This window comes from Petromyzon marinus, chromosome 51, assembly GCF_048934315.1.
Source record: "Petromyzon marinus isolate PM22_M1 ecotype Great Lakes invasive population chromosome 51, UKy_Petmar_22M1.pri1.0, whole genome shotgun sequence".
Classification (NCBI taxonomy): domain Eukaryota; kingdom Metazoa; phylum Chordata; class Hyperoartia; order Petromyzontiformes; family Petromyzontidae; genus Petromyzon; species Petromyzon marinus.
In genome coordinates, this window is record NC_133717.1 from 8,890,744 (window position 1) to 8,962,832 (window position 72,089).

Consider the following 72,089-nt stretch of genomic DNA (forward strand, 5'->3'; position numbering starts at 1 on the left):
GAGCCGCGGTCCCAGACACGCGCGATGCCGTTAATTCAGACGCGTCGCACACCCCGCTGGTACAACCTACCCTGCTCATCACCTGTGAATTATGCCAGCAGTTAATCTGTGATCAGACCCAGCATCTCCCTCCTCCTCCTCCTAACACCCCACCCCCCCAGAATTGTGCCCTGCTGTCATATGGAAAAAAAAATCCAGCGTTTGCTTTAAACGCATCTGACTCAGCGCTTGTTTGCACTTATAAAACAGTGGTACGCGGACAGGAATAATCCCCCGAAGGGCCATTACTCACCGTAAGCGATTGTTAATGTGCACGCGGGGCCACGTGGGAAGGAGAGCGTCCGTGCTAACTTGACACTTTCGCGCGAAACGAATGCACGGAGCCCACAGAGGCGCGCATCAGAGCCGGGGCCTTGTTACGCACAGAGCCGAGAGGAGCACAGGAAGACGTCTCGACTCCCTTAGGGTTGCTACTGGGCGGGGGGGCGAGAGGGGGTAGTGTGGTCACGGTCTTTCTGAGTCTGTCTCTCTTAAGTTATCCTGCGTCTGTTTCTCTCTGTGACTGTGTCTCTGTTTCTCTCTGTCTCTCTCTGTTTCTCTCTGTCTCTCTGTGTCTCTCTGTGTCTCTCTGTGTCTGTCTCTCTGTTTCTCTGTCTCTGTTTCTGTGTCTCTCTGTGTCTGTCCCTCTGTTTCTCTGTCTCTGTCTCTCTGTGTCTATCTGTGTCTGTCTCCCTGTTTCTCTCGGTGTCTGTCTCTCTGTGTCTGTCTCTCTGTGTCTCTCTGTGTCTGTCTCTCTGTTTATCTCTCTCTGTGTCTCTCTGTGTCTGTCTATCTGTTTCTCTCGGTGTCTGTCTCTCTGTGTCTGTCTCTCTGTTTCTCTCGGTGTCTGTCTCTCTGTGTCTGTCTCTCTGTGTCTGTCTCTCTGTTTCTCTCTGTTTCTCTGTGTCTGTCTCTCTGTTTCTCTCTGTTTCTCTGTGTCTGTCTATCTGTTTCTCTCGGTGTCTGTCTCTCTGTGTCTGTCTATCTGTTTCTCTCGGTGTCTGTCTCTCTGTGTCTGTCTCTCTGGGTCTCTCTGTGTCTGTCTCTCTGTTTCTCTCGGTGTCTGTCTCTCTGTGTCTGTTCTTCTGTGTCTCTGTGTCTCTATATTTCTCCCTCCCTTCCTCTGCCCCTCGCAGCGTTGCTACCGAACCAGCGACTCTAGTTTAACACATTATAGTCTTTAGTGAACCAATATTATCTACGACAGAGGGTTTTTTGGGGGTTAGATCCCGTAAATATAAATGTGTCGTTAAACCCGCCACCACCCGACACAGCCAATTAGTAAGATTCAGTCGCGTAAACAAAACGTGCCAATTAGTTACTAGTACAGCACACCGGTTGTGGGATGGAGAGAAAAACCCACAACAATTACAATTCGAGAAGCGTTACCATTCGCTGGTGATTACAATCACAGGGACTCGAATCGTCCAACCCTGAGCCCAGGCTTGGCACACGCATGGCAGGAGAACACGGGGGCAAACAGAGGTGACTCCCTTCACAGGTGGAACAGGTGGAGTAATTCCCCCCCTACCCACCAAGTCAACTCATCGTCAAGATGAACATCAACTCACCGTGCACAGCTGTCAGTTCACCCACGCGGCAGATTCTGGGGGGGGGGGGGGGGGGGGTGAGGGTTAAATGAAGCTCAGAAAAACAGCTCGTCTAGGTTACATTTCGCTCACGCATTCAATGCCCCAAAATATCAATAACGAGAGTCGTCAGTTTGCCCACGCAAGTGGTATAATAAACTTGCACTGTTGTTTAGGCTGCCGCGTCGGGAGATGGAATCGAACTGGCGAACCTCTGGATGGCGAGTCCAGTGCTGATGACCATCACCGTACCCTCCGATTAGCGCCGTTGGAATACGTACGGTGCGAAAGACGTTCAACGTGTTAACTGGCGCCATCAAAACACCTCAACTCCTTTGTACAACCGCGCTGCGCCCGGGGCCATACCAGGCCAATACAGCACGGCTCAGATGGCGCCAGGTTGATTAAAACCGAGCCGTGCCACCGACGTCACGCGTAGGCACGGCTCAGATGGCGCCAGGTTGATTGAAACCGAGCCGTGCCACCGACGTCACGCGTAGGCACGGCCCAGATGGCGCCAGGTTGATTGAAACCGAGCCGTGCTACTGACGGCACGCGGTGGCGATTGAGTCGAAGCGCGTGTGGAGGACGCGCGCATGACGTTGCGTTCCTCACAGCGTAGTGACGTCACACGCGGAGTTAGACGCGTCATTAACCCCCCCCCCCGCCCCCGGGCACTGGCCCTGCTTTGCCTCGCCCCCCCCCCCCCGAAGCCAGATACAAGGACGGCTCACGAGGTTCAGCATATCAAAAGAGGAATGCAGACGGTGGACGAAAAAAAAACCCCCACCCCTGCCCTGCGATGGCTCGGCTCAGATGTGCCAGTGGGAATAACAAAACAAACGAGCTATACGTACGGGCGAACCGCCCAGCAATGGACAATAATCACGACGGATTGAAAATACAACGGAGGCTAGAGGATGGAATGGGGGGTGGTGGGGGGGGGGGGGGGAGGCGGTGGGACTGCCGGCGCCATTCCGGAGGTATTGGAAACCAACAAAAAACACAAGCAAGTGACAACGAACCCCAAAAAATCCCGACAGGGATAGAGATGGAGAAGTAGAGGGGGGTAGGGACGTCTTGCGGGCTCACTTTCACACTCGTCAAACACAGTGCGCGCTTTGGTCAGAAATGCACCGCGACACCTCGCTGATCTCGTCAAAGGAGCAGAAACCATCGTCAAGCGAACTCCGGACATCCTCACGGCAGCACCAGCTATTGGCTGGGCCGCGTCGCGTGCGTTTCAGATGCACTGCTGCTGCGGCCGTCTGGAACGTTCTTCTATCCGATGTTAGGAAGTAAGCGACTGGGGAGCTATGCACTTTTAAACCATATAGATTGAGAGCGTATTCCTTTAGAACTGCTTTTTGTGTTTAGCTTGTTGTCCTTCCCTCACACCTCTGATTAGCACGGCTGGCTACGTACGGTGCGAAAGAAGTTCAACATACAACATCCATACGTGCTTGTGTAGCTCATGGAGCGCAATGGCCATCTCCATGAAATCTGGAAGCGATACAAGATGCAGGAGACAAGGAGGGAACGGAGCTGGTTGGGGCGCACGTGTCCCCAGATGTTTGCCGTTCAGCGTTACCCGAGAAAACACTGAACATCACGCTCGCTAATGAACGTGCTCATCAGGAGCGGATTTAATAAAAAAACGTGACAAAAAAAGCAGACACCCGACTGAAAAAAGAGCAATTTATAAGCATTAGTGGCGCAGTCTCAAGGATAACATCGGGTTTTTGTTTTTTTACAATAACCAGGAATCTGAAACCAATCACGGCGTCGCCTTTGCCATCGATAATATAATCCGACCCCGTTTCATTGACTATTGAAACACGGATTCGGATGGCGGAGGGCTTCAATAACACCACGTGCGCGGGGAGGGAGGGAGGCAGGGAGAGAGACGCGTTTTCAAGCAGAGCTCCCGAGCTTACCTCTACAACTTTAGTTCCTTCACCTTTTCTTGGGATTTCTTTTCACCGACAGTAAGTGTCTTGCTCTATACACATTTGTGATCAGTTAGTTTGTTTATATAGACTTGTTTTTTTCTTTCTTTGATTTGTTATTTTCTGTTGTTTTCACTGTTCAGGGCGCGGCTGTGCAGTGTCAATATTGGTGTGTTTGTTCTCTGCACAATCCCCAACTTTAATTTGATAGTTGATTTCATAATTACTCTTTTCGTTAATTTCATTTAGATTTTGAGCTCCTTTGTTCCTCAAAACTATTTTTTTAGTGTGATATTCTTTTCATCCCTTTGGTGTGGTTCCACGTGAAAACACCCGTATGAGCACTGTACCACGAGAGTTGGTGTGAGCACAGTGCATCCCCTTTAGATCGCCCTTGTTTTGTGCTGTGAGCGTGCTCACGTTATTATTAGTTTGTTGGTGTGCTTCTTTTTCCACATTTTTTCTTCTCTTGTAAAATACTGAGGACTATAACATGGTTTACCTTTTCTCCAGGGGCGCTCTGCATGAATAGCAGGTGAATAGCAGTAACAGTATTAAGGTGAAATTTTGATTTAAAGCCTTCGTGACTGCAGTGATCCATATTCTTGGTTCTTTCGGTAAAGTCACATTGAAGGGAAACAATAAAATAATAAAATATAGTATTAAGGTGGTCAATAACACAGGATAGACCATCTTTATATCATAATTTTTATTTATTTTTGGTTATTTTTTTCCTGGCTCCTGAAAAAATAGAGGCTTGCTTTAATAGTCGTGTGTATGACATATCCCACACACGTGAAAAATGTCCACCCGACCCATAACAACGTATGCAAAAGCTACCGCGCCTATGCGGTAGCTTTTGTAGCCTCCACGTGAGGCTGGAATCCACTGCACCGCTTCCACCGATGTCCCGATCGAAGTCTATGTGGAAGCGCCGGGCGCCATCATGCCTGAAGGCTCAATAAAGTATGCTTCCAAAGATGAGCCGAAAGGTGATTTTCTTCATGGAGTCTAAAAAGATGACAAACGCCGCCATGGAGAAGGGGCTGATGGTTAACGCTTGGCACCTCACCTTGGAGCCACTGTCATCGCCATCGGTACGCGTGATCGTATCTAACGTCCCCCTCTACATTCCCGATGAAGACATCCAAGACAACCTGGCTAAGTTGGGCACGCTGACTTCCAACCTACGGCGTGTACCTCTGGCCTACAAACATCCCGCCTTGAGGCATGTCTTGTCTTTTAGAAGGCAGGTCTACATGCTGGTGCCCAATGGGCAGGTTGAAGGAAGGGCCCATAGGCTGTTTTACTGCAGGAACGTACTCAAATGCAACCTATGCAAAGCAGAGGGGCATGTTAAAAAAAACACGCCCGAAGACAGCAAATGCCAATCTAACAGCGAGGGAACTGTGGAAAAGGGTGATAAAGAAACACCAAACGAATGACTCAGGAGAGAATCCCTCACGCGAGATGGCAGTAAACCCCACTCCAACTCCAGCTACTGCCAAGGAGACTGAGGCTTATCCAGCCACCTAGCCGTCATTGGCAGCCGGACCTCTGAAGAGAAAATTTATGTAGGATTCAGCTTCATTATCTCCAGAGTCAAGTGGGGATGAGGTCGGTCCTTTTACAGATCTCCCAGAGTTTGAGTCGGACATCGCACTCACGCCTGGGGGAGATACGGAGAACACTGGTGGCATCCCAGATCCCCCTAGAGGTGGGACACGCACAGGGAAGGAACCCCGTGCAGGAACCAAGACCAAGTGCAGGACACCTGCAGAAAATCTGGAGCCTGAAATAGAAGCGGAGGGAAACGCAATCTATGAAGTGGCAAAGTAAACATGTGAAGATGGTCGCACTTCAGACCTCGACGACATACCCAGTGAGGCGGCCGAAGGCTCCCAGGACACGCGAGCAGCCAAGAGCATGGAGGTGCCCAAACAGGGCCCAACTGACCAGACTGTGGTGGGTAACCAAGACGAGGACAATGGAAGGCCATCTATGGAGAAGCAAGCGGCATCACCCAATAAAGCACCGACAGAGGATACCACGACGACTGAAAATTGTTAAAGCCTCAGGCCTGAGGAGGGAAGCCAAGAAAAGGTGGAAGAAACCCTCAGCACAGAAAGTGGGGTGAGCCTGACATCTGCTGAGCTGACTGAAGTGGCACCAATATTCTCACAGTCGGAGCTATGGAACTTTTTAGATGAAGTGCATGGCTTGGAAGAAAGAGTGACTGCAGTTCTGTCAAAGTGGCGAAATGTGGAGGCAATTATAGCCTCCCTACTCCACGTTGAGCGGGACTTCAAGAGACATGGAAAGTCGTCATCTGGAAAGGAAAGGAAAATAATCAGGTACTTTCTGAGCCAAATAACTACGTGGAAATAAAACACACCTGGCAACAACTCCACTGACACAATGCTGCTGATATCCGCAATTAATATAAATTGGTGTAAAAGTGCACTCAAGAGACACTTTGTGCTGTTTCTCGCAAAAAAAAACACAAAGCTTCGGTGCTCATTGTGCTGGAGATGCATTTTACAACCAGCGAGGAAAATGAATGGGAAACAGAATGGAAAGGTGATTTGTTTTCCAGTCGCCTTACTCATTATTCTTCACGGGTGGCAACGTTATTTGCATCAGGGTTAGCACCCACCATAGTTAACCACGTTGAGGTAGTCCAATCGAACTCAATGACATTTCTGTCCACCTTATAAACATTTATACACCCATCAATGATGCGGAAAAACTAAAAAAAATTCAATGCGTTACAGAACTATCTCAAAAGCATCCCAAATGACGAGTGTCTGATTTTGGAAGGAGATTTCAACTGTACGCTGGATGTCCTCGACCGCACTGACATCGAGCAGTGCAAAAGCGGTGTCCGGAACGTCTTGCGGCACGTGCTGCGAACATACAGTCGCGTAGATGTGTGGCGGATGCAACATCCAAAGCAGCAAGGTTTCGCCTTTACAAGAACCCGAGCTGACAGGACACTGTCGCAGTCAAGGATTGACCCTTTTTACATCTCAAAAGACCTTGAAAATAGTGCAGTGTGATGCAATATGCAGGCAGCACCACTGGTTGATCATCACCTTATACTGCTTCAAATGAAAATACGAGTCCCAAGGGGATCGGCATACTGGCATTTCAATAATGCCCTTTTGCAAGACACAAGCTTGACTGATCTTTTTGGGGTCTTCTGGGTGGAATGGCAGGGAAAGAAAGATCGGTTTAATAGCCTAGCACAATGGTGGAACATAGGGAAAGTACACATTAAAAAAACTGTCTCAGTTGTATGCCTGGGGAAACACAAAAATATTGACCAAGAAATTTGTGAGCTAGAGAACAGAGTCCATAATTTGGAGTGAAGGCGGAAGATTATGGACAATCCAGGCCTACTGCAGGAATATGTGGAGACCCTAGAATATCTTAAAGGGTCGCAGAAAGAAAAGGCAAAAGGGGCATTTGTACGCTCTCGTTTTAAAGATACCCTTGATATGGACTCTAGCTCGATAAATTACTTGTCATTGGGGAAGCAAAGCCATGAAGCATTAATTTGAGGACAAGGGGGTCCTTGTTTCAAACAATAATAAAATAACTACGACAATAGCACAGTACTATGAAAATCTGTTCTCCCCAGAACATATATCCACAGTGGCCCAGAATGAAATCTGGAAGGACCTGCCTACTTTGGGTGAAGAGGACAGGGACCTTCTAGAAGAAGAGGTCAAACAAAGTGACCTGGACATGGCAGTGAGTGCCCTGGCCAAGAACAAATCCCCAGGGATTGATGGGCTGAGGGGGGGGGTTATCACAATTTGTGGCACCCCATATGTAATAATTACAAAGCTGTTCTAGATGAAGCTGTAGAGACCAACGTCATGCTTCAGCCCTGGAGGAAAGCCGTGCTCACACTGATTCCAAAAAAGGGCGACCTCAGGCACCTCAAAAATTGGCGTCCAGTCTCAGTCCTGAGCACATACTATACGATTATCACGAAAGCTGCGTCTGTAAGGCTTAAGAGGGTGTTGGCTCAGGTTATTGCCAATGACCAGGCATACACTGTTCCAGGGAGGACCATCCATGATGGGATTTTCTTAGTCAGAGATATGATCAGTCTGTCGGAGCATTTGAACTTTCCACTGGCCTTTCTCTCCCTTTATCAAGAGAACGCCTTTGACAGGGTTGATCACCAGTATCTTCTTGGCACTCTAAAAGCTTTTGGTTCTGGGACTCGCTTCATATGATTAATTAGGTTGCTGTACAACATGGCCCAGTGTCTGGTTAAAGTTAATGGTGGACTAATTGCTACTATAGATTTCAGAAGAGGTATCAGGCAAAGGCTGTCCTACGTCAGGACAGCTCTACACCCTCGTCATGGAGCCTTTTCTGCGTCTAATTCGACGCCGACTCACCGGATTAACTCAAAAAGAGCCCAGTATGAGAGTGACCCTCACAGTGTAAGCCGATGACATTCTCCTCTCCTTACTAAGTTTTGATGACATCGAATGACTGCACGAGTGCCAAGAGGTTTACTCCCCGCGTGCGTGCTCCTCCAGGATGAACTGGGAGAAGTGCAGTGGGCTGCATGTTGGGAAGTGGGACGAAGCCCAGTTCCCTGAGTTGGCCAAGACAATAACGTGGAGCAACGAGTGTCTTCACCATCTCGGCGTGCTCCTGGGACCTGGGGAATAAAACCATTGCAGAAAAATTGGGATTTCTTGGAAGAGAAGGTGAGGAAACGACTGGAGCCTTGGGGGCGCCTGTGCCAACTTCTCACGTTTAGAGGAAAACCCCTGGTAGTAAACCAGTTCATTGCATCCACCTTGTGGCACCGGTTCTTCTCCCTCACTCCACCTGCATACCTGATAGCCAAACTTCAGAGACTGATAGCTGCCTTCTTCTGGTCGCATAGGAAGCACCGCGTGGCTGCTGGTATCTTGGCCTTGCCACTGCGGGAGGGCGGGCACGGTCTGGTGTGTGTACGGAGCCAGCTCTCTACATTTCGTCTACAAGCCGTACAGAGGTTTCTCTACACGGCCCCATCACCCATGTGGTGTTCCACAGGATCTCTTTTTTTTTTTAAATAACCTCGGGGGCCTTCAGTGCAGCAAGCAGCTCTTCTTTATGGACATTACGGGTATTCCACTCACACAGATTCAGATTCCCCACTTCTACAGGAGTATCCTACATACCTGGAGTTTCCTTGTCACTGCCCGACTGAATAAACCTCGGTCAGCATTAGAATTAGCTCACGAGCCGCTGTTACGGAACCCCAACATGGCACTACCCTCTCTCTTGTCGGCCCTGCCATGGAGAAACGCATGGTAGACGCACGTCTCGCGAGGGTGGGCGATTTGGTGAACCCAGGCATGGAGGGACAGTGGCTTCTCCCTACCAAGATAGCTGCAATGGCCGGAATGCACTCGGTGAGACTCACCGCAAAACTCGTGAATGAGGTACGAAGGTCCTTCTCATCAGCAGTGGGGAGCACGCCTGCTGTGAGTGTTGGCGACGAGTCAGCTGGCTGTGGCCCAGTGCCACCAACACTGAATGTCTTCCCAGCAAAGAAGCACTCTCAACTCTCTTCTTCTTTACAGCAGCACTGGGGCACACCTCAGGGAATGACTAAAAGGGGTCAATTTTCACCATCAACAAATAATAACATCACGCAAAGGTTACGCTTGGGGGGACACGAAGCCCTGCAGTGATCACGTGAGGCCTCATTGGGAGCTGTTTTACTCAAATCCATCGTACAAGCGCCACGGTGATCTGAGCTAGAGCATTTCCCATGGGACTTTGACCACGAACACATTTCTGGCACTTTTCACAGAGACAAATCTAGAATGCGTGTTCTGTGGTGAGCTCTGAATCAGTGGGGCGTTAATACGTACACTGCAAAAGCCTAGACTCACTCTATAAGCTGCTACGAAATATTCTACTGAAATTCAATCTTCATCTCTCCCCCACAATTCTTATTTTTGGATATAGGGGGAACGAGGGTACCAAGGATATAGAGGGGTTGATGAACTTTATCATGAACAACGCCAAACTGGCCAACTATAGGGCCAGAAAATGCGCAATTGAAGGAAACGGCTTCCCCAGCCACTGCCACATCTTCACGGCCCTGGTTTCTGCCAGAATTTGGCTGGAATTTCGGTACGCTCGGTTGACGGGGGGTGTCGCATCTTTCTTGACGCGTTGAACTACCGAGGGTGCTTTGTGTAATGCGACGAATGCAGGGGATCTGGTAATGGGTTTTTGAGGGTGAATTTTCTTGTTGGTGTCTATAAAGAGTAGCACACAATGGGATTCATGATAATTTGGTTTTCCCCCTTTTTCTGGCAACAAAACAGGTGTTAAGATGTTAAAGCACCAAACTGAAACCTTTTACAAGGAATCATGTCTGTATTAACCACAATGCTTGTGGTCAGAATGAAAACAAAAAAACATACTCTGATAAAATATGCATTGTCCTTGAAACTGATTGGTCCACACCAGAGACAGCTTTCTTTTGAGCCTCGTCTCAAAAGGCATGCTCTGGTCTAACATCGTTTGAGACGAGGCTCAAATGAAAGCTGTCTCTGGTGTGGACCAATCAGTTTCAAGGACAATGCATATTTTATCAGAGTATGTTGTTTTGTTTGCATTCTGACCACAAGTATTGTGGTTAATGCAGACATGATTCCTTGTAAAAGGTTTCAGTTTGGTGCTTTAACATCGTAACGCCTGTTTTGTTGCCAGAAAAAAAAGGACCAAAAACCTATTATCATATATTGGTACTGGCAAAGGAGGTCCCATAATGGGATTTATGTTACACGGGAAAAGTAGTGTGATATCTTTGATTTAAAAAGGGGGGGGCACAAAAGCACCAAAAAAATGACGTGACGAACGAAGCAAAGTGCCGAAAAACCGAACATCTTTCTGTTTCTTCTGCTCGAAAAAGGAGGGAGGGAGGGGAGAAAAAAAGAAAGGAAAATGCTCGCTCTTTGTTTTGGTTAAAAGTCCGCGGTAAATGCCATTAAAATCCGATACTCCAAAGCAGCATCATTCACATCTGGCTTCGATTTGCGACGCGCCTGTATTCCAGACACAAAGGGGGGAGAGGGAGGGGGGGGGTGAATTCTGACAAAAGAGTCGAGCAAAATGGAAAGATGTGGAGTGAAATTATGGAGAGTGGGAGCAGCGGGTGGTATGGTCCGTGGCCAAACCTCCCCAACCAACCCCTGGGCCGGCCGCTGGGAGCGAGCGATCGCGCCCCGCCAAAGGGCAGGCAGCTTCGGGGGAGCGTTCCCTTCCGTTCCTTTTGCCTGCAACGGCGCTGCCACGCACGGGCGTCTCTGCCGACGTGATTAACGGCGTGTCCGACTTTTCGCTCCGCTTGTTTGGCAGACTGAAAGGGCCCCTGCGATCTCTCCTAAACGAACGTCGTTGTACCATACTCATCACGGCTATATCCTACACACCAGGGCTTAATTAATTTCTCATGGAATTCAATTTTTTTCCAAAGCCCCCTGAATCGCCAATCCCGTGGAAGCCGCCTTCCCAACTCCACCGCTTCTAACAACTGATGGCAGGGGGGGGGGGGGGCGGTGGAGGGTGGTGGCGGGGAAAGAGACATATTTTCCAGAGCTCAGCCACAGACAGCTCCAGCTAAACTTCAGCCCTGCTTTAGTTCAAGGAGGACATTAAGTGAGACGCTGTGGCTCGCTCTGGGCTATGTCACTGTGAGCCGCTCCGGCGGTGGAGGGGGGGGGGTGGAGTATAAATGATAAAAATGTTTATTGATGATGGCCGTGCAGGAAACATTGCTGGCTCCACATCACGGTGACTGCGCCAGCGGAGCCAATGCGCTCGCGAGTTGTCGAGCGCCCGCCGCAAGGGAGTCAACCACAGAGGAGGAGGAGAGGAGGGAGAGGAGAGGAGGAGGGAGAGGAGAGGAGAGGTGAGGTGGTGCTCGCCACGCTTGGGAACCACACCGAGAGGCACCAAGGGGGAAAGGCGTGAATCAGAGAATGCGCAATGTTAGGGACGTCACGTGGACCAGGTGGGGAGCACGTGGCCGTGGCTGACATCGGTGGGAAAGTGAGATCCGTGCAGTGTGAGGGTTGCGTCGAGCCGTAGATTGAAAGATGGTTGACTGTGGTCACGGCGCACGCTGCGTGGGATCACGTGCGTGAGAGATGATTGTTTTACACGTTTCCTCCGTAGCGGCACCAACCGATTCGGTAACGACAGGCGGCATTTCGAACGCGGCCATCCGCGCAGGACGGCACGGTTTGCCCGTACGGATCAGAAAACGTGGGAAAATGACGAAGCAAAGGGAGCAGATGATGGCAAAGTGCGCGCGGAAGCACGGAGCGATGCTCGCTCCGAAATTCGCTCTTAGAGACATCGAGGGGGAACGCGTGCATTCGACGAAATACGCAAGTGAAACTCTTTAAAACTCTTTTCATTTTATTTTAATAGATAAGGCCCACTGAGCTATATGCAGTCGCTATTTTTTGTAGAAGCGACCTGTCTAAAAACGACGTGACTTTACCATCATGTGTTTTAAACGTGTCTCACCGTCACATGTTTAAAAAAAAATGTTCCATGCGCGATTGCATCCCTGAGCGAAGCCATCCGCATTGGGACTTGTTACAAAAAAGCCTTGACGGCATTTGTTCAGCTATTTGGGGGCTACCGTGCTTCGCAAAATCCTAAAGCGGTTTATAATAATAATAATAATGATAGGAAGAGGAGGAATGAGAAGAAGCTGCTGCTGCTGCAGCTCAGTTGACTGCAATTAATCTTTAAACCGACACAGCAACGGGGTTTGTTTAACCGCCCGTGGTTATTACGTCAATGTTCCGAGCGCTGCGTCTTGTCACCTTTCCGAAAACCACAGAACCTACCGCTTATCCACCCTCCACAAATGTTCCACGGTGGTGCCGATATAAATAAAAATAAAAGCAGTTAGACTGTACCTTAGTCTAAATCCTAGGGAACTCAAGGATGACGATTTCCACTGTTTGTTATTGCTCGTTGTGCACAGCTGACAAGGTTAGCACCCAACGAACGATTTGTTCAGACCGTGGCATCCGCCACAGAGCCGCGCAGCACTTCCCATAGCCTTGGGGGCTATCAGTGGTCCGTCGACCGCAGGATGGCACCCACAGATGCAGAAGTGACACTGTCACGGTGTCACCACAGTCAGTACCACTACCGGACCACTTGACATCCGTGATAAAGAGCTTTAGAGCTCATGGGATTCCTCCTGCAGTATAAATACATTTTCAGATTTTTCCATTTCAGGTTGAGTCGACCTAGAGCGGGCCCGCGATCTGTTCACGTGACCACCGGACGTTAGCCGTAGCCGGGCGATTGAACCCCCCGTAGTGCTTGGCGTTGTATCGCGTGCTCGCCCCTACATCTTTGGAAAAGAGCTTTATAGCTCATCGGATTCCTCCAGTGTGAATCAATATTCTGATTCTGATGAAAATGTTTTGTTCATTTTTTGTTACCTTTCTAAGTATTAGCACTCACGCTGATATTGGGCGCAACCCCTGCCTTATTTGTTTTTTTTTTATTGAATGTCACAGCCCCCCGTTGAGCTACTCGGGACCCTAATCCTTTTTTTCCCTTAGTTTACACATGCCTCGAGCCACCGCCGCCGCCGCCACCACCACCACCACTGTGCCAGGACGTGACCCAGTGAGGAAAGGTGCCGTCTTTGGGAAGTCACGTCTGGCCGTGCGGAAGCTGCGGCGTAGTGTTTCGAATTAGGGGAGTCGGGAGCGTTCATCATCTGGCCCAATGTTTTATCCACATGGGCGCTCACTCCGGCCTGGCGTTTGACAACTGCCCTGAGGCGCGCGCACACACACACACAAGGAAAAACCAATAAGTTAGAAAAGCGAAAATGGAGTGAAACGTGTGGGAAGCCACCGGCGATATTCTGCTTATAAGCGTTCCTCCTCTTGTTCCACGTGCTTGTGTGCACCACAATTCCATCACTGTTCCTATTCCTCCCCCCCCCCCTAACCACCACCCCCGCCGCCCTCTCTCAACACGCTGAGAGATGTAATATAGCTTAGCGAGTAATCGTATATAAACTGAAGGCCATTCAGGTATGTCTGTATGCATGTATATACGTCTATGTATGTATGTAGGCTGAACTTCTTTCACATGAAACGTAGCCAACCGTGCTAATCGGAGGTGTGGGCGGAAGGCCAACACACATGAACATGAAAAGCAGTTCTAACGAAAGGAGTTTTCAATCTCGAAGATGATTTAAAAGTGCGCAGCTCCCAGCGGCTTCCGAATGCCAGGAGGAACAGCGGTCCAGACGGCCAGCTAGGAGCGCGTCTGAAAGCGACGCGCGACGCAGCGACCCTCTTTGTAAATGTGTTCCACCACCATCTGGATTCTGCCGTGGGTGTGAGTGACCGTTAGCGCCCTGGACATTGCTGTGCAGAGGTCGCCTGTCCGACTCCGTCTGTCGGTTATTTAAACGACGGACGGAGCAACCGCTGTCGGGCCAGCGGCGTGCACGGGTTCACCGCAGTCGGTCGATCGGCGGGTCGCGTGCCGTGGGCTAAAGCGTGGGGACCGAGAGAGGCCATAGGATAAGCACGGGGAGAGACACAAACAGATAGAGAGAGAGAGTGGAAGAGACGGCGGTAGTAGCGAAACTTACGTCCCAGAGTTCGCAAGCCAATGCTGGACAGGAGCAGCTGAGAGAAGCAGGAAAACCAAAAGTAGGGATTTTAATAAGTTTGACGTCCTCACCCTAAATGGTTCACAGGACGATCGGCTCACACGGTCCATTGCTCAGGTAGTGGCAGTCGCCCGGTTTGAATGTAACCCCTAACGAAATGCGAGTCTCTCAGCGAGCCTATCCAGACATTGGAGGCGCTACCATTCGCCACCATTTAAGTATTTTAAAAAAATACCCTACATGGCCGAAGTTTATTTTCAGTGGAGTCTGTCTAGGACGGCAACCTGCAAAAATATTTATGCGATCGGTACACCACATCCAGGATACCTCCCGCTATGCCTGTGGCTGTTTGACCTTCACGGCAGACCTCTCTGGCAATGGGTTCCTCTGCACAGCAGTTCTGTCTTTGTTAAGAAGAAGAAGAATAGTTGACATTTATAAGAAGGACCATTGCCCAAAAACTTCACCTGTATATATATCCCTAGTTACGGACATGATTATTCACACACGCGTTACGTTGGCTCGGAGAATCTCTCTCTCTGCTGTATATTTGGAGTTTGCGTGTCTCTCATCATCACGGTGGCTAGGAGATGTTAACAACCTCGCCTTGTATACAGGAGGTTGTGGGTTCGATCCCGACCCTAACGCCTGCTGTGTACTTGAAGTTTGTGTGTGTGTGTGTCTCGCTCTCTCCCCACGGTAGCGTGAACTTTGCTCCGAGTCCTCCGATTTTTCCCTCAACATCACGCGTTTAGAATATGTGGCTGCTGTAAAAAATGTGCACGTGTAAATGTCCTTCGTTGAGCCATCCATTTGTGATGGCCCGGTCGCTTCTGAAACAAGAGCTCTATGGCTCAGTCGGGCCTTACCTGGTAAAATAAAAATATAAGAAAGTTTAGTTCATGGGGCGACCTGGGCCCCTTTCGTGGATCCCCTCCTGTTTTGACTCCCTTACCCCATCGCGTTTATTTCTGCTCGACACTCTTTCAGCTCGATCTTTTATTTTCTCTCTCCTTTCTCCTCTATTTATTTCCTCTCCCAATCCTCTCTCCTCGCCTCCTCTCTCTCTCCTGCGTCTCTCTCTCTCTCCTCTTTCTCGCTCCCTAGATCAGAGTCAATCGGAAAATGTGTACACCACCTTCTCACCCGCCGTCGCCGCCGCTACCACGTTCTTCGTCTCTCGCTCTCTCTCTCTCTCTGAGCCGTAGCTGAAGAATGATAAATAATGTAACATACGGAGTATTGTACGAGCGGAATGTGTCTGCGAGCACGCACGGCGTGAATCGACACCCAGCACCGCGCCTGAGGCTGTCAGAGCCCCAACTTGTGTTGATGCTGTCACTTTGTCCTTTTAAATCATTTTGAGACCAAGAAATGTTCCTCTCGGGCTCGCCCGGGCGAATGCATAACAAACAAACACACAACCACACACGAAAACACCGACAACACCACCAGAAGTACAATTATAACATTCGGCAATACAATTAGATTTTTTTTTAAATCTTCCCGCATAACCTCTCCCACACACGCGCACACACGCACACGGATTTATGTTTTAGTTTAGAGGCCGACATCCAACGTTTCAAATGTGCCTCGACACGCCTTCACTGCTCTCGAAAAGCACGCTAACGCTTCCAGAGGCTCACTTAATCGCTTTAATTAATGATCGGAGTTGTGTTACTGCCACCGCCAGCCCCTTAAAAGGTTCGACCCCAAGTTCCCGTGAGCAAAATCACACGATGGAGCAAAACAACAACAGCAGCAACACATATGTTGCATGTAAGTTGGACTTCTTTCTCACCGTACGTAGCCAATCGTGCTAATCGGAGTTGCGGGGGAAGAACAACAAACTAAACGCAACAAGCAGCTCTAAAGAAATACGCTCTCAATCCAGATGATTTAAAAGTCCATAGCTCCCCAGTGACTTCCTAATTTCGGATAGGAGAGCTTTCCAGACGGCCGCAGAGGCGGCGCATGTGAACGTGAACGCGCACGACGCGGCGACCATCGTTCTTCAAAACTGCTCTAGAGGAGTTGTACACACCTAGCTGCCACTGCTATTCAGAATGGCCTGAAATCAAATGCATCATTCCGGATGACCGCTGCAAAGTGTGATCTTGAGTTTTGATTGTGGTGTGCTGATCTTTAAAGGTGTATTGAGAAATTTAGACTCGTGCAGCCAGCTATTGGCTGCGTGGTTCGGTCGTACATGTTATGTATATCGTTTGTTGTTGGATTTGAATCACAGTTCCTATGATCACTATTACATTGTTTTTGTGGCTTTATTTTGGTGATTTCGAGGACGGTTTGGTCTGGCCTTGTTTTTTCTGTTGCAGTACAGAGTTGGCCTGATAACTTTCATCTAAATTGTCTTATGGTTATTGTTTGACTTGCATCCCACTGGGATTTTTGCACACAGCGTTGAAATTCGGTGTTTTTTCTGGAAGACTTTTCTGTTTTTGTTTTTTTCCCCCCAGGATTTCTCTGTCGCGTGTAGTCACTTTAAGATGTTTTCTTGTTCATGTTTTTGTTTTGTTGCGGTTGCACCCGAGTCAAGAGCCGCATGGCTCACAGGGTTATACCCAATACATGAAACTGAAATAAATGTAACTGAAAATCGTTATTCGATGGCCCAGCCAAAAGGCTGCTGCTGCTGCTGCTCCGAGGATAACCGGGTTCCACGTGATGATGGTTTGTGCTCCTTGACGAGAGACGGGGTAAAGGGGCCGAATAACACTCTTAGACAAGATACGTTATTCTGATTATTAGTGCTCTTGTTTATCCAGGAAAGCCTCGCAGACTTCTCAAGAGGAATAAAAACACGATTAACATGCGTTTCGAACAAGAGGATGTAATTAATACGTTAATTTTGTCATGTGTTCACGACCGGAGTGGCAGATGGTAGCAGCAGAAGCAGCATCCCTACCAAGGCCCACCCCGTGAGATATCTCGACAAGAGGCAGCCATCATCCCCGGCGACCGAACATCGATCTTCCGATCCCCAGAGCGACACAAACCACTCAATTACTTTTCCGAATATTTCCGGAAAAAAAAAACACCAGGCAAATAGGCACGAATTGTCGGACTATCCAGGACTACTTTTTTTTTGGTTATCGACTCGGCGAATTGATCCGAAAACCTTTCCGCGCCCTTCTCGCCAAAAGTTGCATCACGTGGCATCGGGTGACGTCACTGTTGTTCGCACGAAGGCATCTTGCACGAGGACACGATGTGAACGAAACGGGACCTTTTTTGCCATTTTCAAAGTATGAAAAAATATAAAAGAATAGGGTTTACCCTTTGTGCTGTTCGCCTTTTGGCGTTCTCTGGTCTGACACTGGTGAGACAAGGCCCTCAAGAAGGCTGTCTCTGCTGTAGGCCAATCAGGTTCAAAGACAATGCATATACTATTATCAGAGAATGTTTGTTTGCATGTTCACCACAAGTACTGTGTTTGGTCAATGTAGACTTGATTCCTTACAAAAGGTTTCTATAAGGTGTTTGGAAATTTTAACACCTGTTTTATACGCCAGAAAGGGTAAAACCTATTATTATATTTTTGCATACGATGTCAAGGATCTGCAAATGCAAATAAATACATCCCTAAAAACCTGAAGATCCCAAATGTTTAATCCAAAAAAACTCATCCCTGATTTTAAGAAGTGGGTTAAAAAAATATATTCGCCTGTGTGCTACTCACTACAAGCTTTGTAATTCTCAGCAGATGCACACGTGGCGGTGGTGGTGTCTTCAAACAGGACTGCGTCACTGGACATCCAGAGCGACGCATCTGAGTGGCACGTGTTACTGTGTGCTGCTGGCACGTGCGCGTGTGCGTGCGTGCGCGTGTGCACGCTCACGAACTCGACTGGTTTTTGTGCGCTTAGTTTGTTGTGCTTTCACCGCACCTCCGATGAGCGCGATTGGGTACGTAGGGCGCTAAAGAAGTTAAAAAAATACACGCAGACTGTGTATCACGGTGTGTGTGTGTGTGTGCGGGTGCGTCTGTGTTTGTTGCGTTCATAGAGTGCCCGCTAACGCCACTTTCCCCCAAAAGTATGTTATGGCTGTAAGGGGGAATGTTAATGGTCATGAGCTGGAATCGAACTAGGGTCGCCGGGTTGGTAGTGCATATGTGGGGGAGGACGTCCACCCTACCGCCCTCGCTGGGCAGGTGGGGCGCGTCGTCCGCCCCCTCCAATCCCTCCTCCACCGCATAGATCGGCTCCCGCCGGGTCCCCGCCGGGCAGGTGATCGCCCCCCACCCCTCCCCCACCCCCCGCACTAGCGCCTTCTCGGAGGGACGTGACTAAGCTACGGGCTTACCGCCGTACGGAGTTAGCCCACACTCACCCGTGCGCACCGCAGCCAACGCTAACGTAAGTCCGCGAGCGCACCCGCGGGCGATTATCCCCCGGACACGCTGCGGCTCTGCGCTCGCTGTCCCCGCGCACACCACCGCTTGCGCTAACGCAGCGGACAGCGGCAGGCCAGCGCCCGCACCTGCGAGCGATTGCCTCGACGCGCGCTCGTGCTGCGGCTCCGCCCTCACGCTCGCCGCGCGTCCGCCCACACAGGAATCACGGACGCCACACCGATGCTCTGCGCTAACTTTTATCCGCGGCGCAAATACGCACTGCCTGGGGGGAATATTTTTTTTGCGAGGAGAGCCTAGCCTACTGCTGCCTAAGTGCCCAGTCACTCAAACGTCCTACCACGTACAGTGAGGGAAGAAAGTATTTGATCCCCTGCTGATTTTTTTACGTTTGCCCACTGACAAAGAAATGATCAGTCTATGATGTTAATGGTAGGTTTATTTGAACAGTGAGTGACAGAACAACAACAAAAACATCCAGAAAAACGCATGTCTGAAATGTTATAAATTGATTTGCATTTTAATGAGGGAAATAAGTATTTGACCCCTCTGCAAAGCAAGACTTAGTACTTGGTGGCAAAACCCTTGTTGGCAATCACAGAGGTCAGACGTTTCTTGTAGTTGGCCACCATGTTTGCACACATCTCAGGATGGATTTTGTCCCACTCCTCTTTGCAGATCTTCTCCAAGTCATTAAGGTTTCGAGGCTGACGTTTGGCAACTCGAACCTTCCGCTCCCTCCACAGATTTTCTATGGGATTAAGGTCTGGAGACTGGCTAGGCCACTCCAGGACCTTAATGTGCTTCTTCTTGAGCCACTCCTTTGTTGCCTTGGCCGTGTGTTTTGGTCATTGTTATGCTGGAATACCCATCCACGACCCATTTTCAATGCCCTGGCTGAGGGAAGGAGGTTCTCACCCAAGATTTGACGGTACATGTCCCCGTCCATCGTCCCTTTGATGCGGTGATGTTGTCCTGTCCCCTTAGCAGAAAAACACCCCCAAAGCATAATGTTTCCACATCCATGTTTGACGGTGGGGATGGTGTTCTTGGGGTCATAGGCAGCATTCCTCCTCCTCCAAACACGGCGAGTTGAGTTGATGCCAAAGAGCTCCATTTTGGTCTCATCTGACCACAACACTTTCACCCAGTTGTCCTCTGAATCATTCAGATGTTCATTGGCAAACTTCAGACGGGCATGCATATGTGCTTTCTTGAGCAGGGGGACCTTGCGGACACTGCAGGATTTCAGTCCTTCACGGCGTAGTGTGTTACTAATTGTTTTCTTGGTGACTATGGTCCCAGCTGCCTTGAGATCATTGACAAGATCCTCCCGTGTAGTTCTGGGCTGATTCCTCACTGTTCTCATGATCATTGCAACTCGACGAGGTGAGATCTTGCATGGAGCCCCAGGCCGAGGGAGATTGACAGTTCTTTTGTGTTTCTTCCATTCACGAATAATCGCACCAACTGTTGTCACATTCTCAGCAAGCTGCTTGGCAATGGTCTTGTAGCCCATTCCAGTCTTGTGTAGGTCTACAATCTTGTCCCTGACATCCTTGGAGAGCTCTTTGGTCTTGGCCATGGTGGAGAGTTTGGAATCTGATTGATTGAACGATTGCTTCTGTGGACAGGTGTCTTTTATACAGGTAACAAGCTGAGATTAGGAGCACTCCCTTTAAGAGTGTGCTCCTAATCTCAGCTCGTTATCTGTATAAAAGACACCTGGGAGCCAGAAATCTTTCTTATTGAGAGGGGGTCAAATACTTATTTCCCTCATTAAAATGAAAATCAATTTATAACATTTCAGACATGCGTTTTTCTGGATGTTTTTGTTGTTGTTCTGTCACTCACTGTTCAAATAAACCTACCATTAAAATTATAGACTGATCATTTCTTTGTCAGTGGGCAAACGTACAAAATCAGTAGGGGATCAAATACTTTTTTTCCCTCACTGTACCTCGAAGCTGTACTCACGGCGTCGCACGGACGCGGTGATAGTCGGAGTGAAAAGGACGAGAGAAAACTTTACCCATCACTGCCTCGTAGCAGCACTCGCTGGCATCACACGGATGCTGCGATCGGCTCGAGGAAGCAGAAGTGGGTTTTGGCGGTCCAGAGATTGTGGACAGAGTCCTAAAATGGCCCTACGTGTGTGCGCTGTGGATGTGTGCTCAGGGTGGGTGGCCAGGGGGGAGTGGCGGCGCTTGCGGAGTTGCTTCACGGCCGCGGCACCACACACAACATACTTTTTGGGGCCAAGCGCTGTTAGCGAGCACCTGTGAATGCAACAAGCGAAGACATGTTCTCTCCCAAAAAGCATGCCACGGCCTTGCGGAGGAATCTTCGACTCGTTTGCAGCGAGCGGTGGTGCGCTGCACGACGGACCGGCGACCCGAGTTCCATTCCCGCTCACGACCGCCGACAGTTGCGAATATTTAAAGCCGTCATTGGCCTCACCCTCGGTCGACTCAGCAATGGGGTGCGAGTACCTGGTGTGGTGTGAATCAAACGTTGCCACTGGGGGGGGGGGGTGGGGGGACAAAGGCGGCCGGACATCGTGCGGGCCAACCAAACTCCCACGTGCGCCGTCTTGGCCTTCGTAGGCGCTCGCTCAAGGCACGAGCCCCAAACCGCCTGCTGATGACTATTCGCGGGCACCAATTGCTTTCGAATGTGCGCGCGTGACTGGACGTGATCGTGTGCGCGTGAGCGCATGTTAGCGTGCGTTTGAGTGGGCTCGAGTCACCGTGTCTATAATCGGTCCTGCGTACATGACACAGAATCGCCCCTCCTAAGGCTGCGTGTGTGAGCGCCAACAGCGATAACATCGGCACCGGCGGAGACTTCCGTACACTTTTGGGCTTGTGGAACAAGGGTTGCTTTTACAGACATTAAGGGACTTGTACAGTCTTCCACCGCGCAGCTCAACCCCTCTGGTACATTTATGGGAAGATCGTAACAGAGATTGAGCGTGCGAAAATGAGCCTTTAAAAATCAACTAATAAAGCGCTCCCCACATAGCCTTTAACAGACTTTCGGGGCAAGTGCTGGTAGCGAGCACCTATTGTCCGCATGGCATGCGATGCGGGCGAGTGGCCAGCACCACATCTGACCGCCTTTGTATCCCCCGGTGCCGACGTTTACACACCGCAACAGGCTCCCAGTACCGGTTCCGGTCCCGATGTCGGTCCACAAGAAGAGCATTGCGGCAAGCAATGCACCACTGCTTAAACTTAAAATGAAAACTAAATAACAACAACCGCCATTCGCCACAAAGTGGCGGTGACGTCACCACGGCGCTTGTGCCAGGCTAGGTGCACGTTAAGGTCACGTGAAGTGTCGGACGCCCGCTGGCAGGAGGTCACGGGACAGACCCAGGTGCCATGGGTCGATGCACCACACACAAACACACGCACGCACAGATAATACAAAGTTCCCAGTATACCCATCATGGACTTTTGGGGCAAGTGCTGTTAAACGGGCCCCGATGAAGGTCGGGGGGAAAAACAAACGAACAAACACGAACGCATCCACACACAAATCCGTAAAAAAGCGTAATAATTATTGTTGCATACATGTGAAGATTTTTTTGTTTCGTAAATAACAATCATAATTGAGAAAAACGATTATACGTATCACGAAAATTGAAAAAGCGGGCAGCTGGGTCGCTTGCGATTTCTCTTGCCGTGTGCCAGGGGAATGATGGGGCGGTTTGGCCCAGGCCGTCGTGTGGTTTTCAGATGGGTCCATGTGCGCAGCCGTGGTCGGAGTCGGGGTATGGAATTGCCGATCTCCCCCCCCCCACCCCCCCCCCCCCCTGCCTCCACTCTCCAAAAGCAGCGCTGTAAATTTGGCAAACGAAAAGAAAAAACCGCGCGCTTGGGTCTCCCTGGATCCTTCAGCGGTGCTGGTGCTGGAATTTTCCGAGCCCGCGCTCGGGAAAAGAAAAAAAACAGAGAGAAAAATATCTCATTTTCAGCCAAAAACACCGGATACCCGAAGTACCGAGCGGCATTTAAAGATGTTCGTAGACGTTATACTTTATCCGTGCCGACATTTGCTTCGGGGCTGTTTGTTATTGTTTTATTATAATTTGATTATATATGTCGTGTGTGTGTATATATATGTGTATTAACCAAATTTTTTTTACCCCTGATGGAATTTCAGCCGAAGTAGAGATCACACCCATATGGAAAGACCCCCGCTGAGATGGGATCGATTTTCTTCATTAAGCAATTGCTGTCACACGTGTCTGACTGCACGGTTAGAGAAACAACAAGTCCTCAGCGAAATGTGTCCTGCGAATGCACGTGGGCCCTCACTGCCACCACGGAGCCGCGTGACAGCCGAAAAACATCATCCTCACTCTCTGGTTCTTTCGGTAAAGTCACGTAGATAGGAAAAAAATAACAAAAGAAAACGCGACACTTCGGTCGCAACACAGGCGTCCGTCTTGCCCCCCCCCACCCCACCACACCACACAGACGATGTGCCACCCCATCTCCTGCCCCCCCCACACAGAGAGACGATGTGCCATCACATCTCCTACCCCCCCCCACCACACACAGACGATGTGCCACCCCATCTCCTGCCCCCCCCCCCACACACAGAGACGATGTGCCATCACATCTCCTGCCCCCCAACCCCCACACAGACGATGTGCCACCCCATCTCCTACCCCCACCACACACAGACGATGTGCCACCCCATCTCCTGCCCCCACCACACACAGACGATGTACCACCCCATCTCCTGCCCCCCAACCCCCACACACACACAGACGATGTACCACCCCATCTCCTGCCCTCCCCCCCACCACCACACAGACGATGTGCCACCACATCTCCTGCCCCCCCCCCCACACACAGAGACGATGTGCCACCACATCTCCTGCCCCCCCCCCCACACACAGAGACGATGTGCCATCACATCTCCTGCCCCCCCCACCACACAGACGATGTGCCACCCCATCTCCTGCCCCCCCCCACCACACAGAGACGATGTTCCATCACATCTCCTGCCCCCCCCACCACACACAGAGACGATGTTCCATCACATCTCCTGCCCCCCCCCCACCACCACAGAGACGATGTGCCACCACATCTCCTGCCCCCCCCCACCCCACCACACAGACGATGTGCTACCCCATCTCCTGCTCCCCCCCCCACTCACTCCGACGAGCTCCGTGTGCACTGCACATCCACGTGTCTCCATTCCCCCGTCCTCAATCGAGGCAAGTCGCATGCGGGGTGACACCCAGCAGCGGTTTGTCGAGAATGTGAGGCGCACGGACGGAGTCTTCGAGACGTCGGCGTGGAGCGGAGGCTCCGGCCGTCGAGTCCCCCTCGTCCAGCATCTCGCAGTCACTGCGGCTTATGGAGATCGCGACGACGTTTGGAAAGGCCCTCATCCAGCAGCGGATAGACACTGACTGATGACGATGAAGGTTTTGCGGTCCTACGGCCGCATTTCTTGTGCTTCCCCCGCCACCTCCGATTAGCACGGTACGGTGCGAAATGAACTCAACATACATACAGGATGGCAATAGCTGTGCATTTGTTAAAATTAGTGCTTTTAATGCCTTCAGCAATCAATACGGTGCTGTAGCATTACAATGAAGCATTTGCGTCATTCGGTAAATAAATACAGAGCATCACTTCGTGCATTACTTGCAGTCAGTCGTGTGTCAGAATAACATTCTAGATTTGAAGCTTTCGTGACTGCAAGGAGTCATACTCGTTGGTCGTGATTAAATTTAGTTTTCATTTATTTATTTGTTTTACCTACATGACTTTACCGAAAAAAACAAAGCGTATGCCAGAATAACACTTTAATTGGTTCGGCTTTACAATTCGTGTATTACATTTTTTAAAATAACCTACACTTTTTTTTCTTACCAGATAAGTCCCACCGTGCTATACAGCTATTTTTTTTTAAAAAAGCGACCTGCCTATCACAAATGATAGATCAACGAAGTGGCTTATCGGGTAGAAATGCATAGCAGCCGAATACTCTAAATTTATGTTTCTGAATGTGGAGGGAAAAACCGGAGGACCCGAACAAAAAAAATCCACCCTGACGCCTGCTCTATATTTCAAACTTGAAATATACAGCAGGCGTCAGGGTCGCGATAGAACCCACGACCTCCTGCATACCAGGCGAGGTAGTTAACATCCCAGGTGAATAACAGTGGGGCGTTTGACATTGGGTATGGGCGTTGGCAAAAAAAAAATAAGTCACGGGAAGGATCTGAATTTACAAAGAGTGGGGCCACTGCAAAAAGGGACATCCCATTGTCCCCCACCTCCCTCCCCCGCATCAAACTTAATCCGACCCCGTCTGGGACCCCTGAACCTCTGAATCGCCCCGGTTCAAGCCACCGCATGAATCACACCGCAAGCAAGCGGCGAGCAAATCGCCGGGCACATTAACTCGGAATGAGCTGCAAATGTATGCGGGTTCGAACGAGTGCAGACCAACATCAAAGGGTGTCCCAATGCTATATTCACATAGAGATGCCATGCCCTGGGTGCCGATGCTGAAGGTTGAAATCAAACGTGGGGGAGGGGGGGTTACAACGTTGAGTCACATTGGTTGATAATCCTCCACGCGTTCACGTGCACGCGTCTGCAGAGTGGTGGTGCAGTGGGTTGGACTCTCTGCTACGAGCCCGTTGACTAGGGTAAATTTTCCTTTCCCTGGCCATGGATGTTAATTGCTACCTGTACTGACCCTCATCTAGGTTCACTCGGCCTTAAATATGCGTACCCAGTGGAAATAAACACTGAGGGAGACAAAGGTGGTGCTGCGCTGACCTTAATAGTGTTTCGCAAACATTACTTACAATCTCAAACGCTCAACGTAAATAATGATTCCTGTTTGTCTCTGTGCATGCACGCGCATGTATGTGGGGAGCGGTGGCACGGCAGTTATGGAACTGTGCTCCTACCCCGGCGACACGAGTTCGATTCCCGCTCACGGCTACCACCAGTGAAAAATATATCTGAACCGGTCCTGGGCCTCCCCCTAGTACCTGGTGTGGTGTCTAAACATCGCCACTGGGGAGACAAAGGCGGTCGGGTGTGGGTGCTGGGCATTCCACACCCTCGTGTGCCGTGCCAGCCTTCATAGTTTCCCGCTAACCCCACTTGCCCCTTCAGTCTGTTAAGGTTATACGGGGGATCTTCGTCTTTGTATTACACGTACACATTCACAATGGTGAGTCAAGGTAGTAAGCATGGTCAAACAACCCCCGTGACTAACACATGGACGGGAGACGTCTATCTATGAGCAGACTGATCGCACGTTTGTTCTTCAGTGCTCCATCCTTGGGTGGAACAGCGTCACAGGAGTTCATTCGCGCAATCCGCTACGATACTCGGTGACCCGAGTCCAATCACCCGGCCACGGCCAACATCAGCAGCGAGTGATAGCTGAACCGGTCCCTGATTCTGGTGAAGTATGGCCACCCAACCTCCATGCCTGAAACGGCGTGGGGAGTACTTCACCCTCATCCATCGGCGGCCTGACAAATGGCTGTAGATTAATTATTTCATAGGTAGTCTCATTACCATCGCATTTCATTATTTGCTGACTTCAGAGCCGTTCGAAACATTCGCTCGAATGATTGCGCGTTAAAGGCTGCTCTGTGGACGTGCCAGCCGGAATGGGACCCAGGTCTCGTCCGGATCCTCAGAATGTGAGCAGAAAATAAAACAACCCACGTGACTTTACCGAATAGAACCAAAGAGTATGGATCCTTGCAGTCACGAAAGCTTCAAATCTAGGAATGTGAGCAGAGTCGGAGTCCGCAGAGGGCTCGGAATGGTCGAACACCTAAGTTGCAGTTCTTTTTTTTATTTTGTCGTCAATCCAATGCTGGATGGGTGCCTCCCCACCTGGTTTGATTCGACCCAGGGGGCTCTGTTGTTGTTGTTGTTTTTACCGTCCGTCACCGAGCTGGTCAGCGGCGGGTTTGTGAAGGATCGGGGGAGCATAGACGTTAGGAGGAGGGTACGGTACAACAGCGGTTTGTTCGTATGTTGCTCACCGAGATGCTCCAGGGTAAGGCACTAACGTGGGGCGTAAGTACTGCAAACCAGTGATTTGGCACTTGTTTTTTTATTATTTCACCATGTAAGGTCCACTGAACTATACAGCTATTTTTTCGAACAAACCATTGTTGTACCGTACTATCCTCAACCCACGTCTATGCTCCCCGCCGTCACCAACCCGCGCTTACCAAGGCGGCGACGGACGGTCAAAAAGCAGCCTCGCAATCGAGTCCCACGGCGCATGGGGGAGGCGCTCGTGCAGCAGCGGAGTGCCAAAGAGGCCTTCGACTTATTCGCGTTATGTAACGCGCGCATGAATATCCGTGCGTGATGTAATGCACCGATATGGAATGCGACGCTCGTGCGTGTCGGCGCAGACAGTTCGCTGAGTGTCGCCCCGAGCAACGAGAACAAGGGGACCGCTGCAAGAATTCCGTGCACGAACTGAGCGACACCTCCACCGTCAATGAAGGGTCGACGGAGTGAGAGACACGGCGAGGGTGTGGGCACCCCCCCACCCCTCAACCCTTCTAGCCCCCACCCCACACCCCCACTTCGCATTTCTCTGAGGATCACGGTCGAGTGGTCTCTGGCTCTTCTCCAAACCACACGAGAGAGCAGACCAAGCGGGGCCAGTGCGAGCGTGCTGCGTGTTCACGGTGGGGAGGGAGGCGAGGGAGGGGAGGGAGGGGAGGGAGTGGAGGGAGGGGGGGATGTAGGGAGGGAGGGGAGGAGGGAGGGGAGGGAGGGGATGGAGGGGAGGGAGGGAGGGGATGGAGGGGAGGGAGTGGAGGGAGGGAGTGGAGGGAGGGAGGGAGGGAGGGGAGGAGAGGGAGGGAGGGAGTGGAGGGAAGGAGGGAGGGTAGGGAGGGAGGGAGGGGAGGGGAGGGAGGGGAGGGAGAGTAGGGAGGGAGGGAGGGGAGGAGAGGGAGGGAGGGAGTGGAGGGAAGGAGGGAGGGTAGGGAGGGAGGGAAGGGAGGGAGGGAGGGTAGGGAGGGAGGGAGGGGAGGGGAGGGGAGGGAGGGAGGGGAGGGGAGGGAGGGAGGAAGGGGAGGGAGGGGAGGGAGAGAGTGGAGGGAGGGAGGGAGGGAGGGGAGGGAGGGAGGGAGGGGAGGGAGGCAGGGAGGGGAGGGAGAGAGTGGAGGGAGGGGAGGGAGGGAGGGAGAGAGGGAGGGAGGGAGGTAACACAGCGGGACAGGTATTTGAGTTTGCGTGTCACCCTCGGGGGCCACCTTTGACGAGCCTCTCCTCACCCTTTCACTCTTTCTGCGTGTGACTGATGGTATGTGTAACAAAAATAAAGAAAATACAAATGTTTATTTTGTTTTGTGCGGAGGGAAAGATATATGGAGTAGATGGGATGCTACGATGTGGAGATGTTAACTACCTTGCCTGGTATGCAAGGAGGTCGTGGGTTCGAACCCGACCCTGACGCCTGCATACTGTATTTGGAGTTTGCGTGTCTCTCTCCAGCGTGGATATTTCTCCGGATCATCCGGTTTTTTCCCTCCACATTTGGAATCAATGTGCGTTTAGAGGATTTGCCCGCTGTAAATGTCCAAGCGATAAGCCAAATTCTGTGGGCTTTCCATTTGTGGCCATGTCGCTTCTGAAAAAGAGCTTTAGAGCTCGGTGGGTCTTAAAAGGGTAAAATAAAAAAAAAACATATAAAAATAGTTTGGCTTTATGGGACGTGATAACCCACTTCGTTGAGCTATCATTTGTGACCAACTCCAAGCATACAAGCGTCAGGGTCTGGATGGAACACCACGACCTCCTGCACACGAGGCGAGCTCGGTAAGACAGACACCACAATTGCTTTCCCTTGAAATTAATAACTTCAGTGCTATATATTTGATCGCGATCGATGTCCGCGCTTTCGTCACATTTTTTTTTTTTTTGCCGAGCGAACCGCGTTTTGTGCCTTTTCCCCATGCCACGTCTGACCCGGGTGGCCCGAACGCGCAGTGGGTGAACGCGCAGCGGACGGACGAGCTGCTACGGGAACGTGCTGCCATCTCTTGGGCAGCTCGGCCCAGTGTCCCGTCCCTCGATAAGAGGTGAGAAGCTTTTGTTGTTGTTGTTACGACTACATTGCTACCCAGGAGAGCCTCCGCTGAATCTCACGACTCTTTTTTTCAGGAGGGTCCTACCCCAGTTTTCAAGGTGTCGGGTCAGAAAGGTAGGGTGGGGGGGGCCGTTGCCTCTAAATGTCGCTTATTCAGTTGCGTTGTTTTCCTAACGGATGAAGGGGTATATGAATGAGTGAAATTGCAAGGTAATTGTTGGCCACTGGACTGTTTGGCCAATATCAATTCCACTGTATTTTGTTAACCTTGTATTTAAATGCGACGATTCTGAAATCTAGGAAGGTTGAGTGAAAATCAAATGTAACGCGGTTGTTTTGTTAGTTGTTAAGAAGCTATTAGTAATCGGGCTAAGACATTAAACCAATGCACACATTTGGTGAACCGGTTCAATCACAACTCAGTGCATGCAAGTCCATGGGTCTCTACGTGAATCCATGATGGTCTATGTGAGTCTATGGTCCTCTATGTAAGTCTCGTGGTCTCTGTGTGAGTCTGTGGGTTATCTATGGAAGTCTATAGGGTCTTGATGCAAGCCCCAGTTTTATTATGAGCGGCTGAAATCTCGATTTGTAGCCAGCACCTTTGCAGTGCTGGATGAATGCCCTGACCACGAAGCTATCCGGCCATTTCAAAACAATTTGGAATTATACAGCGTGCAATGTGACCAACAGCTCTGACTGTGGTACAGAGTGGGACACACACACCGTGCGAAAGTGTGATGAATGGGAGGAGGATATGGTAGGGGGGAGAGATGGGAAAAAGAAGGGGATGGTGTTAATTCACCCTGCACAGCTGGGTTCAAACGTTTAACATTTGCCCCCTGTTTTGTTTTCCCAGCGAGGCTCACAGTGAGCCTCGCAGATGTTTTTTTTTGTTTGTTCAGGAGTGTCCTTGCGTCGGCCACGTTGGGCCAATTTCATTCTTGAAGTTGTTTACACGTGGGGGAGGGAGGGGGGGCGGAGTGCCTGGAGAAAACTGAGCGGTGCGTACGAGAAGATAGCCCCTCGAAAGCAACGATTGAACGTCAGTGAGGCAAAGACGGAAGTCGTGAAAATCAATATTAACATGCTGAGCGTACCGACCAGGAACGTGTTTCACGTGGCCTGGCAAGCCCCAAACAACCACAGCACTGGGGCCAGCTTCACCCGGTGTTAGACGGAGCATGGGAAAAGCCAGCGCGGTTCGTTCGGGAAAAAATGTAACGAAACCCGGACATCGATCGCGAGCAGAGATATAGCACTGAAGTAAATATTGTCAAGGGAAAGCGATTGTAGTGTAGGTCGTACTCTCGAGCGCCACGGTGGCGAGATGGTAACTACTCGCCTGGTATGCAGGAAGTCGTGGGTTCGATCCCGACCCTGATGCCTGTGTATTTGGAGTTTGCGGTGTCTCTCTCCCCGTGGTCGCGTGGCATTTTTTCCAGGTCCTCCGGTTTTTCCCTCCACATTTAAAATCAACGTGCATTTCGAGTATTGGGCTGACATACTTTTCCACGTGATTAGCTATCAATTGTAGCCAGGTCGCTTCTGAAGAAGAGATAGAGAGCTCAGTGGGCCTCATCTGGTGAATTAACAAATAAATTTCGATTTAAAGCTTTCGTGACTGCAAGGATTCATCTTCTTTGGTTCTTTCGGTAAAGTCACGTAGAATGAGAATAAAATAATAAAATAACACAATAAAATTCTCACGACGTTTCGGCCACAACGGCCGCTTGCGTTGTGGCTGAAACGTCGTGAGAATTTTATTGTGTTATTTTATTATTTTATTCTCATTCTACGTGACTTTACCGAAAGAACCAAGGAAGATTAACAAAGAAAGTTTATATTCTTGGTTCTTTCGGTAAAGTCACGTAGAAGGGAAACAATAAAATAATAAAAATATAAAACAATAGTGAGAATTTTATTGTTTTATATTTTTTATTATTTTCTTGTTTCCCTTCTACGTGCTTTACCGAAAGAACCAAGAATATGAATCCCTGCAGTCACGAAAGCTTTAAATCAAAAAGAAAGTTTAGTTTGTATCAAACTCCTGACAAACAAATACATCATCCATTAGAAACAATCTAAACTAAGTAGGTCTCTTCAACAACTTTGTTCAAGTGGATTATGCTGTCCGTGTCAATAGACGAATAATTCCATTTCTTATTGTCGCAGAGCAGCGCAATCTTTAGTGTCAGTGAACTGCACGTTGAAAGTAAGCATCACAGAACTAATTCTAGATTTGAAGCTTCCGTGACTGCAAGGATTCATACTCTTGTTTTTTTTTCGGTAAAGTCACGTAGGTAAAATAAAAATAATATAATAATAAAACAACTAAATTAAATCACGACGTTTCCGAGGCAACACAAGCTTCCGTCTTCAGGTGGAACAGTCGCAGCGAGATAGCTGCAGTCACAGCGAGATAGCTCCAGTCACAGCGAGATAGCTGCAGTCACAGCGAGATAGCTGCAGTCACAGCGAGATAGCTGCAGTCACAGCGAGATAGCTGCAGTCACAGCGAGATAGCTGCAGTCACAGCGAGATAGCTGCAGTCACAGCGAGATAGCTGCAGTCACAGCGAGATAGCTGCAGTCACAGCGAGATAGCTGCAGTCACAGCGAGATAGCTGCAGTCACAGCGAGATAGCTGCAGTCACAGCGAGATAGCTGCAGTCACAGCGAGATAGCTGCAGTCACAGCGAGATAGCTGCAGTCACAGCGAGATAGCTGCAGTCACAGCGAGATAGCTGCAGTCACAGCGAGATAGCTGCAGTCACAGCGAGATAGTTGCAGCTATTTCGCTGTGACTGTTCAACCTGAAGACGGAAGCTTGTGTTGCCTCCGAAACGTCGTGATTTAATTTAGTTGTTTTATTATATTATTTTATTTTTATTTTACCTACGTGACTTTACCGAAAAAAAAACAAAGAGTATCACAGAACCATCTCAGAATTAGTGCCCTAATTCTGAGATGGTTATTTTGATCAGTTCGAGTTGTGTGTCACGATACGTTCTTTATTTTTTTGCTGCGTCAAACTAGGACCCGTAGTGTTAAGAGAGGGAGAGCTCTTGAATGTAAGATCGGCAGTTCACGGGTAATGATTCAAGCGAGCTCGACTCTGCTGTTGAGACGCGTTATATCGAAACCGGTCCACAGTTTTTTTTTTGCTTGCTTTGAATGAATGCAGCTGAAATGATGCACTCTCAGAAGGCCGTGTGGCTGATGGTTGCGTAAGATGTGTTTTTTTTCGTTTGTCACCGTTGAGACATGGATATGTGAAGGAGACATTTCCTGCTTATTTACTTTATAAATTCCGAGATCACTTTCACACTTGACAGTTAAAACCCGTATTCTTTATTAAACTCAGCTGAAACCTGGCCAAATTGAGCGCAGAATTAAATTCAACGTGACGCCTTTGTTGTGCCGTCGTGGGTGACGAAAACCGGACGGTGGTGGTTACGCTGCTGTACGTGGTGGCCGGAAATCCAGCGCTGTGAAGGCAGCGGCGAGGGTTGGTTGATCACGCACAGATGGATTGCGAAACTCCCTTCTACCCGTGGGCATCAAGGAGGTGCCATGACCTGGCCTGCCAGGAGAAGACGCACCAGCAAAAATGTGGACTCCCATCTGTTCTGCAAATTCGGCATAGAGTGTTGCCCCCTCGCACGCGTGGATGCATTTTCCCGGGTGCTCCGATGTTTTCTCGTAAGTAAACTTAGCAAACGCTCATTAATTGGCCGATAACACCTTCGTACGCGACGGGCCGCAGAGCTTGGGCAATTGTTGGCACCGGCTCGACACCACCGCTCGTATTTGCTTAGTCGCTCACTCTCGGAGGAGCCGTTCACTCTCGGAGTGAGCGACCACTCTGCAGCGTTCGCGGCACACGTTCGCAATTATTATCAACTCACTCAACTTAAGAACCCGGTGTAATCGCATGCGACTGAAACCTGTCTTCGAACCCTGGAACTCAGCAATGCCGGCTCAATGCTCTGACCTCGAAGCCACCTGGCCTCCTCATGTTCGACTTTTTAGTTTGTTGGTAAAGCGGAGTGAGTAGACAAACGTGGTAGCAAAGGAACCATTGAATTGGCTCAGCTCCCTACAGCAGCAACACAGATGACAGAGACACAGTGGGATGGATGGAGGTACCTTGGACAGCTCCACAGACGGCTGCATCAACATTCCCTGAACAGGGATGGTGACTCTAGTCAAGATGAAGACGTTATCATGGCCAAGGCTGTTGATGCCACCGCCACTACCACTACCATCTCGCTGCCTACGCGTTATCCCCCTTTGTCAGATCCCGCAGCATCTGCAACAGGAGAGATGCGACCTTCAATATCTCGCCATCTGCTCCAAGGTCATACTGGACATCTGTTAAAAAGAGCTTCAGAGGTCATCGGATTCCTCCAGGTCTAAGTAAAGATTCGAATTATGCAGTTCGCAATACAAGCTTCCCCTTGTATTAAAAAACAACAATATATTTCCTACGTTATGAAAAGTTTAAACAGAGCTAAGGCAGCAGTGTTCCAAACAATAGCGTCAATTGTAATGCAGTTTTTAACATATGCCAATCTCAATTAATTATTCGCTTTTAGAGCGAGAGTTTTCCCAAAGGTGCGACAATAATAATTTGCAACCACAGATATAGCACACACACATTTAAAAGAGAAATATAAAGCAAAATATATATACATTTCTATAAAAAATATATACCGTACGAATTAGCATGCCATATTTTCTGTTTAGAAACCCAGATATGCCATTATTTATATCCGTCATCTGTGGGCAATATCGGTTGTCATTTTTTTTATACTTGTAAAATAAAACAAACATCTGCGACGAACCTCAACGTGTTAGTGAAGCTGCCAAGGCATATTAAGGAAAGCGACTTTGTTGCAGGCCATTGCATTCTCTGCATCTTCATGGTTACGTGCAAAGCGACACAAACGTTTTCCCAACATGTGGAGGTCTCCATCATCATCATCATTGTCATCGTAAGCCTTGGCCAATCCACTTCTGGATGAAGGCCTTCCCTAGGTCCCACCACCTCTCACGATCCTGCGATGCAATGATCCACCGGGCACCTGCATTCAAATTGCTTTCCTTGCTCCATCTCCTCCCAGATTAATTCGATTCCTGAGCTGCCAATACGTTGCTATCATTGACCACTCCGCCCTGTACGGTTGAATGGATGTAAACATATAATCAAAATAATTTGCACCCCTTCGTCAATCCACTGCTGGATGAAGTCCTCCCCAAAACTAACTTGGTCACAGGAGTTGTCTATGTATGGACGTATGTATACGAATGTGCATGTGTATATGTATATGTATGTATGTTGAGGGCTGTATGTGTATGTATGATGCACTTTTTTCGCACCGTACGTAGCCAACCGTGCTAATCGTCTCCAAACGTACAACTCTCGTTATTGATATTTTGGGGCATTGAATACGTGAGCGAAATGTAACCTAGACGAGCTGTGGTTTGCTGAGCCGCATTTAAACCTCCCCCAAGTCCGTCGCGTGGGTGAACTCCCAGCTGTGCACGGCGAGTTGGATTGCTGCTGACAACAAACTCAACACAAAAAAAGCGAGCATACTTCACCATACCGGCGTGTGCGGCTTGTCAAGCCAGGGGCACCCGTTCGCACACCACTCGCCACCGAAGCCAGCCGCGGCCCGGTGCGCGGTGCGCGAACCGCGGCCGACGCGTGAACGAGGTCACGGGACGAGGCCTCCTCTGTGACCCCGCCACGAGAGATCAGTAGGACACAAACGCGAGTAATCGATGGCGCGTCCGAACCACCCTCCCTCTCCACATGCCCAGGATTCTTGTGCGAAAAAGACGCTCGTGTCTCGGTGGTGCTCTCACCGCGGGAGGGGGGGGGAGGTTTGTGAAAGCGAAGCATCGGGCGACCCAAGTGAAGTGAAAGCGCGCGGTCGTCTCGGGCGCTGTCGACCAAATGGTGTCGGTGGAGCGAGCGTCGTTACGCAAGCGGTCACAGTTGTTCACAGCTCAAGATTCGCCATCGGTTAGGGCCCCACCTCCAATCCCACTTCCACCCCCCCCCCACTACCATGTCAGCTGTTCGACGCCTACAAACTCCCCATACTCAGGACAGAACGTCACTCGTTAAAAGTTTGTGCTCGCTCTCCCAGTCGGGATGCAGCCGCCTGCATGCACTCCGGAGCGCACCGGTTCGGTTCGATCTCCAGCCTCGGCAGATTAAATAAAACAATCCTGCACGTTTCTCTAATTATGTTCCTATTCTATCTATGTATTTTTATTTGATTTTGCCAGGCAAGGCCCACCGAGCTGTATAGTAGCTTTCTTTCTCAGAAGTGACCTGGCCACAAATGATATCCCAACGAAGTGGTCCATCACGTGGAAATGTATAGCAGCCAAATACTCTAAACGTACGTTGATTCAAAATGCGGAGAGAAAAAGACGGAGCGCCCGGAGAACTATCTACATCACCACGGGGAGAGAAAGAGAGAGACGCAAACTCTGGTTTTGCCCTCCATATTGAGAATCAACGTGCGTTTCGAGTATTTGGCTGCTAAAAATCTACACGTGATAGGCGACTTCGTTGAGCAGTCATTTGTGACCAACTCCAAATAGGCAGCAGGCATCAGGATCGGGAACGAACCCACGACCTCCTGCGTGCCAGGCGAGGTAGTTAACATCTTGCCACCGCACAATTAGTTCATCAGTAGTTCGTGTGTGGTTGGGGTAAAACGTGGCTACTTGCACTTCTTAAACAATGCCATGGATTATTGCTCCACTCACATCCGCGTGATTCTGCATTCATCTAATCGCGTGTGCGTATTTCTTCCCCCCTCACAACTCCAACGTCTCGACTTCCTCCGAAAGGGACTTAATCGAACCGGCATTGCTTCACACACGCACAATTACCCTCCGGTAAATGAAGCAATATTCCAAGTGCACTTTGCGAGTTATGATAAATGGAAGATGCGGGGTAATAAATGCAGTCAATAATTACAACAGCACTTGCAAACAACAACCCCCCACCCTGGCCCCTCTTCCCTCAAAACCCACTCGCGGCAACGGGTGGCGATCACTGTGGCGCTGATGGCCCAGGTCCACGATCGCTGGGAACCAGGCACTGCTCACCCAGTCCTTGCCCAGGAATGGCCAGAGGGCCCAGGTTCTGGTCCCCCGTGGTCTATGGGCCATGAGGGCTCCATGGGCTCGGCTCAATCTTCCACTTCCTCCACATCGACTCCCGCAAGAGGTTCAAAAGTTCAAGTTCAGTTGAAGGCTGATTTTGATGTAGAGCAACGAGCAGTAATTCTATGAGTTAGATGATTATGGAGCCAGGAGTGCATCGTGGCTGTGATGATGATGCCTCTTTCTGCTTCATATTTGTGAATCGGGGGCATTGAGCCGCTGTATGTTCCATGGTTCTGTTCTGGGTGACCGCAGTTGGACATTGGGAAGTTTTTTTTTACATCTATATCCATTATATAACGGGGCTAGAATGTATGTGAGTCAGTCAGCGTCGGCTAAATATTCACTAGATGCTATGGAAATATCATCTAGTATATCTAGGGAAGAGTACCAGACTTTTTTCGGTTTTTTAATATATGGATTTGTATTGAAAATTTAAGACCATGATAATTGTTATTTACCCTTTTTATCTGACAACAAAACTGACACCGTTTTTACAAGGAGTCATGTTTACATTGACCACAATACCTGCGGTCGGAACGCAAACAAAAAACAACAACTCTGATAATGTATGCACTGTCCTTGAAATTGATTGGTCCACACCCGAGACAGCTTTCTTTAGAGCCTCGTCTCACATGGTGTTGGACCAGCAGACGCCAAAAGGCGCACAACTCAAAGGCAATGCACCATCAGAGTATGAGAGCTCGGGTTAAGCATTTACACCATTGGAAACCTCATTTGCCAGTAACAAAATATGATAATTGTTTTTTTACCCTTTGATCTGGCAACAAAACTGACACTGGCAAATGAGGTTTCCAATGGTGTAAATTTAAGACCAGTTTAATGTACATACAGCAACGATTCAACATGCCTTCGTGTGAAACAAAAGTTAGGCCACACTCGATGGTGCGTAACACCCACCACCTACAGGCAGGAAAATGGCAGGAGTGGCGTCACAATAGGTGTGACGTCATTTCCTTCGTGACGTCACGCCTTCGGATGAATCCAAAATAAATACTATTTTTAGTCGGAAATGTTGCATGCTGTTTCATTTTTCAGAGTTGTATTTATTGCTCATTATTATTAACCTTAAAGTCTAGAACACATCCTTAAAATATGCCTGAGCAATAGTCGAGTGAACAGTGCAGGCAATTACTCTGCATTCGACCAAACAGAAAATCATTACCGACTCCTATTTTGACATCTTCAACTATTAGTTGGAACGTGGTGTACAGTAAGTGGTGATTTTTCAAACTTTTATTTAACATTCACGTCGGTTGTTGTTATAAGCTTTTTTGCCAAACCCTTCCTATAATTACACCAGGTGACTTTAATTGGGAACATCCACTATATCAGACTCTTTACACATGTGGCTGATCATTCGTAGAATCGCGAAGGGCCTTTTTTCTTTTACACGGGCATAATATGTCAACCAATTATGGCTGTAATTCAGACGAGGAAATAATTGGTCCACCTTTACTGCGAAGCGAGACATTCTCAGTGTCGGAGGTACTCGGACAAACCGAATTCTTCATCCACGCTGGGATGGTGCTGACACAATGGAGGTTCATGCACATGACAAACCATCGGTTTAGTCCATACATATATAAAACAAGCATTTCCTAAAACTATAGATTATTTTAGAAGTGACGCATCACGTGAATTATTAGGGTGATTTTAAAATGTTCTCCAATGTTGCTTACATTTGCCAGTCGAATAAAACAATATTACTCTTCTGTTCTGGTCGGTAAAGTCACGTAAGTTAAAAAAATTAAACAAAATTAAAATAAAACAAAAATGAAAACAACTAAATTTAATCACGACGTTTTGGGCGCAACACAAGCGTCCTTTTTCAGGTGGGGACATTGATTGGCAGTGGTGTGCTGGGAAAACAAAAAAAGAGATTTTTACTCTGAAGAAGTGCCACTGCCTGCATCATCGGACTTCGATATATTTTCCCCCGTAATAAATGGCAGCGTCGATGACGTACTGTATTTGGCGAGCATGTGTTTGAGTCACTCTTAAGAAGATAGTGTTCCAGCGTCCTGTGATGCGGTGCTCTTTAAACGCGATATAAATCCAAATTGCATGGCATCCTTTCCCCCGCAAGACCTTTGAAAATGCGTTGAAATGAGTGTGCCTATAAAAAACAACATCTCATCGTACAAAAGAGCCGGCTTCTGACGTTTTGCCAAATACACTGCGTTGCCCGCGAACGCTTCCGTCAGACACGCGCTGCGATCTAGAAACCCGTCTGAGGTTGACAAGGATGCACCGTCATTCGGGATGCTCTCACGCAACAGCCCCACGGGGAAAAACACCAAAGAGCCACAGATGGCCTCAGAATCAACCCGACGGACAATTCCATTCCGATGGATCTCTCGCAGTCAAGCTCTCGTCCCTGTCCCCTTCACTTGCACCGAACTCCCACTGCAGCGCACAGAGCAATCACCATCACTAACCGGCGTCCACTCCTCTCTCGAAACAACCCCCACCTCTTCTCCTCTAGCGCAGCATCACCACCATCATCATCATCATCCTGGTACTCCCTTCCCCAGACTCCCAGCTACGACCAGGCCTAACCCAACATCTATCGCTACTCCTACCACAACCGCTACCCCTATTACTATCCCAACCCCTATCACTACCCCTATCGCTACCCCTATCACTACCACGATCACTACCCCAACCCCTATCACTACCCCTATCACTACCCCAACCCCTATCACTACCCCTATCACTACCACAACCCCTATTACTACCCCTATCACTACCACAACCCCTATAACTACTCCAAACCCTATCACTACCCCTATCACTACCACAACCCCTATCGCTATCACTACCCCAACCCCTATCACTGCCCCAACCCCTATCACTATCACTACCCCTATCACTACCACGACCCTTATCACTACCCCAACCCCTATCACTGCCCCAACCCCTATCACTACCCCAAGCCCTATCACTACCCCAACCCCTATCACTACCCCAACCCCTATCACTACCCCTATAACTACCCATACCCCTATCACTACCCCAAGCCCTATCACTACCCAAATCCCTATCACTACCCCAACCCCTATCACTACCCCAACCCCTATCACTACCCCAACCCCTATCACTACCCCAACCCCTATCACTACCCCAAGCCCTATCACTACCCCAACCCCTATCACTACCCCAACCCCTATCACTACCCCAAGCCCTATCACTACCCCAACCCCTATCACTACCCCAACCCCTATCACTACCCCAACCCCTATCACTACCCCAAGCCCTATCACTACCCCAACCCAAACCCCTCCTTAACCACTCCCCCCAGGCGCCATATATATTTATATAATCGATGTCGAGGTAAGATAATAAACGGCGGCGCGGCGCGACATTCGCATCGGACGCGCGCTTTGTAAACACAGACGGCAAACGTCGGGCGGCGATCTGGGCTCGCCTCCCCCCGAGGCAATTAACTCGAGAGCCGCCAACAAACGCGGAGGAGCAGCAATGGGCAGGCTCCCCCAGCAGAGCAATATCGAGATGTGATCCCAGGTGTATTTACTCTCGGCTTCGTGCCAAATTGCAGCCCCACTCCCCACATACTCCCCCACGCCATCCTCTCCCCACCTCTCCCCCCAATTGCCAAAAAAATAAAAACGACGTGGATTATTCCTCGGTAAAATCATTGAGGGCTGGAAGGTGTAATAATATGATTTTTCCCCTTTTTTCTGGCAACAAAACTGAAACCTTTTTTTTACAAGGATTCATGTCTGCATTGACCACAATACCTGAAGTCAAAATGCAAACAAAAACACACTCTGATAATATATGCATTGTCCTTGAAACTGATTGGTCCACACCAAGGGACGGCTTTCTTTTGAGCCTCGACCCAAAAGGCCTTTTGGCGTCATCTGGTCGAGCACCAATTGGGTCGAGGCTCAAAAGAAAGCCGTCCCTTGGTGTGGACCAATCAGTTTCAAAGACAATGCATATATTACCATAGTATGTTTTTTTGTTTGTTTGCATTTTGACTGCAGGTATTGTGGTTAATGCAGACATGAATCCTTGTAAAAAAAGGTTTCAGTTTTGTTGCCAGAAAAAAGGGGAAAAAACCCTATTATTACATTTTGGTACTGGCAAAGGAGGTCTAATGAGACTGGACGGTGGTCGTCGCGGGTAAGAAAAAAAAATGCTCCGAGGAATAGCGGAAAAGGTTAGCGGGTGGGGTGGAACGGCGTTGGCTCGGTAGCCAAAGGGGTCTGGGCGCCAGGCCGAGGCTGGTTGTTGTCATCGCGGGCGCGAAACGTCGCGCGAAGCTCGAACGGTCAAATGTCGTGGCTTTTCTCTCCAAACGCATCGGCTAGTGTCGGGGTAGTCACTCATTGGCACGTTTGGTTGACGTGACACACCGATTTGTCTGCGTAGGGTGGTGGTGGGGTTAACGACAGATTAATATTTATGCGATCTAACCCTGCCCCCCCCCCCCAAATAACCTTGTTATAAAGAGGTATGTTTTAATTGTTTTCAAAGAGGTATGTTTTTTATTGTTTTTAAAGAGGTATTTTTTATTGTTGTTTATAAAGAGGTATGCTTTTTTGTTTTCATAGAGGTATGTCTTTTTTATTGTTTTCAAAGAGGTATGTTTTTTTTCTTGTTTTTAAAGAGGTATTTTATATTGTTTTCAAAGAGGTATGTTTTTTTATTGTTTTCAAAGAGGTATGTTTTTTTTGTTTTCAAAGAGGTATTTTCATTGTTTTCAAAGAGGTATGTTATTTATTGTTTTCAAAGAGGTATGTTTTTTTTATTGTTTTCAAAGAGCTATGTTTTCACGTGCGATTTTCAATGACCTACCGTCCATTCTATCTGCTTCATTCCAGAAGAGCCTCCTCTAGTCACAGGTCTCTCCTTCTTCTCTCGTTGCTGGCCTCATAAAGTCTGGAAACCCGAACGTTCTTTATTTGTTAAATGACTGCAACTTGCCCACGATCACGTCCCCCAGAGTTAAACTTCCGTTTCCAGCTTCCGTAACGTGTCCACACGTCGTGCATTTTAAATCGCAGCATAATATCCATCCATCTCTCTCTCTCTCCCTGTCTGCTGCCTCGATTACAAAATGAAAAAATACATATCAACGCCGCAGTCTCTGCTCTTGCGGAGCTGTGTGCAGCATTTCCACAAGAATGGCAATGCCCTCGTGGCGTCCAAAGCAAGCTGGCCTTCCTGTTACAAGCATCTATGTTGAACTCGTTATTGTTATTTTTATGACATAAATTTTCATTGATTTCAAGAACGCGCGCATTTCTTCCCCCGTTGATCATTTTCGACTGCGCGGATATCCCCCGAGCGTGCCGCTCTGCATGGTCCGATCGACGAATTTCCTGGTCGTGTCGGCGCGTTGTTTGCCACGATGTCCGACGTTTCGGCTCCACGTGCCGGGAACATCTTCAGGAGCTGCATTGGAAAATCCCGGCACCGACGCCACCCCCCTCCACTCCCCCACCAGAAGTGCGGAGCAAAACGTCGGACATCGGGGCCCAACAACGCGCGGCACAACTCGGAAACCCGTCGGCTAAACATCAATGTGTTTCTGGCATTGATTTGAAGCTTTCGTGACTGCAGGAATCTATACTCTTTGGTTCTTTCGGTAAAGTCACGTGGGTAAACAAAATAATAGATCACGACGTTTCGATCGCAACACAAGCAGTCGTCATCAGGTGGGACAATCAGGTGGGATAACCACCTGATTACGATTGCTTGTGCTGTGATCTAAAAAGTCGTGATCTATTATTGTTCTACCTACGTGACTTTACCGAAAGAACCAAAGAGTATGTTTCTGGCATGTTGCATCGCCACCTCTCCGGCACGAGCAATCGTTTATGACCCCCCCCTTGCATCACACCCCGCACCTCAACACAACCTCCTGTCAAACTGACCTCCACTCCCACCCCCCTCCCTTCAACCATCCCACCCTCGCTCTCCAGCCTCCCATCATCCCACGTCCCTCACCCGTCTCTGAACCGCTCACTCGCAGGAGCTGTTGCTTGGCTACACGCGTCTGCAGTGACGTCAAAGAGGCCGATGAGTGCTGCCCGCCTCCCCCACTTCCCCCCCATCTCTCCCCTCCCTCCCTCCCTCGCCAATTCCCAGCCCCCTCCGATTTCAGAGTCAATTCGCCCGGGCCAGTTAACCCTGCGAGTAACCGAGCGACCCCTCTACCCCCACCCCAGCTCACGCCAACGCAGCCCCCACGACGTCGCTGACGCTGAACTCCGCACCGGAAACATCGCCACCCCCACCACCACCAACCCCGTCCCACTGCGCCCCCCCCCCCACCTCCTGTACTCCCCCACCCCGGCCCCCTTCCTCCCTGCCCCCTCCCCCCATTGAAATGATAAGGCGGCAACAGCTCCCGCTGGGGGAGCTCTGAAGGTGTCGAGCCACACGCGGGCACGCGCCGTGAGATGTTTTTTTGCACCGGGGAACGAGGGGAGGGATGGAGGGAGGGCCATCCCCCCCCCTCGTGTGCCCTTCTGGCCTTCATAGGTGCTCGCTAACAGCACTTGCCCCAATAGTCTGTCAAGGCTATACGGGGGCTCGTTGTCTTTGTATGTGTGCATGGCTGGGCTGGGTCATGTAGCCCGCATGCCCAGCCACCGCATGCCTAAACAGCTTTTGTTTGGCCGGATCGAGGGGGCTAAACGGGCTCGGCACGGGCTAGAGAAGAGATGGAGTGATGTGGTACAGGAGGACGTGGAGCTGAGTGGACTTGCCGATGACTGGTACCAGCGGTGTCAAGATCGGCCTCTGTGGAGGAGGCTCGTGAAGGACGCTGCTGGGCAGTTGGAGGTAGTCGCCCTCCAACAACAACGGAGGGCGGAGGAGCGACGCTCACAACAACGAGCGGAGCGCCTGGCGGATAAAACGCAGAAAGTTGGCACAGATGGTGCATCAGCCAGTCGTCTCAGTCAGTAAACGGGGGGGGGGGCGGGGGCAAAGGGGGGCGGGGGGGGGGTCGTTCGTCGGGGGAACACGAGAACCAATTCCGGCGTGACAAACCTCCAACGTGATCCAGCGCTGCGTTCCCCTTCGCTGTAAATCACAAGGATCGATGCACGGGAATACAATAGCCTCATGTATGTATATACACGCACACACACGGAGCCGCGCGCGCGGGCGTACACACGCGTCTATAATTCGACGGCACGGAAGTAATGACCCTGACTCATGAGCAATTTCGCTCGAAATTGTACGGATTTTCCCACCTTTGTAGGTTCATTTATTTTGTTCACCCAGCCTACCCCCCACGCTCCCCCCCTCCTCCACGCCCCCCCCCCCCCTCATCACTAAATCGAACATTGCTTTAAAATAAATGTGGACCAAGCGTACGCGTTAGCACCACATCAAGATCTCCCGTATAGCCTCAACAGACCGTTGGGGCAAGTGCTGCTAGCGAGCACCCGTGAAGGCTCCCACGGCGCACGAGGTGGTGGTGTGGACAGTACCACGCCCGGCCGCCTTTGTCTCCCCAGCGCTGGTTTTACACTACGCGCCAGATACTCGTTTAAGGCTGAGTCGACCTACGTGAAGGGCGCCAGTACCGGTTCAGCCCTCACTCGCCGCTGATGATGAAAGCGTTGTATGGGAGTCAAACGTGGGTCGGAAGGTTCGTAGCGCAATGCGCTAACCATTGCACCACCAACCCCACGGGATCACTATAACGTACATACACAGGCATGTAACACTTATTATCCCAACAACAGCAACTGCCGTTCACTGCTAAGTGGCGGTGATTTCACCACAGCTGTTGTGCCAGGCTAGGTGACGTTGCGGCCAGGTGAAGCGTAGAAGGCTGGCTGACTGGTCACGGGACAGACCCAGGTGCAACGGGTTGACTGACTGAGACAACTGGCGAATGCACCACCTGTGCCCCCTACTGTGCCACCTTGCTGCGATTTATCTGCCGGGCGCTCCGCTCGTTGTTGTGAGTGTCGATCCTCCGCCCTCCACTGCAGTTAGAGGGCGATTGCCTCCAACTGCCTAGTAGAATCCTTCATGAGCCTCCTCCACATAGCCCAATGTTAACACGACTGGTTTAATTTCTCGACAAGTCCACTCAGCTCCAGATACTCCTGTACCAGATGTGTCCAGCTCTTCTCTAGCACTGCCGCGCCCCTTTAGCCTCCATCTCTCCAGGCCAAACAGAAGCTGCCTGCGCATGCGATGACTGGGCACGCGAGCTACGTGTCCCAGCCGACGCTGCCTCGCCGATGGACCTGTGTCCGGACATTTCAAGGATCTGCGAGCTGCTCACACAATCCAGCCCGGTTAAATCGAAGATGAATTGTAGCCAGGCCTGTTCGACATGTTCCTTCGGAGGGGTCCAGATTTCGCAAGCATAGAGAAGGGAGGGCGATAAACTGTGGCCGAGAAGACCCTGAGATTTGCATGGAGCGAAAAAACTCAGCTGGCTTCCAAACAGCGTCGTGCTGCTGATGAAAAGATAATGCCACTCCCGTGATGCGGAGTGATACAAACAAATATACCTCGAGTGACTGCTGCTCACGCACATAGACATTCACACACATGCACACACAAACGGAGATGTGTATAGCCTATGACCGTGAATAAAATCCAGGGTCGCTGGGTTCGTATCGCAGTGCGCTTAGCGCACGCGCATAAACCCTCACTGAAATCCTCACGCGCAGACACGGGTTCACCCCCTCTCTGTCCCTGTCGGAGAAAGAGCCAGGGGGCATCGGGGTCGGTGTTGGAGGAGGAAGGTAGGTAGGTAGGTAGGGAGGCGATACAGTCACCCTCCTCTGCCCCCCTCTCTTCCCCCGCCCCCCCCCAGAGCTCGACTAACGTCACGCACGCACGGCCACTCCAACGAGAACAATGGACGAACGCTCGCTGCATCAACAACGTCGCCCACACGCCGGGTGGAGCGCGCGATGACCGCCAGGACTTCCCACACCCCCCCACATCCACCCACCCACCCACCACCTCACAACTCTCCCCCACTGCGGCCAACGTTGTCGCAACTGCCACGCGGGCGTTAAGCGTGGCAGCCCAATGCCATCATTGGTCCGCTGCGACGACGCTGCGTTGGCGTTGTGTTGCGACTGCTGGTTCGCCGTGCGTCCACAAGGGAAGCTCGCGTGGCGACAGCGGGGCAGGGGGCTCGTCGCGAAATGACGCTGGCAGCGAGCAGCAGCAGCAGCAGCGGCAGCAGCAGCAGCGGCAGTCCACGACGCCAGTGGTTCCGATTGGATCTCATTCGTTACGCACGTGCACAATGTTAACTAACACGTAGGGTTCTACGAAGCCAAGTAAGTTGTTACTAAACGTGCGCGTGCTCACTTTGTGTCGTCGATTATTTTACCTTCGAACACAAATCTCGGCCATGGGCTCGCACCCGCCCGCCCGCCCCCCCTCCCCCCCCAGAAAGGGCATCTCGCACCCCCAGGCAGTGAAGAACTCACTGCACTATGCCATCGACAGGACAAGACAGCGGTCTTCATCGCAAGGCCCGCAGGCCACTGGCGGTCTTTAGCGCGACCCCCCCCCCCCCCGACTATACACAAAGAGTAAAAATACCCCCCCCCTCTCATTATCGTGCTTCTGTCAAACCCCCAATGGTTTCAAATGTGTGGCGGCCCTGAACGCTGATGATGTCTTATCAGCGATAGTGCACCCCCCCCCCCCTGAAAATTATTGAAAAACCCGAGGATACATCAATAGTACCACACGTGGTGTCGCTTGTGTCTATGGCGGGCGATCTTCATGCAGAGGTCTCTGTGCACTTTGCAATAAAACAAAACTCTTGACGATGATAGCAAAAAAAAAACATGGGTCCTGTTCAAGGATTCTAGGATCAGCTAATGCGGACTGTTAGACTGTAACCTTTGACTTGACAAGATTCCACTGTTCCCGTATCCTCATATGACTACAACCTGTTCATTCACTAACCCAATCCCCCACTAGCTTGCTCGCTCGTTCACCCATTCACCCACGCACTCACTCACCCACTTACTCATCCACTCATTCACCCACGCGCTCGCTCGCTCACCCATTCACGCACTCACCTACTCAATCACTCACTCACTCACGTATTCACCCCACGCACTCACCCATTGGCTCGCTCACCCATCCACCCATTCACCCACTTACCCACTCGCTCATCAACTCATTCACCCACGCACTCGCTCACTTGCTCGCTCGCATAGCCATTCACTCGAGCACTCACTCACTCATTCACCCACTCAATCACTTTCAAACTCACTCACCCACATATTCAGCCACGCACTAACCCACTTGTTCGCTCGCTAACGCATTCACCCACGCACTCACTCACTTGCCGACTCGCTCACCCACACATACTCTCACGACATTTTGTCACGATTCAATTGAACAATCCATCCATGCTTCGGTCTTGTTTTCATTCCCCCCCCTTTCCCCCGACGTTGATGACAGAGAATGAGACCACCAGAGGACGCGCATCTCCACTGCTGGATGAGGGCCACGTCACGTGTGTCACAATCCCTGTTTGACCTTCCTGCTTGGAGGGGCTAATGAGGCAGCAGTGTACAAGGCTGCAGCGGACGACGCTGTAGTGGACGTCGTTGCAACGCCGTAGTTGACGACGCTGCAGTTGACCTCCTGCATTCCAGGCGAGGTAGTTAACATCTCGCCACCGCGGCGTTTAAAATGTATGAATATTGCACACTCGTAACAACCTCGGCGATGTGTACTTAATTCTAGATTTAAAGCTTTCGTGACTGCAAGGATCCATACTCTTTGGTTCTATTCGGTAAAGTCACGTAGGTAAATAATAAAACAACAATAATCACGACGTTTCGGCCACAACACAAGCGGCCGCTTGTGTTGTGGCCGAAACGTCGTGATTATTGTCAAAGGTTACAGGTAAATAATAAAACAACAATAATCACGACGTTTCGGCCACAACACAAGCGGCCGCTTGTAATAATAAAACAACAATAATCACGACGTTTCGGCCACAACACAAGCGGCCGCTTGTGTTGTGGCCGAAACGTCGTGATTATTGTTGTTTTATTATTTACCTACGTGACTTTACCGAATAGAACCAAAGAGGATGTGTACTTACTTACTCACACTACTAGAGGACGCTCTATAAAGCCCCTTTGGCCAGATCGGGGGAACTTCAATGTAAACGTGATCTGCTCAAATTTTAATTTAAAGCTTTCGTGACTGCAAGGATTCATATTCTTGGTTCTTTCGGTAAAGTCACGTAGAAGGGAAACAAAAAAATAATACAAATATAAAACAATAAAATTCTCACGACGCTTCGACTGCAACACAAAAAACCGCCACTTTTTTCACATTTTCTTGCTGTGGTTTTCACACCTGATGATGATTGCTTGTGTTTGCAGTCGAAAACGTCGTGATAATTTTATTGTTTTATATTTTTATTATTTTATTGTTTCCCTTCTACGTGACTTTACCGAAAGAATCAAGAATGTGATCTGCCCAGTGAACTCTGGTTGACCCATTTCCACTGCTGGATGGACAGCGGAGGTGGAAGTGGGGGGAGGTGGGGGGGGGGCGAGGGTTGGGTGAGGGGGGCGATTGAATAAACTTGAAACATTGTTCCAACTTCCGCACAGGTCAAACATAACCGTAGACTTCTTGCATTGCTCACCCATCGCACCACCGCATGCGAGCGCTGCAGATTCACAACGGACGCCGGCACGTGACCGCATATCGATACGCAGCAAAGCGACGGCGTTGCCTATTTATTTAATCGACGCTTGCATGACTACACTAATAATAGGGGTTGTTGTGGTTAGATCGCGTAAACGAATAAATGTGTCGTTAAAACCCGCCACCACCCGACACAGCTAACGAGTAAGGGTTGTCACGTTAGCAGAACGTGGGCAATTCGTCACTCGTACAGCACTAACCGGTGTGTTGGAGAGCCAAGCCACAACATTTACAATCTGAGTGTACGACGTTTCGCCAGCAATTACAACCGGCTTCATCAGGCGACAGCCAGATTTGTGGAGAAGTCCACCTGTTTCGTTCCTTGTACAGAGGCGTCGATGTTAGAGTGACCTGTTGCGCCGGGAGAGAGAATCACGAACCGGCGACATCAGAACTGCAGGTCCGGTGGTTTCAAAGTGACGGCGGCGATTGCGATGTGCGGAGAGAGAGAGAGAGCGCGAGACAGAGCGCGAGAGAGAGACTTTTTTGACTTTTAAACAACTATTATTGCCGCCAGCAGCAACAGCACTGGAGGCGATTTCGCTATGAAACACACAAAGTCACCACACAACACAAATAATCGCTATAAATCCACGCGCTGTGGCGCTAAATGCGCCTCGCACAACACAAAAGAACAGTCACGTGATGATGGTGGTGGTCATCGCTCACGCCACGGTGACGAGCGAGCGCTTCAGAAGGTGAACACGTGGGGGTGCCGTCCACGCTGGTACAGAGAGGGACTTTTCCGGCTCCCCAGCGTTCGAAGAAGTCGCGCTGCACATCACCGACACGTGTGTGTGGTACGTGGCGTGCTCCAGTGGGAGCCGCGCCTATAGCAGGCCTCTGAACACTGGAAGCACAGAGCAGCCGTAGGTGTCACCATACAGCATCTTTTTCCTCGTTCTGTACACCGCCTTCTTCGCCTGAGGACAGGCGAAGTTGGCGAGGTCATGGCGTTTGTTAGCCAGGTAAGGCACCCTATATACGAAGCTGCTGTTGAAGAAAGGCACCCCCAGTTTCCTGAAGATGTCCCCCAAAAGGCGGAACATTGGTTTAAGCAGCTGGCAGCGTAAGTACTGGTGGGGCAGATCCTCCCTGGCACCGCAGGAAATGCACAAGTCTGTTACCCGTGGCGAGATTCGGCTGAGCCACACGGCCGATGGCAACGTGCAGTGTGCCAACCTCCACCGGAGGTCACCGCAGCGTTTGGCTACGGGAGACTTGTACATTTACTTCCACTTTTGGGCAGCCGCAATAATGGGAGGAGAGAAATGGTCTCTCCATTTTGTGTTCGGTAGGTCGGCCAGGTCCCGGCAATGCAGCGCCTTGACACAGCCACGTGTAGAGCGTTGTGTTCGTGGCATTCTTCAGGGGCAACGTTCCTGCAGCCTCGGAGCTTCAGTAGCTTGCCGGAGTCGCTGTGGCCGGGGGGCTGCGCGCAGGAGAAGCACAACTCCGGGAAGGAGAAGGAGGGGGGGGGGCGCCACCATCCACCGGCGCCTCCAGCTTCAGCCTGAGAGAGAGTGTGAGAGAGAGTGAGAGAGCACGCGAGAGAGCGGCGCTTGCACGGATTATTTTGTGTACTCCACATAAACGTGTTTTTTTCTTATCCTCGGCGACCACAAAAGCGCGATGACTCACCCGTAGAGATTCCTCGCTGCGACCGCAGCCCCCCGATAGCATCAGAGGGAGCAGCAGCAGCAACCCTGGGATGCTGCTGCTGCTGGGATGCTTGCCAAAGTGATTTTGCACAACCTTCAGAGGGATTAACACTTCCCCTTATTGCATTTTCACAAGTCTTGTTCGTGGTTGGGGGGATGGGGGGGTTGTTGCTGTTAACCATCGCTGCTACCGCTTCCGTCCGATATGCTATCTTGCACGCACGGGAAGTTGTGTTTTTTAGCCGATACATTACAGAGGCACTTCCACTGACGGTCAGTCCGAATTGCCTTCTCTTTACGATACAATTACACCTTCAAATTTGTACTTGTGAAGCGCGGATGAACGCGATCGCATTTCAAGGTGCAGTACAGAAACAACGATCCGCAGCCTCGCACAGAGACCCACAAACTAACCTACAGTGAGGGAAAAAAAGTATTTGATCCCCTGCTGGTTTTGCACGTTTGCCCACTGACAAAGAAATTATCAGTCTATAATTTTAATGGTAGGCTTATTTGAACAGTGAGAGACAGAATAACAACAACAAAATCCAGAAAAACGCATGTCAAAAATGTTATAAATTGATTTGCATTTTAATGAGGGAAATAAGTATTTGACCCCTCTGCAAAACATGACTTAGTACTTGGTGGCAAAACCCTTGTTGGCAATCACAGAGGTCAGACGTTTCTTGTAGTTGGCCACCAGGTTTGCACACATCTCAGGATGGATGTTGTTCCACTCCTCTTTGCAGATCTTCTCCAAGTCATTAAGGTTTCGAGGCTGACGTTTGGCAACTCGAACCTTCAGCTCCCTCCACATATTTTCTATAGGATTAAGGTCTGGAGACTGGCTAGGCCACTCCAGGACCTTCATGTGCTTATTCTTGAGCCACTCCTTTGTTGCCTTGGCCGTGTGTTTTTGGTCATTGTCATGCTGGAATACCCATTCACGACCCATTTTCAATGCCCTGGCTGAGGGAAGGAGGTTCTCACCCAAGATTTGACGGTACATGGCCCCGTCCATCGTCCCTTTGATGCGGTGAAGTTGTCCTGTCCCCTTAGTCGAAAAACACCCCCAAAGCATATTGTTTCCACCTCCATGTTTGACGGTGGAGATGGTGTTCTTGGGGTCATAGGCAGCATTCCTCCTCCTCCTCCTCCAAACACGGCGAGTTGAGTTGATGCCAAAGAGCTCCATTTTGGTCTCCCCTGACCACAACACTTTCACCCAGTTCTCCTCTGAATCATTCAGATATTCATTGGCAAATTTCAGACGGGGATGTATATGTGCTTTCTTGAGCAGGGGGACCTTACGGGCGCTGCAGGATTTCAGTCCTTCACGGCGTAGTGTGTTACCAATTGTTTTCTTGGGGACTATGGTCCCAGCTGCCTTGAGATCATTGACAAGATCCTCCCGTGTAGTTATGGGCTGATTCCTCACCGTTCTGATGAGCATTGCAACTCCACGAGGTGAGATCTTGCATGGAGCCCCAGGCCAAGGGAGATTGACAGTTCTTTTGTGTTTCTTTCATTTGCGAATAATCGCACCAACTGTTGTCACCTTCTCAGCAAGCTGCTTGGCAATGGTCTTACAAGCCTTGTGTAGGTCTACAATCTTGTCCCTGACATCCTTGGAGAGCTCTTTGGTCTTGGCCATGGTGGAGAGTTTGGAATCTGATTGATTGCTTCTGTGGGCAGGTACCTTTTATACAGGTAACAAGCTCAGATCAGAAGCACTCCATTTTAGAGTGTGCTCCTAATCTCAGCTCGTTTACTGTATAAAAGACACCTGGGAGCCAGAAATCTTTCTGATTGAGAGGGGGTCAAATACTTATTTCATTCATTAAAATGAAAATCAATTTATAACATTTTTGATATGCGTTTTTCTGGATTTTTGTTGTTATTCTGTCTCTCACTGTTCAAATTAACCTACCATTAAAATGATTGACGCATCATTTCTTTGTCAGTGGGCAAACGTAAAAATATCAGCAGGGGATAAAATACTTTTTTCCCTCACTGTATGGACTTGGCGATCGGAGTTCAATTTATGGACAAGGTTCACAGCAGTCGCGAGTGATAAGTGAACCAATCCTGAACTCCCCCCCCCCCCCTTCACAAACTCGCACGAACCAGTGAGGTGAAGTATGGTCAAAGGCGTCGGGCGGCTTTCATCCAGCGTTGTATTTTCAAAGGGCTGGATATTGTCCAAATAAAATGAATGCAATGGGGAAAGTGGTGAGCGGCCTATGTTATTCATATGTTTCTGCTCAAATGTATTTTTTTAAAAATACATTTCTAAGTGCAAAGCAGGCACTTCAAATGTAAAATTATTTCAAACGATTCATGAGATCTGTACACCTCACACACTCACACACACCGCCTGCCCTACAACCACTATCACCTGTACAGCCACCACTTCTGTCGCTAGCGCCACTACCACAAAGACAAAGACCCCCGTATAGCCTTCACACACGTTTTAGGCAAGTGCTGTTTGGGAGCACCTATGAAGGCCGGCACGATACAGGAGGTGGGTGGCCAGCACCACACCCGACCGAGTTTCTCTCGCTGGTGGTGATGTTCACGCACCGCATCAGAGACTCGTTTGAGGCTGAGTCGACCTTGGGGAGTGCCAGGGACCTGTTCAGATAATCGTCACCGGTGTTAGTGGCCGTGAGCGGGAATCTATCTCGGGTGGCAAGGTTCGTAGTGCAGCGCGCTAACCGCTGCGTCACCGCTCCCCAACTCGACCACTACCGCTACCAACACGATCATCACCAGCATCGTAATCACCACCGCCAACCACAACCACCGCCACCACCAAAACCACCACCGCCACTAACACTGCCACCACCACCGACACCACCCACGCACCGCAGCCTTCGCTTCATAAATCTCTGAGCCCGTACACTGGGATCTGGGGTGGAATTTGCGTCATCAAGAGGCGATCGCTCCCGTCTCCGTGGGCGTGAAGCCAGCGTCCAGCGAGGAGGCAGCTGGGCCGGGAGGGGGTAGGGTAAGGAATGAGGAATTACATTAACAGCTGATCTGAGATTCATTCATCAGCCCTGTAGCACCTCGCCCCCTCCCCCCACCCCATCTCCCTGGGTCACCTTCAAGAAAATGAAATTATCGGGCTGCGTTCATACACGGACATCATCATCGTCATCCGAACGCATTAAATTCCACATTGTCGTCATAGGGTCATGGTCAATCCACTGCTGGATGGAGGCGACCACCCCCCCCCCCCCGCCCCAAAGCCACCGCGGCCGCCAGCGCCTGCACGCATAGGCCGTGTAATCGGCGCCCGTTCGGTCACGACTCTCGACCCATCGTCGGTCCGTCATCCCTCCCGGCCGTGATGCGGCCTGCCCAAACCCCCCCCCCCCACCCCCCACCCAATTTAATTTTCTGAACAGTGTGGACGATGTCATGAACCTGCGTGTCTTCTCTGATCCACGTGCTCCTCTTGCTGTCTCTCAATGTCATTCCAAGCGTGTATCTCTCCACACTTATATATATCGTCGCGCGCTATTCAGTTTGTGTTTGGTGCCCTATATTATTTAGTGAATGACCCGTATTTCTGGACCATCTCTCAAAGCGGGCAGTGCACACGGCGCTGAGACGCATGTTGATTATCTTCTTTTTTTACTCCATTACATTAGCAGCTGGATATAGGCACAGTCCCTTGGGAGCGAGGCACACTGTGCTTATATCCGAACTATTGTCCTTTGCCTCCTCCGCCGCTACCAGCGAAATGTAAACATGAGTCGCTTATCTAAAAAAAAAACTAATTGGTTTCCTGTTCATGAGCATTTACTCATTGGTGCTAATCTCCCGTGGATAGCCCTGGGCCAGTGCTAGAAATTCCACATTCCTCCGGTCGGAGCAAGTCTATCCACGTAACAACCACTGTTGACTTGCCCCACGAAGCGGTACTAAATTTATCGACCCCCGGCGAGATTATGGACTGAGTGATGACCTCCCCCCAAACCAGGATCTGAACTCGCGATTGCGAGCCAAATTGGGAGCCGAAATACTGCAGTCACACAAGACAAAAGATTCACCCACCACCCACCCCCCCACCACTTTATAGCTACCGCAGGCTGTTGGGGCCAAGGACTGTTAGCGAGCGACTATGAAGGTCGTGACACGGCACACGAGGGGGTTGGTGTGGACAGCACCACGCCCGGCCGCCTGTGTTTTTACACACTGCGCCAGGTACCCGCTGGAGGCCGAGTCCACCTATGCGTGGCCTACCTGCACGAGGCAAAGATCCCCCGTATAGCCTTGACGGATTGTAGGAGCAAGTGCTATGCGCGCGTGCCTCTGAAGACCGGCACGGCACACGAGGGAATGGCTGCCTTCGTCTGTCCATTGTTTTCTTACCACACCAGGTGCTTATGTAACGCCGAGTACACTGAGTGGAGGGGGCTCAGGATCGCGTCGGATATTCGCTGAGTGTTGGCCGCGAGTTGGAATTTAATTCGGGATCTCAGAGTGGTAGCGCCGTGGGCTTAACACTTTGCTGCCGCTCCACCGCACGTGCACACAAAGGCAAAGATCACCCGCATAGCCTTGACATACCGTAGGAGCAAGTGTTGCTCGGTACTTGTCCCCCAGTGGCGATATTTACACACCGCACCAGCTACTCATTTGAGGATGAATCGACCCAGGTGGAGGCCTAGGACCGCTGCGGATGATCGTCACCGGTGTTGACCGTGAGCGGGGATCGAACCCGGGTGGTCCAGGGTTTGTAGCTGGCGCTACGTACGTAAGCACACACGCACACATATGTGTGTGCAAATTCGTTTACTCGTACAACGCGAGCAAGAGAGAGAGAGTGATGCACATATAATTGTTGCGGGGTAGTGCTGGAACTGGTTCAATCGAACAGCGAAGCTAAATAACAAAACACTCAACCGATTCGCCAATTACACTCTGACTTTAAAAGGATATATAAAATAGGTGAGAGCTGAATTTTGAGATTTTATTTAAAACCTCATGTTGATGAATGCAATCTCCAGCGAAACGTCGTGGAGTACATACACATTGTCAACACTTTTGTTTGCATGTCAACATTTGTGGCGGGTTGCTGATCAACCAAATCGCTTGACGTATTTGCCCATCAAGTGACAACATGATTTAATCGGCCCTATCTGATGGTGGAGAGTTATAGTTGGAAAATGTGACATCATACCGCCTACACGACGATCTAACCCAATATAAACTAATTATGAATCGTAATAGGTCACTTTCTGGGCAATGGTACTTCTTCACGGTATAAAAATATATTATTAAACCAAACACATTGTCTCCTGTTCGCCTTTTGGCGTTCTCTGATCTAACACTGGTGAGACAATGCCATGAAGAAGGCTGTCTCTGGTGAAGACCAATCAGTTTCAAAGGGATCGATTTGGTTCATCTTGGGGAAATCCCATTATGGGACCTCCTTTGCCAGTACCAAAATATGAGAAGAGTTTTTCCCCTTTTTTCTGGCAATAAAACAGCTGCGTTGAGATGTTAAAACAAAAAACTGAAACCTTTTACAAGGAATCATGGCTGCATTAACCACAATACTTGTGGTCAGAATGCAAACAAAAAACAAACTCTGATAATATCTGTGGCATTGTCTTTGAAACTGATTGGTCCACACCAGAGACGTCTTTCTTTCGAGCCTCGTCTCAAACGGTGTTAGGCCAGAGGACGCCAAAAGGCGAACAGCACAAAGACAATGGCCACTATCAGATTAATGAGAGCTCGGGGTGAGCAGCGACATCATGGGACCTCCATTGCCAGAACCAAAATATGAGAATAGGTTTTCCCTTTTTTTACACGCTTTTATTTAACTCGTTGTTGTAGCCTCAAATCTTGTAACTGAATTTTAACCCACTTCCCAATGTGGTATCGACTGCAAACCTCGCATACTGATGTCATACTGATGACAATAATATATTGTATCATTAAAACTAAAAATAAAAATTTTAAACCATCTTTTTTATATGTTATGTTTCGCCTTGGGTATAATTGTCCACGCTCAACTAACGTTGGCTGTAAATCACCACGTTCCCTTACGTTATGGCAAGCCTCGGGGCCACTTCCTGGAGTCGTGGAGTTCTGCCATTACGAGTACGGTACATTTCATCAAAGCGTGTTTTTAAAAAAACGTATTTTAAAATATTACTTATTTCTGTTTTGTTGCCAGAAAAAAGGGGAAAACCTATTCTAATATCGACTGTATTTGGTGTTTGAATATATGAACACCTCTTTTATTTCCAGAAAGGGTAAAATCTATTCTTATTATTCCTGTTAGGGCCACATTATTATTATTGACGAGTTGGTTGTTTTTTTCTTTGGTTCTTTCGGTAAAGTCACGTAGAATGAGAATAAAATCATAAAATAAAATAAGACAATAAAATTCTCACGACATTTCGGCCACAACACAAGTAGCCTTCATCAGGTGAAAGAACAGAACTGTCGGGACGACAGTGCTCCAGTTCTGTTCTTTCACCTGATGAAGGCCGCTTGTGTTGTGGCCGAAACGTCGTGAGAATTTTATTGTCTTATTTTATTTTATTATTTTATTCTCATTCTACGTGACTTTACCGAAAGAACCAAAGAAGATGATTCCTTGCAGCCACGAAAGCTTTAAATCGAAATTTGAGTTGGTTGTTTGTTAATTGTGCTTGTGTCCAACTGCCAACGCGGATTCAGCAATGTATGTGTGTTGAAATTCGTTCGCACCGTACGCAGCCAACAGTGCTAATCGGAGGCTCGGGGGAATGACAACAAACTAAACACAAAAAGCACTTCTAAAGAAACGAGTTCTCAATCTACGTGCGAAGCTCCCACGTGCCTTCCTACCATCGGAAGGAAGAGCGTTCCAGACGGCCGCAGGAGCGCATCTGAAAGCGCCGCGATGCAGTGACCCCCGTATTTGCTCGATGGCCAAGCCAAAAGATGCAGCGGCTGCGAGGATGACCGGAGATCGCGTGATGGAGGTTCATGGTCCTTGCTGACGAGACTACTCAACAGGACTGAATCGGTTCTCTGCCTTGCCCGATCTGGCGAATCGTACCCCCCCCCCCCCCCCACTATGGAAGACTGCTGCCACTTACACAACCACTACGGAAATATAGAACACCCGTCCCATAACAGTGCACGAGGTCCCTCTGACTCATAAAGGATAATTAAAGTTTTTTGTTTTGTAATTTTCGTGGTTGTGATTTTAATAATTCAGGGACGAGGAGGCAATGACTCGCGAAGCTGTTAAATAATCACGTTAAATCCAAGACGCAAATATATAATTCTAGCCGCATAACTTACTTTGCGTGCTTAATCCTAGATTTATTCATGCAGTTTATAAAACAATGTTCGTAACTTTTTCGTTTTACTTTAATGATTTAGTTTTCATCTCCTAAATTGACGACGTTTTTGAACTGATAAGATTACTCTGCTGAGCGATGATTATTGGTAATTTCACCCGGCTCTCAATTTTTTTTTTTACGCGGAACTGAAGCATCGCCAACGCATTGCCAAGACCCCCAACGAAACTGAGTTGCGGCTTTCTCTACGGCAGTGTTCTTAATTGTAAGGCCCGTGGCCACTTAATTGTAAGGCCCGTGGGCCACTTAATTGTAAGGCCCGTGGGCCACTTAATTGTAAGGCCCGTGGGCCACTTAATTGTAAGGCCAGTGGGCCACTTAATTGTAAGGCCCGTGGGCCACTTAATTGTAAGGCCCGTGGGCCACTTAATTGTAAGGCCCGTGGGCCACTTAATTGTAAGGCCCGTGGGCCACTGGCAGCCTCTGGTGGCCTTTAGTGCGGCCCTCTGACTTGCGGCCCCCGACAAAACGCCACCCCATCATCATCATCATCATCGTGCTGCTGTCACCCCCCACCCGCCCAAGGGTTTCAAACGTGTGGCGGCTCTCACACTGTTGATGTCTTATCGGCGACAGTGCCCCCCCCCCACCCCCCACTCTTAAAATTAGTGAACAACGCCGATTTACGGGAACACGTCCACCCAAAATCAAGTGCTGATCTTGGGACATGAGGAGGTGGCTGGCCAACACAACGCCCGTCCGCCTTTGACTGCCTCGTGGCAATGTTTACACATTACACCAGGTACTCATTTGAGGTTGAGTCGACCTAGGGGAGGCCCAGGACCCGTTCAGATAATCGTCACTGGTGTTGGCTGTGAGCGGGAATCGAACTCGGCTCGCGTGGCTCACAGCTCCGCAGGGCGCTAACCGCTGCACCACCGCTCTCCACACACACACGCAGACAACCAGACGCGCTCACACACCAAACACCAGGGATAGAACACCTCACACTCGTGTCGGGACACGAACCCAGGTCGCTTCTTGCTGCGAGGTACGATCGTCGCGACTTAAAGCGCCACGCTGCCGCATGAACGTTGATTGGCTCGCGTGGCTAAATAAATAAAAAGTACATAAACCTATGCACTTGTTTTCTCTCTCTCTCTCTCTCCGAGCGCACAATGAATGCATAACAGCTGCACACGGAAAAAAACACGAAAACAAACACACACACACCTGAGTGCGCAAAGTGAAGTGTTTAATCCCCATAAGCAGCCCGTGCAAAGATCTACCCCGGAGGCAGACAGTAATCGCTCCCACCACGTTTAATTAAACTACCAACGCGACTGTTGACAATAGTGCGATGTGACGCACGCGCGTGTCTGTTAATGCGTGCATACACGTGCTCGTGCACGTGCGTACACGTGCTCGCACGTGCGCGTGCGTACACGTGCTCGTGCGCACACGTGCGTGCGCGTCTTGAGAGCGACGCGACTGTCCGCTCGCACCTAAAACAGGTCCCAGACCTTCGGGTGCCGCGCGGCCGGCCGAAGTGTGAAATGAATCCTCGACGTTTACTGGCGACGCGCAGAAAAAAGCCGTGGCCGCCTAGGAGCGATACGCGGCGATGTTCTTTGACAGGCTGACGAAGGTCGAGCGACAAATCGCCCCCCGCGTATCCCCCCCAATCAACCACCACCGCTGTTGATGATGACCTTCGCCGTGAATTGAAGTCGGGTTTGCCAGTTTGGTCGAGCAAGGAGTGCGCTAATCACTGAGGGCGGGCGGCAGCTGCCCCGCGCGCGTGCACGTGCAACACGAAACGCAATTTAAGCGAAACTGCGATCCATTAAAACGTCGTCGCCGACTTTATCGCAATTAAAAAAAAAAGAAAACACAGAATCGGAGCGGGACAACCCGACACCTTTTATTTTGCTGATTATATATATAAAACTATTAATATTTTTTTTTGGGACTATGTTTAATATGAACTCTAAATTGCTGCGCGTGAGCCACTTAGCGTTCGCAATTTGGCAGCGAGGCAAGTTGTGCCGCCCGGCGCTGCCCGTGGCAGAGTCCGCGAAGCCAGCCGCGATCCCAGCCGCCACTCCCACCCGCCCGCCCGCCCGCCCGCCAGCTCGCGACCACGCCGCCGGAGGGCACCGTGAATGAAGCCGCTGGCAGCGCCCTCAACGATGCAACCCCCACCCCACCCACCCCCCTTAGCCCCCACCCCTCACCCTCACCCCCACCCTCACCATAAGCCACCACCCCCAACCCCTCCGGCCGTCACCACCCCCCGCCTCCGTTATCACGGGGAGCTGAGGCTGAAGCTGAGCGGCTTGGAGCTGCGAGAGGAGCGGGCGAGGCCCTCGTCGGTGCGTGCGACTTGACGGGGGAGCCCACGCGTAATTGCACCGACGGCATATATACAGCCCCCCCCCCCCCCGGTTTAATGGCTTAACGAAAGGAAGAAAAGACAAAGATCCCCCGTATAGCCCGAACAGACTGTTGGGGCAAGTGCCCCAACAGCGAGAAACTATGAAGGCCGGAACGGCACATGAGGGGGTGGGTGGCCAGTACCCACACCCGACCGCATTTGTCTCCCCAGTGGCGATGTTGACGCACCGGGTACTCATTTGAGGCTGAGTCGACGTAGGGGAGGCCCATGGCCGGTCGAGATATATTTTCAGACTGGTGGTGGCCATGAGCGTGAATCGAACCAGAGCCGCCGGGTTCAGTAGCGCTAACCGCCACACTACCGCTCCCCCCAAATGGCTTAACCACACACACACATGCAGATGAACTCTCACGTAATCTCATACACGTGTAGTGACTGACTCGGAGACAACGCAGTGGGGAGTCACTATATTTATTACAGCCCTCGCAGGTACGAGAGGCAACTACATTGGGGTCAGGACAGCTCACAGGCTGCCTGACCAACAACGCCGACGAGGTGAAGACGGTGCCGATGACTCCGTCTGCACGACGGTTCCACTCCCCCATCCACTACCCATCAACTCACTCCCTGGGTTTGACCTCCCAAAGAAGCTCACGGTCCACCCTAAATCACAACCGCACAAACAATGGCAGGTGCGGACACCTGATGCACAAATGGAACATTTAAAATTCTCCATTAGCTGCGTTCATCCAGAACAGACGGCAGTACAACGCCAGCGCCACTCCACAAACACGAAGAAGGAGACATCATCACAGCGGTTACTCTATCTTCCGCGACTGCTCATGAAGCGATCGTCTGCTGGCTTGGCCACCTGCAAGTGAAACTGCGGTTGCTGCTCTGCATCTACGTCAACCGCACGAAAGAAGACGACCCCCCTCCCACCCCCCTCCGGTGTAACCATCAACCGCATCGGAATATCTCCCCCTCTCTCTCTCTCCTCCTGAAGCCCTCTCGGCGTGTCCAACAGAACCTGGACATTGGCATTGAGCTCTCGAACCGATCGCTGCTGCCGCTGCCGCGGCTGCTAGAACCCGGCGACGATGGAGCCGTCGCTCGACACAACCTCCAGCCACCGTGGGGGGCCGTGGGGGGGGGGGGGGAGGTGGTGGCCCTCCCTGGGGGGTTGAGAGGCGCACGCGCGCGTGCCCCCGCGGCTGGGACGCGGAACGAAAGCGGCCGCGGAGCTTCCGCCACCCCGACCCCGTACCCCCTCGACCCCCCCCCCCCCACATCCAACCTCGACCGAAATGGGAAATGGTTTGCAAACTCCCCGGAGCAGAACACACTTGAAACAAAAACAGAAACCCGCCCCCAATAGCCATACAGCTCAAGGAGCTATTCACCCTGCCCGTACGAGACAGAGCGAACGAGAACTTTGGAAGAAAAAAAAAACCGTGTTATTTTGGTAAGCAGAGTAATTTTTTGTCAGCGCGAGAGTAAACTTTGGCACGATATTCTCTCCATTAGCGGCGCGAGCTCAGCTGGAGGTCTGCGTGCCGTGTGCCGGCACAGAGATAGATCTCTCCCCGCACCGCTAGCCACGTGTCGACCTCAGCGGTGAAATCCTCCTCGGCCGTTTCCACTGAACCTGAAACATCGCAGCATCAGCACCGATACTCGAATCGCAAAGCAAGCCCGGGGCAAGTTCAAGATCGCAGTCAGAGCCGAGTACCTCTCCCCTAACTCTACACCCCTCCACTCGCTCTCCTACATCTCCCCTCTCATCTCACTCCACTCCCCTCCACTCACTCTCCTACCTCTCCCCTAACTATACTCTCCTCCACTCGCTCTCCTACCTTTCCCCTCTTATCCCACTCTACTCCCCTCAACACACTCTCCTACATCTCCCCTCTCATCTTACTCTACTCCCCTCCACGAACTCCCCTACCTCTCCCCTCTCATCTCACTCTACTCCCCTCCACTCACTCACCTACCTCTCCCCTCTCATCTCACTCTACTCCCCTCCACACACTCTCCTACCTCTCCCCTCTCATCTCACTCTACTCCCCTCCACGCACTCACCTACATCTCCCACCGTCTTCTCACTATGTGATCCACTCACTCTCCAGACGCTCATTTACAACAACTTAAAAATGCTTTCATATATTTATATATATATTTTTATCTAAGTCAGTTGCCACTGTGAGCAGCTGCGACCCAGCTAAGCCTCGAGTCGGGCCATCGCTGGGCTTTTAGATCAGAAACTGCTCTGGGTAATGAGCTAAGCATTGGGTGGCCACACGCCCACGCCAATTGAAATGGGAAATGTATAATCCTTCTCCCCCGGGGTCTCGCTCAAAGAATGCCCTCGTCTCTCCCCGGCTGCTTGTTTGTGGCCCTGTGTTTGTTTATTATTATGTTTTTCTTTATGCTTGGATTATTAGTATTATTATATATATGAAGACTCAGCATCAATCTCGCGATGTGTACACTCAGGATGACTCAACGGGAGGGTGTTGAGAGTGCAGATTTCTCATGTTAGATTGTTTTATTTAAAATATATATTCGTAGAATTTTAGCTCAATTTGTTTCTGGCGGCGTCGCGTCGTCACGAGTGTAAGAATCCATTCGTAACTCTCGCTTTTATATATATATTATTGTTTCCCTTCAACGTGACTTTACCGAAAGAGCTAAGAGTATCTCGCTGAGCGGTTGTGACCCGTCGCGCTAGGGAACGACCCACGGAAGTTCCTTTCACAGAGCTACCTGAGAGATCCCCTTCTGCACTTCGCCTCTCGTCGACACAGCAGTGGCCCACCTGCTCTGCCAGATTAGGAGAACGTTCATCGCGCGACAGCCAAACCAATATTTCTTTTTAAACAGAGCTGGATTTCGCCATACTTACGGTGCGGGAAGAAGTTCGACATACATGCGTGCAAATTAAGTGCAGAAATACTAAATAACAGCGATGGGTTTTTTTTTCTCGTGTGTGTGTGTGTACGTAGGTTGAATTTATTTTTCGCCGTACGTAGCTAACCGTGTTAATCGGAGGTGTGTGCAGTCAATGGTAACCGGACTGAGACCATCAACTGACAGCACTTGAGAACCCGGTTTAATCGCAACTCAATCTATGTGAGCCTATGGGTCACCGAGTCATGGTGGGGCACGTGGTCGAGTCTTCGAGGGGCACGTGGTCGAGTCATGGTGGGGCACGTGGTCGAGTCATGGTGGGGCACGTGGTCGAGTCATGGAGGGATACGTGGTCGAGTCATCGAGGGGCACGCGGTCGAGTCATCGAGGGGCACGTGGTCGAGTCTTGGAGGGGCACGTGGTCGAGTCATGGTGGGGCACGTGGTCGAGTCATCGAGGGGCACGTGGTCGAGTCATGGTGGGGCACGTGGTCGAGTCTTGGAGGGACACGTGGTCGAGTCATAGTGGGGCACATGGTCGAGTCATCGAGGGGCACGTGGTCGAGTCATGGAGGAATACGTGGTCGAGTCATCGAGGGGCACGTGGTCGAGTCATGGTGGGGCACGTGGTCGAGTCATCGAGGGGCACGTGGTCGAGCCATGGTGGGCACGTGGTCGAGCCATGGTGGGGCACATGGTCGTGTCATGGTGGAGCACGTGGTCGAGTCATGGAGGGACACGTGGTCGAGTCATCGAGGGGCACGTGGTCGAGTCATGGTGGAGCACGTGGTCGAGTCATGGAGGGACACGTGGTCGAGTCATCGAGGGACACGCGGTCGAGTCTTCGAGGGGCACGTGGTCGAGTCATCGAGGGACACGTGGTCGAGTCTTCGAGGGGCACGTGGTCGAGTCTTAGAGAGGCACGTGCTTGAGTCTTGGAGGGGCACGTGGTCGAGTCTTCGAGGGGCACGCGGTCGAGTCATCGAAGGGCACGTGGTCGAGTCTTGGAGGGGCACGTGGTCGAGTCTTGGAGGGGCACGTGGTCGAGTCTTCGAGGGGCACACGGTCGAGTCATGGAAGGACACGTGGTCGAGTCATCAAGCGGCACGTGGCCTCCGTTACCAAACCCGAGCGCGGCTCATCCGCTCCGTGTCGTCGCCAAATTTATCGGCGGCGGCCGCAGCCCACAGAGCCGATCCCCAGTTTTAAATAATTTAATTCATAAATGGACAAATAAATAACAAAGACAATTTAATTAAGAGCGCATGATTGCCAGATCCGAACCTCATTTTCTTCGAATTTCACATCTCGCCTTTCTTTAAATGTTTGTTAAAGGAATAAGAAGATTTCTCTGCCCGAAATAATTATTCACGATATTCACCACGTAGCAGCGCCCTCAGCCACTCCCCCCACCGCCACCTCCCCCCCCCCCCCCAAAGACTAATTTCCACATATAAAATAATGAGATTGTTGAATTTCGCGTCTTTAGTCACGCTATCACGACAGCCGCTTGAAATGCAGATCGAAAGTGCCATCGGTCGTGAAAACGCTTACCCCCCCAATTAAATAATGCGCCTAATGAGATGTCAATCTCCGGAAAATCACTTTACAGCGACGTTAGCCGCAACTGCCACCTATGGTGCACAGGTGGCAATCGTTGGTGAACAGGTGGACAGGTCGCAATCGTTGGTGAACAGGTGCACAGGTGGCAATCGTTGGTGAACAGGTGGACAGGTGGCAATCGTTGGTGAACAGGTGGACAGGTGGCAATCGTTGGTGGACAGGTGGACAGGTGGCAATCGTTGGTGGACAGGTGGACAGGTGGCAATCGTTGGTGAACAGGTGGACAGGTGGCAATCGTTGGTGAACAGGTGGACAGGTGGCAATCGTTGGTGAACAGGTGGACAGGTGGCAATCGTTGGTGAACAGGTGAACAGGTGGCAATCGTTGGTGAACAGGTGGATAGGTGGCAATCGTTGGTGGACAGGTGGACAGGTGGCAATCGTTGGTGAACAGGTGGACAGGTGGCAATCGTTGGTGAACAGGTGGACAGGTGGCAATCGTTGGTGAACAGGTGGACAGGTGGCAATCGTTGGTGAACAGGTGGACAGGTGGCAATCGTTGGTGAACAGGTGGACAGGTGGCAATCGTTGGTGAACAGGTGGACAGGTGGCAATCGTTGGTGAACAGGTGAACAGGTGGCAATCGTTGGTGAACAGGTGGATAGGTGGCAATCGTTGGTGAACAGGTGGACAGGTGGCAATCGTTGGTGGACAGGTGGACAGGTGGCAATCGTTGGTGAACAGGTGGACAGGTGGCAATCGTTGGTGAACAGGTGGACAGGTGGCAATCGTTGGTGAACAGGTGAACAGGTGGCAATCGTTGGTGAACAGGTGGATAGGTGGCAATCGTTGGTGAACAGGTGGACAGGTGGCAATCGTTGGTGGACAGGTGGACAGGTGGCAATCGTTGGTGAACAGGTGGACAGGTGGCAATCGTTGGTGAACAGGTGGACAGGTGGCAATCGTTGGTGAACAGGTGGACAGGTGGCAATCGTTGGTGAACAGGTGGACAGGTAGCAATCGTTGGTGAACAGGTGGACAGGTGGCAATCGTTGGTGAACAGGTGGACAGGTGGAAATCGTTGGTGAACAGGTGAACAGGTGGCAATCGTTGGTGAACAGGTGGACAGGTGGCAATCGTTGGTGAACAGGTGGACAGGTGGCAATCGTTGGTGAACAGGTCGATATGTGGCAGTCGTAGGACACGGCCTGGCTTCGTTGTGTCGCAAAGAAAAAAAGTATTTTCAGAAATGGCTCTTCTTACCTTTTACAATAAGCTCAACACGTAATGTGCGCACAGTGTTCCTGCGCAGATTGACAGGCACGAAGAGGAACCACAGGCAATCAGGAAGGCAGCCGCTCAGTGAGCCGGTGCCAACAATTGCCCAATATCTGCAGGCTTTGAAATGTCAAGGTGTTATCAGCCAGCAGGAAATCGGAGCAACTGGGGGGAAACCCCCCCACGCGTGCGAGGGGACAACACTCTATCCCGTACAGACGGAGCAGTTGGAGTCCACGTGTTTCCTGCGCTGTACTACCTGGCGCGCCAAGGGTACGGCACCTCATCGACGCTCAGGCTAAGGGAGTTTCGCAACATCTGCGCGGTGGTGAGCTCGAAAGTTTTTTTTTCAGAAGCCACCTGGCCACAAATGATCATTCGACTTAGTGGCTTATCATGTGGAAATGTATAGCAAACCAAATGTTTTAAATGTGGTGAGGAAAAACCCGGAGGACCCGGAAAAATCTAATCCACGCTCCCACGGGGAGAACATGCAAACTTCAAACATACAGCAGGCATCAGGATCAGGATCGAACCCACAACCTCCTGCATGCCAGTCAAGGAAGATAACATGTCGCCACCACTTTTATTCTTCCCTGGCTTGCTCCTCGTTTCCCCTTGGTCTACTGTCGTTGTCCAGATCACGACTCGGGGCGCCTGTCCTGACACACGTGCCCTGTCGGCCATTGGGACGCCCACGTGGCTTCTATGCCGAGAATATCAATAAATAATTACAATGTAAATTATAATTAAAAAAAAAACTTCTCCCAGTTGAAAAGTCATTTATCAGTGGCAGCTCAGCTCAATAATGATGGCGCTGTATTATAATGTTCGGGCGTCACGGTGGCGAGATGTTAACAATCTCGCCTGGTGTGCAGGAGGTCGTGAGTTCGATCCCAACCCTGACGCCTGCTGCTGTATATTTGGAGTTTGCGCGTCTCTCTCCCCGTGTTCACGTCGATTTTTCTCCCGGTCCTCCAGGTTTTTTCCACCACATTTAGATGCAACGTGCGTTTAGGGAATTTGGCTGTTATACATTTCCACGTGATAAGCCAGCTTCGTTCAACTATCATTTGTGGCCAGCACGCTTCTGAACAAAATAATAACTTAGTGGATCTTACTTGGTAAAATACAAATTCTAAATGAAGGTTTATTATGAATGGTATTGGTCGCGAAAGCCTACGTGTTAACTAAAAAGTAGTTTGTGCATTTTAATAACAATGCCCTCGAATTACCTAGGAAAGCCCCACTGAGACTCATGGCGAATTTTCAGGAGGGCGCTGCTACATTTTGCCCACAAATTCCGTGAGTAGCGAGAGCCCAACGCCTCCTGGACACCACTTCACTGAAGCCCCGCGCCTACAACACCCGGCAAGCCCCATGGTGCACGTGGTCGACTCATCGACCTATCAATCAGGCTCAATGCTGCAGCGCTTACGAGATCCGATGAGATCCGGCGCCCGTATTGTGGTGCGCTCGTGTGTTAACGGTCATCTTCATTCAGGCACTTAGAGCCTATTGCCGTATTCTCGTGATTACGAGGTGCGCTTATTCCCCCTGTATTTTAAGGGGAAAGTTGAGAGTTGCGGCCTCATGCAGGACTCATCAGCTTACGAACACTCGACTTACGAACTTTGAGAGATACGAACAAACCCGGTCCGTATGTCCAGTTGCCTGTGCGGACCGAGAGTCGTCAGTTCAACCGCCGCGCGATAGATGACGTTGGTGGCGTCTACGTCTGTAGAACGTGAAGAACCGGTGGCATCTACATCGACAGAAGATTATACAGCCTTAAAAACAATTCCCCGTGTTTAGTGTGCATGGCGTACCACATGTTTGGAATCGACAGGAGTAAAGTTGTAGTGTATAGTAGTGTAGTGTATAATAGTGTATAGTGTTGTGTATAGTGTAGTGTATAGTAATTAAGTGTATAGTAGTGTATAGTAGTGTAGTGTATAGTGTAGTGTATAGTAGTGTATAGTAGTGTAGTGTATAGTAGTGTATAGAAGTGTATAGTGTAGTGTATAGTAGTGTATAGTGTAGTGTATAGTGTAATGTATAATAGTGTAGTGTATTGTAGTGTATAGTGTAGTGTATTCTAGTGTATAGTGTAGTGTATAGTAGTGTAGTGTATAGTAGTGTATAGTGTAGTGTATAGTAGTGTATAGTGTAGTGTATAGTAGTATATAGTGTATCGTAGTGTAGTGTATAGTAGTGTATAGTGTAGTGTATAGTGTAGTGTATAGTGTAATGTATAGTAGTGTAGTGTATAGTAGTGTATAGTGTAGTGTATTGTAGTGTATAGTGTAGTGTATAGTAGTGTAGTGTATAGTAGTGTAGTGTATAGTAGTGAATAGTGTATAGTAGTGTAATGTATATTAGTGTATAGTGTAGTGTATAGTAGTGTATAGTGTAGTGTATAGTAGTGTAGTGTATAGTAGTGTAGTGTATAGTAGTGTAGTGTATCGTAGTGTAGTGCTTCCATAGAGCTCAGTGTGTTGGCTTACCGACCATTCTCCTGTTAACGATGGGCTATTGTAGGTCCGGTAAATATGACTTAATGCATTGATTCACCACGTTTCTATTAATAGTATGTGTTTATAATGGTGTTAGTATCTTTATGTATTCATATCAATTGTTTAAATATGAGAAAGTGGTTTTTTTGGGTGAAACATGTTAACTTTCGCCACTATCGGAACGAATTAAGCCTATACACGTGTATTTCCTGTACTCGCTCAACGACCGGTTTCCTAGAACCAATTACCGTCGTTATGAGAGGTTCTAATGTAGTAGTATTATTATCATTAGTAGTATCGTGATGATTGTTTACCCAGGAGATTCACTCTCAATGTTCGTTTTCTGGAGGGTTCCTGCCTGGTTATCGTGTTGCAGGAAGATGGGTGGAGTTGCTTCTTGTAGTCCCAGCATCGGGATGGTTTTGGCCAATACCAATTACTTATGTTGTTGTTGTTGTTTGCCCTGTACAAATCGATACATTGTTACATGCCGAGTGTACGTGCGCGTGTGTTGTCTTCCGACTGGACATCGATTGAGAGTGTTCACGTGATTTCGGTGATATGAATGTCAAAATGATTGGCCACTTTGTCCAGCTACCGTTTGCGTGCCAGTTCGCTTCTGAAAAATAAGTTAACACCTCGTTGGATGGGGATGGTTTAATTGAATTTGTATGTGTTTTGGTGGTTTATTTACCTTTCTTATACTATGCACTGACATCGTATTTTGTATCGTTTGTTGTCGTAACGTTCCGACTGGACATCCGTGAAAAATAGCTTCATAGCTCATCGGATTCCTCCTGCAGCACGAATACATATTCAGATTTTTCCATTTCAGGTTGAGTCGACCTAGAGCGGGCCCGCGATCTGTTCACGTGACCACCGGACGTTAGCCGTAGCCGGGCGATTGAACCCCCCGTCGACCTTGGCGTTGTGTCGCGCGCTCGCCCCTACATCTTTGGAAAAGAGCTTTATAGCTCATCGGATTCCTCCAGTGTGAATCAATATTCTCATTATGACTGGGCCCTTACGATGGGTTGGAGGCTACCTGGTTGAATCTTTGTTATTTTTTTCCCATTACATCCATCAGTGTGTGTGTTTCTCTCTCTCTCTCTTTAATTTACAATTTACATTTGCTATTATTTCGCGATGAATTAAACAACATCAATAACAGCAACAACAACAGCAGCAGCAACATTTCTAAGGCGGAGGACAATATTGGTCTGACATTATGAGGAAAAGTAAATTGACAGGACGGAAGACAGTGGGTCACGCGGCTCCTCTTGACTCATTACGCTTCGCATTAGAACCTCATCGCTGAAATGACGAGGGCGAGGCGACCCCCCCACACCCCCCACACCCCCCCACACCACCCCCCACCCACCCAGGGAAAGACAACGGACCGATCTCACAGAGCCACTCGCCCCAGGATAATTGAACCAAAATTTTTTGACGTGTCTGTTTAAATTGCTCTGAATGGGCGCTCGTTCGAAATAAAAAGTTATCGTAAACATAATAAGAAGAGGAAAAAGCTTCAATTACGCGTGATGCATCAAATATGCTAATATAATTAGGGTTTAAAAGCAAACAAAATAAGTATTTTTAACACACACGCAAGTGCTACTTCGGAGTGATTTGCTTATCTGTCCAATACTTTACACTCCGATCGTGTGTTTTGTACTGTTTGTGGTTGTGACCTTCTGACCCCGTGTCCCCGACTGGACATCTGTGAAAGAGAGCTTCATAGCTCATCGGATTCTTCCGGTATGAAAAATAAATATTTTGATTCTGAAATATGTATTTTTTTAACCCACGTGGTTTTACTCGAGAGAGAAAATCGCCCATTTTGGCGCGTTGAGTGATGCGCAATAATCCCCACGTCAATGACAATACTCCACACATCACGTGAGAATTGTACGACCATACTTCACCAAACTGGTTCCAATGGCGGGTTGATGAATGGGAGAGCAGAGGAACACCCCCGAAATAGTTCAGATATCACTCGACATTCATGGTGACTCCCGGACCATTAATCAAACCCAGGTGGCCAGGTTCGAAGCAAAAGTGCACTAACCGGTGCTCAATTTAAAGCCAGCGATCCGTCTAAAGGTTCGGAAAAAAAAAACATGTATCCACCTGGGGCTACGGCAAGCCTCTTCCGGCGAGCCCAAATCATATTCTGCGATAATTCAAGCCCCTTGGGCGCTACCTAACCACTGCGCCACCGCTCCCCCGCTACATCGCGCTTAAAAGAAGACAACATAGTTATACTCACACGCCTAGCCTGGCTCACGCAGTGAACCCCTGATGCGTTTTGCCACACACACCTCATTGGTATTCGTGCAACGATGCACCGACGCTCGCCGGATTCACGCCCAGACCAATTTTCTGCTATTAGCCCCCGTGTTAGTCCGCTGGAAGTGCTTCTCAATCCAGCTCCAGCCCTCTTACCTCCCCCCCCCCACCATACACACCCCCACACCCCCGCATCCTTGATTAATGGAGCCAATTAAACGCAAATTTCGTTGTTTCCAAAGGCGGAAGGAGGGAAACTAATAACGCGAGGAAAAAGGGAAAGAGAAAGAACGTGCAAATATCACTCGGGGCGCTGGCTCTGGGAAGACAGCTGAGTGTGGAGGATGTCGACTCCGAGTGGTGTCGGTTTGGGGCGCCTCACGTTGCGCGATGATCGTACGTGCGTGTGTATGTCTGTGTGTGTGTCTGTGTGTGTCTGTGTGTGTGTCTGTGTGTGTGTCTATGTGTGTGTCTGCGTGTGTGTCTGCGTGTGTATGTCTGTGTGTGTGTCTGTGTGTGTGTCTGCCACTCCTCTGTCGGGAGCTGGACCGGTACCGCCTGGATCTATGCGGCATTCAGGAGGTCCGGTGGACCGGCTCTGGCTCCTGCCACCATGAGGGGTGGACAGTCCTCTACTCGGGGCAGCAGACTGCCAAACAACAGGGTGTGGGTCTTCTTTTGAACAAAAGAATGAAGGGGGCGTGGGAGCGTGGCGGTGAGGTGTGGGAAGCTGTAAGCCCCAGGCTACTTTGGGCTCGCCTTCCCATCAACCGGAGGCGAGGAATGGTGGTCGTGGTTACTTATGCCCCCACCGAAGATGAACATCCGTGGAGGGATGCAGGCAAAGCCGATGAGTCAGATGCCTTCTATGACCTCCTGTCACAGGTGCTGGCTAAAGTGGCCCCTCGGGATAGAGTCATCATGTTGGGTGACTTCAATGCCCGAGTTGGTCATGATACTGGCACCTGGTCTGGAGTGATTGGAGGGCATGGGCCAGATCAGCTCAATAACAATGGTAGGAGGCTGCTAGATTTTTGTGCAGCCCATGGGCTTGTAATTACCAACACGCTGTTCCGGCATCGGCGCATCCACACAACATCATGGATGCATGCCGGGTCCAAGCAAGAACATCTGCTGGACTACATAGTGACGGACCAGCGAATGCGAGCCCATGTCCTTGACACCAGGACCTACCGTGGAGCTGATCTGCCCTCTGACCATCGACTAGTCATCTGTAAGATGCGCCTGCCATTCTTCCACTCCGGTGGTGGGTGTACACCCAGGACCCCATTCCAACCTAAAGTGGCCTGGTCTCAGTTATCTGATGAAAGTTGCAAGCGAGAATTTCATCATCGCTTGCGGCTGGGATTGGCATCGTCCCCGACTCCTCCTGATGTCGAGGGTAAATGGGCGAGGTTTAGGACTGTGACTCATGCAGCTGCAATGGCTGCTTTGGGTACGCGGTCCAGACCTCCCCAGACACCCTGGATGACAGAGGAGTTGTTCAGGATGGTTGAGAAAAAGCGACAGGCCCACTGTCATCGGCTACAGAATCCCACGTCAGAGAATGAGGAGGCTTACCGCAGCCTTCGCTCGGAGGTTCGGAGAGCCGTGAGGCGCTGCAAGGATGGGTGGTGGTCGCGGGTTGCTGAGGAGATGGAGTCTGCCTCAGTGGCCCGTGATCACAAATCGCTATTTAACTCCATCAAAAAAGTAACCTGCAGCGCCACACCTATTACCATCATTAGGGGAAAAAACGGTGATCCAATTTCCGACCCCCAGGAACAGGTTCGCAGATTTGCTGAGCATTTCTGTGAGGTCCTGGGGGAGGGAAAATCCCACAGCCAGGAAAACATCGTGGCACAAAGTGAGGATGACCCTGCTGAGGCTGCGGTGCCTCAAATATTGGATGAAGTCACCCCCTGTGAGTGGCTGGCTGAGGTGCCATCTGCTGAGGAAGTATTGAAGGCGATCCGGAGTCTGAGACCAGGAAAGGCAGCGGGCAGAGATGATCTCCCAAGCGAAATGCTGAGGGAGGGTGGCGTTTGTGCACAGACTGCCCTATATGACATCATAACAACAGTCTGGACCACTGGACGGGTTCCGCAGGATTGGAAGGATGCCCTGGTGGTCCCCCTTTTTAAGAAGGGGGACCGCACAGACTGTAACAACTACAGGGGCATCTCACTCCTCAGTGTGCCGGGAAAGGTCCTGGCAAGGATTATTCAGCATCGCCTTGCCAGGCACGCTGAGGAGAGGCTTGCGGAGCCCCAATGCGGTTTCAGGAAAGGGCGGTCCTGCACAGATGCCATATTTTCTGTCCGTCTGCTACAGCAGAGGTGTAGGGAATTCCAACAAGACCTACATCTCTGCTTTATTGACCTGGTCAAGGCCTATGATACCATCAGTAGGCCTGGGCTCTGGGTCGTTCTTCGTG

The 72,089-nt window shown here is 50.1% G+C and overlaps 2 long non-coding RNA genes across 2 annotated transcripts; one reads left to right on the forward strand and one right to left on the reverse strand.

Moving 5' to 3' along the window:
- The first annotated feature begins 27,905 nt into the window (after nucleotides 1-27,905).
- On the forward strand, nucleotides 27,906-45,537 carry LOC116953427 (uncharacterized). Its single transcript, XR_004404588.2, has 3 exons — nucleotides 27,906-28,511; nucleotides 28,683-28,774; nucleotides 44,827-45,537. It is a non-coding gene; the product is annotated as an uncharacterized LOC116953427 (long non-coding RNA).
- A 2,199-nt stretch (nucleotides 45,538-47,736) lies between these two features.
- Nucleotides 47,737-50,082, reverse strand: LOC142931258 (uncharacterized). Its single transcript, XR_012947265.1, has 2 exons — nucleotides 49,359-50,082; nucleotides 47,737-49,230 (listed from the first exon to the last, which is right to left on the reverse strand). It is a non-coding gene; the product is annotated as an uncharacterized LOC142931258 (long non-coding RNA).
- Between the last annotated feature and the right edge of the window lie 22,007 nt (nucleotides 50,083-72,089).